The sequence below is a fragment of the Mirounga angustirostris genome, unplaced genomic scaffold, assembly GCF_029215605.1.
Source record: "Mirounga angustirostris isolate CCGP_5_RB_7025 unplaced genomic scaffold, mMirAng1.0.hap1 SCAF_5, whole genome shotgun sequence".
NCBI lineage: Eukaryota > Metazoa > Chordata > Mammalia > Carnivora > Phocidae > Mirounga > Mirounga angustirostris.
The window spans coordinates 59044474-59116562 of NW_026991713.1; the positions used below are offsets into that span (position 1 = coordinate 59044474).

Here is a 72089-nt window from a genome sequence, read left to right on the forward strand (position 1 = left end):
ATCTGTCATCTGACCAGCTTCCACAATAAATGTGGGCGAAGAGTTCTCAGAGACTGTTTTTCTGACATGATGGGAATTTCATTGACATTGTGTTGCTTCAGATAGTATTTTTTAGCTTTATCATTTTAAGAGGCATCTAAACTGGAGTGATAATATATGTAAATACTGAAAAATATGCTCACAAATACCAACAAATTTTTCACTAAAAAAAAATGGCATTATATAAATATTGGGAATGCTGTATCAAAATTAGACTGAGATCATTTCCACACCTTTAGTTTCATACATTTATGTGGCATCTATCTAATTTTTTTTACTTTATTTGATAACAGACTTACAAGTACATGTATATATATGTATATACATATATATATGTACATATATATATATATATATCAGCCGAGGTAGTCAATTTACTTGTGCCTCAGGATATTCATTCTTACTAAGAAAATAAGAAGATATATATGTGTCCAAAGAAAGTCAAATCCTTAATGCATCCCCAAAACTTTTAACTACTGCCCTTTCCCAAAACAATATTTTTGTAATTTTCATGGTAAAAATTAAAATAGAAGTATGTGTAAGAAGTGAAAGTAAAAGGTCATCAGATCTTCCAACACAATGTGATAACTGCCATTGTTACTTTGTTAATGACCCATCTCCTAAAGCTTTATATGCATACGTGAACACATGCTTCTCCTTGCCTAGCATTCCATACTATCACTGTTCCCACCACCAAAAAGCACATGTTAAATGAGTTTGTCCACGTGCTCATTTCATATGCAAATGTGTGTCTTTACAAACGTACGTCTATATGTACTTGTGTCTTACAAAATGGTTTGCAAAAATGGCATTATATTCCAGACCATTCTCTCTTTGTTGTACAACCAACTCTACTCCTTAGAAATCAAGTCAGCCACTGCACATCTACAGCATTCTTCTCACTGGCTTTGCTATGTCATCACTTACTCTCCCTGCTGATGGGAATCCAGGTCATTTCTAGTGTTTTGCTACTACCCATCATGAAGCCATTCATATCCTTTGGACTGTACCTTTACATACAAAAGTTGCTATAGGTCTCCAGAGGGTTTTTGATAAAATCATATGTGTCATTTAAATTGAATAGATATATTGAAATTCTTTTCCCAGGGCGCCTGGGTGGCTCAGTTGGTTAAGCGACTGCCTTCGGCTCAGGTCATGATCCTGGAGTCCCGGGATAGAGTCCCGCATCGGGCTCCCTGCTCAGCAGGGGGTCTGCTTCTCCCTCTGACCCTCTTCCCTCTTGTGCTGTCTCTCATTCTCTCTCTCAAATAAATAAATAAAATCTTTTTAAAAAAAAAAGGAAATTCTTTTCCCAGGGGACCTTAAAAATTAATATTGATAGAATGTAGGGGCATGTTTTTCCTACCCTCTCTGGCAGCACAAACTGCTATCCTGATTTAACTCTGTGTATCTGATATGTCAGAAGCAGTATTTGTCATGCTTATTTGCATTTCCTGATTATAGCACACTTGAGCATGCTGATCTATTTGTTCTCCATCTGAATTTTCGTTCTCAGGTTTTGCCCAATAACATCTGTTATCTCTCTGTCTTCCATTCTTATCATTTAAGGACTTATACCAGATGAGTAATATTATCATTTTCATCTTTCCTAAAATCACAAGGTTTCCAATCTAACATATATATTTATTTTATTCACAATATTCTTTTTTAGATGTTTTATTCAAAGATTGCTTTCATATTTATTATACTTTTTATATTAAACAACTTGAGAAACATGTAATGGAATCTTCTTAAATCACCAACACATGAATACTCCTGCACACAGAGATCACAGCTCTCTAATCCCTAATTTTTCCGATGATCAGGGGGTTGGTCCTGATCCCCACTGCATACTCTACTTGGAGCATGTTTGAAAGGAAGACAGGCTCTGAGACGAAACCAGAAAAGCAGCTTCACCTGAAGACAGACCCTAGGGGGAAGCATCAAGGACTCAGTCCACAATCAGACCCCTCTCCCCCACCGTACACCACTCAGAAGGTGGAAGCCTCTGCAGCCATCCTGGGCTGCCATGGGCAAGGACACACAACTGAGTCTCAATAAAACAAGAGTTAACAAGGCACAGACATTGACGAAGGCTAAAAAGAAGTCCTATGGCAATAGGAGACCCAGTAGGATTGGGAGTTAGCACCAAAGAGAACATCTTGTCCCACTCTGCCTTCAAGGAACTGAGGCACACACAGTGCACAGTGACTCTCCAGCATTAGAAATCTGAAAGTGCACCAAGTGCCAGGTACAGACGCAGCCTGTTTCTACTCTGTTCAGTACCTGTGACTGCTGTCATACGTTATTGCCATTCAATCTCAACCTCAACATCGCCTCTCCAGGAGAGTCTCTGATGGCTTCCAAACTGAAGTACCCCTCAGCCACCATCACGTAACTTGATTCTATTCCCATTATAATATTTATCGTTATTTGATGTTTTCTTGGCTCTTTGTGTCTTGCACTTTGTTTGGTTTTCTGCCTCTCCTCAATAAATAAGATCTAAGGGAACAAAAGTTCAGTTTGTTCAACTCTACTCCATAGGACTTAGAAGAGTACCAAGCACTTAGTAAGCTCCTGAGAAATGAGTTATGAACGCATAAATGAATACAATAGAAATTCATATAAAAGCATCAAACAAAGAGAGAGAACTTTTCTTAAAGGATCAGGGAGGGAGTATACTATGAGAAGTAAGGACAAGTGGATGTGTATGACATCTTGGAAAGCAGAGTCTCAGGCTATGCCTGTGAGTTATGATATAAAATAGAGGAAGAAGATTTAGGCAGGCAGGAATCCCATAAACAAAATTAAGAGAGAGTGAGTTCCAATGCTATTTAGCTACAAAGGTACTTAATTGTCTCAAATCTATAATGAAAGAAATCTGGATATACAGAGAGTTGCACAAAAAGCAACATACACCCACAGAGGAAGATACGACTTCCACACACACAGTGAAGCATATCCATTACTCAGTGTACCTTAACTCCTCACAGTACTTCCTGTAATGAAAACCCAGGGAAGGTCTTTCCAGAACTTCCATGTATCCTTGTTAATTATTTTGCTGTCAGAAAGATGTCTCCTAAGCGCAAATTCTCCCCACCATTGGCTTTTCATAATCAACAAAAGGAACTTCTAAATATCCCCCCAGTTCCTCTTCATTTCCCAATCCAAGCTCATCCCATTCACAGTTTATATCAGTTTCTACCATTGCCCATCGTCTTCCCACTAAGTGTGAATGGCTGCTCCCTGCTAGAAAACCCAGAGCAAACCATAAAATGCTCTCCTGTGAAGCTAAACATTCAGAAGAGTGATAGTTTCTAAATTTATTGCTTTATTTTTGTCTCTGTCTTTCGAGAAATACTGCATTGTTACTTCTTCCTTTATTGTATTTTGCATTCTTTTCATTTTCTGAAGATCTTCCTGTTTCTCTCTACACTTGTCTCTAGTCCGAATGTCTTTGTCACACTCATATAATTGATAGCTCCCATCATCCCTTGACCACATCCAATCTTTGCTAACAAATTGCCTTTGTTTTACTTAAATGTTGCAGACTGTGCATCATTCTCAGGCATCCAAAATCTCCTTCCTGGAAATCTGAAAACAATGACACTTTTAGAATGTCCTCACTGACATCCTGGCAAAACACCTTTCTGAATACAGTGTCAAGTGCATCCTGGAACACTTAAAGGAACCTACCTTTTCCTCCTCCTTACTTCCCTCAACCCTCACACTTATTCCATCGATCTTTGATCATCCATTACCCTCCTAGACATCTGACAACACTCATAGTTCCACAGTTTTCTTCCTTAGAGCGGTATCATCTGAATATGGTGCCAAGCGGAACTTGAAATTCAATCAAGCCTCCTTCTTCCTGCTCACCACCCTCTACCCTGACATTTACCTTCTTGGATCATCACACTTGCTTGATTTTGCACACTGGCACATATTTGTGGAAAAACCTGCTCAAGTTTCTTGGACATTGTGTGATTTTTATCTGCCATTACTATTCATCCATTTTGCACCATTGTCCAAAAAAAGACTTACAGCCCTTTCATGAGAATAGATTCTGGGGTGATAGTAATTCATACCAAAACCTCAAGAACACATCTTTTAACAGGAAGTTTGTACTGCATCAAGCCTTGAGTCTACAATAATTTCGTTGTAAGTGTACACAATAGGCTTTGGAAATCCACATGAATTGGCCTCTTAAGAATTAATCATTTATCCTGCATAGGACACAATATCCCCTATGTAGTACTCAAGTGGGGAAAGTGTAACCTGAATCTAATTATGAGGAAAAATTTTTAAAAACCCAAATGAGGAAATTCTTACTATTTTCAAAAATGGGAAGGGAAAGGTATTCTTAAACTTATCAATGTCATAAAAGATGTTTTTAAGTCAGAAACAATGTTCCAAAATAAAGAAGACTAAGACCCCAAGTAATTAAATGAAATATATGATCATGTACTAGACTAATAAAATTTTAAAAGGGATCTTTCTTGGGTCAAACACTGACTGATACTGGGTACATTTTTTAGAGGACATAAAAGTATTGTCAATGTTGAAGTTACTAAAATGAAAAACTATATTCTGGTTTTGTAAGAAAATTTTTAGTAGAAATATACACTAAAGTAATTAGTGGTAAATAAATATACCTAATGAATTTTTGGATCTGGCTAAGGAGATAAACCATCTGCACTGTGTTAACTACCTTGAGGCCATCATACTGAGGAGTCCTAGCTGCAAAAAATGTTCATGTATAAGCATTCTGGTCCACAGTCTTAACTAAACTGAATCTTAATGTCATCCCAGACCAAGTAAAAGAAATATTTCTGAAAGAGCCTCCAAATGATTTCAGCCCCAGACAGAGTGAGAAAGAGAGAGGACATCTCTTTTGTGCCTTAGCCAAATACCTCACTTGCAGATTCTCTAAGCATACAAAAGTGGTTATTGTATAAAATCTTAGTATTTTGTTATGCAGAAGTAAATGATCAAATATGGATTTTGGTACCAGAAATGGGATGCTGTGATAACAAAAACCTAAAACATATGTCATTGTCTTTTAGAAAAGGTACAGGGAATAAGAAGTAAGAGATAAAGGCAATAATTAGCCAACACCCGACAAGACTGAAGCTTGTTGGTGAGGGCTTAAAGGAAACTGAGGAAAATGTTATTAAAAGCTAGAGCACACTTTGTTCTCTGTCTGTCTTCTTACCTCCCCACCTTTCAAACTGAAATCCATACTCCATTCCTCTCATGAAGCCTCTCCTTATTTTTCTGACCTCACCAATGTCCCCTTACTTAGAACTCTTTCCATGAAGAAACAGTACCTTAGAGTTTAGTGTCTAATACTTTTTAATTATTACTACTAGCTTTTAAAAGTTTGTAGCCATGCTTTTTGCTGCTTCTGAATCTGTGACAATATTTAACACAATACAAAAACACAAAATAAGTACTAAATATTTTTTACCTGCTTAAACTCATCAATAGACTTTCATCTGACAATCAGTTTCTTCCAGAGAAATGTGGTAATTTGTAACATACATCTTTCCTATCCATCACAATATCTCAGACTCTAGAAATTCCACCTGAAAAGCTGACTGAGAAATCAGTGACTTGTTCATAAAAAAAGGAATTGGACCTTCAATGGCATTTTTTCAAAACCTCATATTCTTAGCAGATGATTAGTGACCTATGGTATTTCTTAGTATTTGCTTTCATAAATGAATTCAATTCTTTAATAATTACATATCACCAGACAAACTTTAAAAGTATTGTCAGATTAGTTCCATAAATTAAACTGGCTTGCTCAGTTACAGTACAGATGTGTTATGATGACAATGTAGGTAATGTGGGTAGCTTTATTTGCACTATTTTGCTTTTTCCTAAAGTTATGTGGAATATAATTGTATTTTTTTTTTTTTGGTGCTCAAACAAGATTCTCTTCTGAATTGTGTCTTCCAATGATGCTTAGTAATTATTATACCTTTATTTGTATTAAATACTTTTCAATAAAGGTTTCTCAGTAATTAAAAAAAAAAAAACCTGGAGCTCAGGGAAATTTTGCTATATAGTGGCATAAAAATTGGGAAATCCCTTGCCTGAAGTAACGCAGAATATAGAAATGTACCTAAGGAAGTGTTCAATCTAGCTAAGGAGATTTTCAGGCAAAATGTCAAAAGTGTCATCAGTATTTCTTCTAGCTGCACATCATAAAATATAAATAGAGATGAGATTAAAAAGGACGCTTTGCTAAGATCTCAGAAATCCAGTATCTCATGGTACCTTTCAGCTAGATCCATAGGCTCTCTAAAGATTTCATGATGTGTGTCACAAATCCTTCCTGTTAAAGTAGAAGTTCTCTGGGAATCATAAAGGCATTGTTGCTGAAAGACCACTCCGGGAGCCAGAGAAAGGTCTGTCTAGAAGAAACAATGAATTTAAATTGTCATATATCTATTCAATAAACTGAATTCATAATCTTCCCAATAAGTAAACTGCAGCCCCAGGTGGCTTCACCAGGACTTTCTACCTAAAATTTAGAGAAGAAAATACCAATCTTATCCAAATTCTTCCCAAATGTTGAAAAACCTATGAAATATCTTTAATCTAATTTTATGATGCCAGTATATCCTTGATGCCAAAGCCTGAAAAAGATATTACGAGAAAGAAAAATTACAGAATCATCATTATCATGATGATAAAGGCAAAAGTTATAAACAATAAATTACCAAAGTAAATCCAATAATAAATACAAAGCATTAGACATCACCAAATTCAGTTTATTCTGGGAATACAAGATGATTAATATTTGAAAATCAATCAATGTCAGTATATTAGTTTCCAATTTCTTCATAACGAATTACTTTAAACAGTGACTTATAACAACACAAATTTATTATCTTATAGTTCGGGATATCAGAAGTCCAAAATGGGTCTCTGGAAACTATTATCAAGATATGGACAGGGTTGCATATGGCCCTTCTTTTCACTACATCTGTGTCTTTGGGGTAAATACCCAGTAGTGCAATTGCTGGGTCATAGGGTAGCTCTATTTTTAAATTTTTGAGGAAACTTCACACTGTTTTCCAAAGTGGCTGTACCAGCTTGCTTGTGGAACATAAGGAATAACATGGAGGACATTAGGAGAAGGAAGGGAAAAATGGGGGGGGGGGGGATTGGAGGGAGAGATGAACCATGAGAGACTATGGACTCTGAGAAACAAACAGGGTTTTAGAGGGGAGGGGGGAGGAGGGATTGGTTAGCCCGGTGATGGGTATTAAGGAAGGCACGTACTGCATGGAGCACTGGGTGTTATACGAAAACACTGGGTGTTATACAAAAACAATCGTGGATCACCACATCAAAAACCAATGATGTATTGTATGGTGACTAACATAACATAATAAAATTTAAAAAAAAGATATGGACAGGGTTGCATTCTTTCTGAAAGAGGAAAATCAATTTCTAGAGTCTGCTCACATTTTTTGGTGTGGCCTTTTTCCATTCTCAAAGCTAGTGATGGCTGTTTGAGTCTTTCTCATTCTACATCACTCACATTGACTTTTCTGCCTTCTTTCACATTTAAAGGACCTTGTTGATTATATCAGGCCTAGCCAAATAATTCAGGATAATCTCCCTACTTTATATTCATCTGATTAGTAATTTTAATTCCATCTGCCACCCTAATCTCACTTTCCATATAATCTAACATATATGCAGGTTGAAGCAATTAGGATACGGATCTCTTTCTGTCTACCAAAGTTAGAATAGAACAAAGGAAGAAAATCATGATTATCTCAATTAATGCATAAAAAACATTTGATAAAATTCAATATGCATTTATTATTTTTTAATTTCTAGAAAAATATAAATAGAATTGCCTTAATCAATAGCAAGCATCATACTAAGGTTGAAATATTAAAGGCATTCTCCAGAGATGAAGATGGATGTCATCTATCATTGTGTTAAAGATTCAACCAGGACAATCAGGCAAGAAATGAAATGAAGGGAAAAGGAATAGAAAGAAAATATGAAACTGTAGTTAATTATTTATAAGTGGAATAATTCTGTTCATAGACCATCTAAAAGAATCTACAGAAAAACATTCAGAATTAAAAATAAACTGTAACCATTTCCAAGATATAAGGTAACTATACAAAAATCACTTATATTTATATATACCAGCAAAAAACAATTAGAATTTTTAATGATACAATTTATAACAGTGATATAACCAAGTAATTAGTAATACATCTTTTAAAAGATGTTCAAAACATCTATGCAGTAACTATGAAAAATAAACTATGAAGGGTTAACCATATCAATGAATAGGAAAATATGAAGACACTGCTTTCTTCAAATTAATTTATACATACAAAGCACTAATTTTGAGTGGCCATTCCAAGCCTGGAAACACAAAACAAATTAACAGTAATTCCTCCACAAAGCTAAATAATTAAAGGAGTGGTATTTCTGAGTGTTATCCCTTTTTATCTTTGCTCTTTCTTTCTGGGAATATGGCACTATATCTTTCTCCTTTATCATTTCTCCCTTTCCCTTTTTCTAAATTTGAAAGCCTTTCTATTTTTACTGTCCATGTCTCTTTGAATATTTTTTCATATTCAATTTATCCATATATCTCATTATCCCTTACTCACTTCAAACTCTGCTAACACTGTTTTATTTATACAATTTTTGCAGTTAGCATAGTATTTTTAGAATTCTAAAACTTCTTTCTTGGAAGCTTGAAGACAATTATACTCAGACTCTCTCTGACTCCTTGCCAATATCCATCTGCTCACTCTGGAAAGCTTCAGAAGTATTCTTCCCAGAACTCCTTCCACCCTCACACACACCCTATTAGTGTTTATCTTCTTATTTGCTGAAGGATCCAGAGTGTTTACTCTGTACCCTGCCAACCTTTTTCCAAAAACTGTCTTAGGTGCCATACGATATTCTGGTATTTTTTTCTCTGTCATCACTGTTGATCCTGAGCAAAAGAGTATAGAAAGGATTAAAGACTTCACTAAAAGAAACAACTTTTGAGGCAAGAGTAATTCCTAACTATCTAGGAAGCTCCAAACAGGTCTGTGCAAGAGAAAGTCTGTACTGCATCAAGTCCTAAGTATATAATAATTTCAAATGAAGTTTAGGGAACAGATGTATATATTAGAAAACCACATAAATCAGCCTCATCAGAGTTAATCTACCCTGAGTAGGACTGGGAAATTCAGTTATGGCTGGGAATATATGAAAACAGTATATCCTTGATAACCAAAAGCCAAAGCCTGAAAGGATACTAGCATAAATTGCAAGACAATCATTATCATGGTCATAAGTGCAAAAATCCTAAATAATGTATTGCCAACTTAAATCCAATTATAAATAAATGAAAATAACACAATGCAATCAAATCAAATTTATTTTAGGAATACAAGATAGGATTAATACTAGAAAATCACCAGTGTTGGGCATCTAATTAACAGAGCAAAGGAGGAAAACCATATGATTATCTCAAATGACGCAGAAAATTTGGTAAAATTATTACTCACAGATGACATCATAGAATTTATAAAACATAGCCAAAAATCTGCTATTAAGTCATCAGAATCAAAAAACAAATATATCATTGTACTGGACACAAGAACAACATACAAAAATCAATTGTATTTATATATGCTAACAACAAAAAACTAGAATTGCTTACATGATACTCTTTATAATACCATTAATAAAATCAAATACTCAAAAAGTCATGTAAGGGAAGATGTTCAAGACTTCCAAATAGAAATTACTACAAATAAATGGAAGAGATAAACCATATAAACAGCCTAAAAGATACAATATTGTAAAATGCTAATTCTTTCCAAGTTGATTTATAGATTTGAGGAAATTCCAGTCAAAATGTGGGCAGTTTGTTTTTGGAAACTGGCTAGTAGCTTCTACGATTTCAAGGTTGTGGTAGGGTGAATTTCTAAAATGGCCTCCAAAGATGTACTACCCTAATCGTCAGAAGCTATGAATTTGATGAGCTATCAAACCTGCACTTATTTTAAATTATATAATACAGTCCATGTTAAGACGGGGAGATTATCCAGGTGGATCTGATCTAATTGTATGAGCCTTTAAAAGAGAGCTTTCTCTAGGTGATGTCAGAGCAGGAAGTTAAGAGAGAGAAAGTGTTAGAAGTATTCTACAAGCCTTTGCTGGTTTGAAGGTGGAAGGAACCATGCGAGAAAGAATGTGAATAGCCTCTCAGAGGACCCAGCGGCCTGCAGCTGACAACCAGCAAGGAAACAAGAACCTTCAACCACAGACACAAGGAACAGGATTCTTCTAACAATGTGACTGAGCTTGGGAGAGGATTCTTCCCAACAGCTTCCAGGAGAGAGCCCAACCCAACTGACACCTTGATTTTGGCTTTGTGAGACCCTGAACAGAGAATTCAATTGCAATATGCCAGACTTCTGACCTAAAAAACTATGATATGATAAAAGGTATCATATAAGCCACTAAATCTGTGGTAATTTCTTATGCAGCAAGAGAAAATAAACACAGAGTTTGGTACCTAGAAGGAAGATGCTGCCATAGCAAATGCCTAAAACTGTTACTTTGGGAATTGGGCAGGGGTTGGAGGCTGGGAACATTTTGAGGAACAGGATAGAAAAATCTAAATTGCCTTAAAGAGACTGTTGTAGGGGCACCTGGTTGGCTCAGTCGGTTAAGCGTCTGCCTTCGGCTCAGGTCATGATCCCAGGGTCCTGGGATCGAGCCCCACATCAGCAGGGAGCCTGCTTCTCCCTCTCCCTCTGTCTACCACTTTGCCTGCTTGTGCTCTCTCTCTCTCTCTGTCAAATAAATAAATAAAATCTTTTAAAAAAATAGACTGTTGTAGAAATGGTCATGCAAAAGAGGCAGCTGGTGAGGACTTAGAAAAAAGTGAGGAACATGTTATTGGAAACTGGAAGAAGAAAATCCTTCTCATGTACTGGCAGAAAGTTTGTGGAGTTGTCTCCTTCAGTTATGCAGAAAGCAGAATTTGTAGATGATGAAGGTGGATACTTAGCCAAGGAGATTTTCAAGAAAAGTATTAAAGGCACAGCCTGGTTTCTCCTTGTTGCTTATAGTAAAATGCGAGAGGAGAGGGAAAATGAGGGAAGAATTGTTAAAGAAAAAGGAACCAGGAGTAGAGGATTTGGAAAACTCTTGCCTATCCAGACAGCAAAGATCCTCAAGTTAACAGATTGCTCACAAAGTGGGCGTAGAGAAAAAGCTGTGTGCCTACACGACTCCTCTTGCTGGAACCTCAAAGATCAAAAGGCCAGAGTATTCAGTCACACAAAAATCCTCCTAAAATAGTAAAGGTGTCCGCATAGATCTCAGCTGCTCATCAAAGGAAGTTTAAGAGCCTTGACCTTTAGACATCCCAGCCTAGCCAAAGATAGAGAAGGGATTGGAAAGATTTGTGGATGTATCTTTCTACTAGTGAAGTGGGTCATCATGACATCCACACAAGGCCTACACAGTTTGTAAGAGATTTATGTTAGCAGAAACATTTCCAGCTTAGACAGAAAGAGAAAGAGAGAGTAAAAATGAAAGGCAACCCAATTTCTATAGACCAGGAAGCAGGCTGATGAAACTGAACAGCTAGGCACATCACATGCGGTCTGCCTTTCATAAAAAAGAAAGTTTGACTCAGCAGAACCACAGTGAGTACCAGGGAGGATTGTCCACATGCCTAGAAACCTAATGGATTTCAAATTTTTTTCTGACTAACGACTCCTTTTTATCTTCTATTTTCTCCCTTTTTAAACAGGAATGTTTTAGCTATCATCGTATGTCTGTCCAACTGCTGTATGTTGGGAGGAAATAAATTACCCCTTTAATTGCACAGACTCACAGATGTAGAGGAATTGTGCTCAGGGTTTTCAGCCACCTCATTCAGATGATTTAGATGATGAGATCTGGAATCTTTGAGCTGACAACATTTAGATGTGATTTTGAACTTTCAGTTGATACTGAAAATAGAATGACAGAAACATAGGAGGAGGTGAATGTATTTTGCATTGGGGACAGACCGAATCTTTGGAAGCCAGAGGGTAGACTGCAGTAGGCAGAATTTCTAAAGTAATTCCCCAAAGATGACTTGCACTAGTCTCTGAACCCTGTAAATATGATGTCATTACACTCATGATTAAGTTTATATGGCATAGTTAACCTTAACATAAGGAGATTATCTGGGTGGGCATGGTTTAATCACATGAGCTCTTAAAAAGGAAAGCTTTCTCCCACTGGTGACAGAAAAGGAAGTCAGAAAGTTTTGAAACTCAGAAAACTCAGTACACTGTTACTAGCTCTAAAGATGAAGTGCCACCTTATATAAATCCTGACCTGTGCTACTTATCCTGGACATAAATGTATTGTACATAAATGTACAATACATTTATGTCCACCGATGCTGGCCCACTCCTGTACAGCTGCTTCCTTTCTTTGCAACCAATTGTATGGCTTTATAAATGATAAAGTGAAAGGAAAAAAAAAGATGAAGAGGGAAATGCATAAGCAACAGAAAGTGACCACAAGGAGCTAAGAACAACTCCTTGCCAATAGCCAACAGGCAAATGGGGCCCTTAGTCCTATAACTAAGGACTGAATGGCCTTAATTCAGCCAACAACACAAATGAGCTTCAAAGAGGACCTCAGGCTCCAGATGACAGGAATTCACCTTGATTTCAGCCTTGAGAGACTCTGAACAAAGAGCCCAAAAATGCCATCCTTGACTTCAGACCCACAGACCTGGAGGATAATAAATTTTGTTGTTGTTGTTGTCGTTATTGTTTTAATAGATCAGTTATTTAATGAGGTTCTTTGTAAGAAATGTAGAACACCAGTTTGTGAGGGTAAACTCCATTTGTGGGAGAAAACGCAGAGCAGAGGTAGCCCTGAAGCTGAGGAACAGCTTTGAGTTTTGGCAGAATTTGCGAGTCCACAGCTTTCTGATCAACCTTGCTCTGCTCTATAATCTCACATTTCTCTTTCTCCCTGTCAAAGACCTTCCCAGTGTCTGGGTTTACACAGCTTCTTCTTGAAGTAAGCATCAGTGAGATGCTTGGGAATTTTCACATTGCTGATAGCAATTTTGGTGCAGGTGGCAATGACAGATTTCTGGTGTGTTCTACGTAGAGGAACTCGACTGAGGGCTGGAGGTCCAGTCACAAGTAGCAAGCCACTGCTCAAATGCTTCAGGAAAACCACCCTCTGGCCTCTGTGGAGCCCAGTGAGGATGATCACAATGGGGCCAAGGGTGACACTAGCTTGCAGTTTTCTCACATGCTGCCTGAAAGGTTTTTGTTGTTGTTGTTTTTTGCCGTGGCTCAACAGCTTTCAAGCCACATCTTCAGTAGGATAATACCTAGACATTTTGTGACGTTTAACCACTCAGGTTCCACCATTCTTGTCACCACCAACTGGTTTTGTGACGGTAGCAAGAACCTTCTTTTTCTTTTCAACTCTGGATTTAGCTGCTGAATACTTCCTATTGTACACGGCCTTTCTGGAATACATAGCTGATGGGAAATATATTCCAATTCCTCCAGCTAGGACAGGGTTTTGGCTGCAGTGGGGCTTCCCTTTCTTTGGTGTTTTAGCCTTAAAGTTACCCTTCTTCATCCTGCCACCAGCATCAGCCTTCTTGACTTCAGGTTTCTTCTCTTTAGTATCTAGCTTCTCAGCCTTTTCACATGCCATCTTGCAAAATGGAAAAGAACAATAAATTTCGTCATTTTAAGACACAAAGTTTGTGTCTTATTTTGTTACTTAGCAATAGGGAACTTCATAGGGTAAATATAGCCAAGATAATCGTGGAGAACAAAGTTGCAGGAATTAACTAGCTTATATAAAGATTTACTTTTAAGCTCTATTATTAAATAAACATTCTGGGTTGGAAAGAGAATAGAGAAATAGAAAAATGGAACAGGCCAGAGGGCTCAAAAAATTCACAAACATAAAGCGATCTGATTTGTAACAAAGCTGGGGAAAAGATGAACTCTTAAATAAATGTTGCAAAGAAATATGGATATATAGATAAAAATGAATACTGACCTCCATACAAAAGAAAAATATTTATTCTTCATGGATAGTCTCTCTAAATGTGAAATGTAAAAATAAAATGAAACAAGGAATAAGACAACAGAAGAAAATAGCTTCACATATTGACATAAGCAAATAATTGTTAAATAGAAAACAATAAATACGAATGAAGAAGTAAAAGAAGACTGCATTAGGGTATAATAAATAAACCTGTTTGTCCAAAGTAGCGTTCAACAAACTTCAGCTCCCAAGCCAGTCTCTTATTTTATGTAAACAAAATTTTTTTAGAACTCATACACATCTGTTCATTCGCAGGTTGTGGGGGCCTGCTTCAGGGCTGCAAGGTAACGAGGGCACAGGGGTGCAGGAGCACCTGGCTCTAGGGATCCCAAACAGACCAGGTTCAGCCACTCGCCACTGACAATACCCAAAGGCAGAGAGGCAAGTGATGGTGAGACAAGAAAGGAGTTTATTTCAGTGAGGTCAACACCAGAAGACAGCGGAATAACATCTCAAAGACTGTCTCCAAAGTGCTAAAAACACTTCTTGGTTTATAGAAGGGAAATGTGGGACAAAGGTCAGTGGGTATGTGCAGATGGGCAATAAGGTCAGGTTGATGGTTGTTTTGGGGTCCATCACATGGGATCTTGCTGGCTCGTATTAGTCATTATTGCTCGAGGAAGTAGTTTCGGTTCATATCACAGAATGCTTTGCCCCAAGAGTCTTTGCCTGAGTTCAGAGATAAGCTGAAAAGAAAAACTTAATCAATTAGAAAGTACAGACTGGGGTGCCTGGGTGGCTTAGTCGGTTAAACATCTGACTTGATTTGGGCTCAGGGTTGTGATATCAAGCCCTGCATTGGGCTCGTGCTGGGCGTGGAGCCTGCTTCAGATTCTCTCTCTCCCTCTCTTTCTGCCCCTTCCCCTGCCCTCTCTCTCTCTCCCTCCCCCCAAAAAAAGGCAAAGAACAGAAAAAAGCCAGGATGTTTCTAAAGAAAGTCAGAGGTGGAAGACCTGCTCTATCTGATATCAAGACAATGTAAAGCTACCATAATTAAGACAGTGTGGTACTGTTTAAGAATAGACAAACAGGAAAATAGGACATAATATAGACAAGAGAAATAAAGGAACTGTATATATATATTTTTTTATAATCAGAATATTTTTATTATGTTATGTTAATAACCATACATTACATCATTAGTTTTTGATGTAGTGTTCCATGATTCATTGTTTGCTCCATGCAGAACGTGCCCTCCTTAATACCCATCACCAGGCTAACCCATCCCCCCACCCCAATATGAGGAATTCTTAATCTCAGGAACTGTATATATTTTTTTACCACAAATGTGGCAATGCAGAACAGTCAGAAAATGTTTGTAAGTTTGTTTGTTTGTTTGTTTTAAATAAGTGGTGCTGGGTCAATTGGATAGCCATATGGAATAAAATACAATTTGACTTCTACATTACTATCACAAAAAATGACTTTAGGAAGATTTTAGATTTAAATGTAATGACAAAACAGAAACATTTCTAGAAGATAGAACAGAAGAATATAGTCATTACTTGAGATAAGAGAAGGGGGCAGAAACAGAAAAAGGTGGGAGATGGGAAGTAAGGAAAAGCAACTGCCAGAAGGCAACTGAACCACATTTCATTTGAATTGAAAGGTAACTCAATAGAAAAAAGACATTAGGATGTTAAAATTACTTCAGTCTTAAACTGCATTTGTCATTAAAACAAAATGAATTCTCTCTGGAAATGAGCAACACAGCCTCCCAGATACTACATGGCATAATGGATGTAAGAAAAGGATGTCAAATAGAATAAATTATCTACTTCTGTAACACTATCTCATAATTTACTTTCACTTTTTTTATAATCCCAATAAATAAAAAAGGAATTTGTGCTACAATTCATGTGTAAATTACAGAATACATACTGTCGCTGCTACATTTAAAATAATGTAAGCCAATGTGAGTCTCTCCGAAAGTAGGAAATTAAAGCTCCTGTCTTTCTAGGGAAAAAAAAAAAAAAAAGAGCCTAATTAACTGGCCAAAGAAATACAGTGAAAGCATAAAATATCATTAAGAAAGTGGGGGAAAAAATGAGACACACAGAAAAGCTTCTCGGAAGCTAAAAGAGAAACTAAGGCGTATCCTGAAAGAAGACCATGTTGTTTTCTTTCCTAAACTGACCGTAGGCCTCAACTGCCATTTGTCCTCACTCTCACACTTTGATCCCTATGCTGTGCAAACTGTCAAGAGTTTGCTCTGCTAATATTTCCTTTGACACCAGCGTTGCCCAGTCTTGGCAGTGATGAAGGGTAAAGGACAAAAACTGTATGGAACTGTATGGAAGTTGGTGTGAATTGGGTGGACAGAATGTTCCTTAAGGTCACCTGAAGGCCCAGAGTAGGCTTCTCACTATTGTAAGCCCTGAGTCTATATTAATTTTCTTAAACTTGAGAAATAGAAGGGAGAACTACAAAACAACTTGAATGAACTTCATTTGTGAATTTGTTAAATTAACATGTAATTAATATTTATTAAGTACAACACCAGGGTATGCCATGGCAGGCTGTAGTTCAACAAAAGGACCACAAGGGAAACCGAAATAGAGAAGTTTAGTACTCACAGGGCCTGGAGAAAGTACACAGCATGTAGAGAGGGGCCACAGGGGAGGTCAAGACAGGGTGAAGGCAAAGAGTAAGCAGCAGGACCTGGGGCACATGCTTTCCGTGGAAGGAGGGCTTTGGGGTTCTTGGACTAAGGTCAGATTGGTCAATTCAAGCTGAAAAGAGGCAGGTTTGGGTAAGCTCCACAAGGCTCTTATCTTAAGGGACACCAAAGGAAAGGCTCTGGAAAGCAAGGGAGACTGTTGCTCACAAGGCTTTGGGGGTTCAGGGGAGAGGATCCCACCAAGAATTTACATTTGCTTATAGCTGTTCTCTAGGGCATGAATTTGTTGGAGGGGACTGGTGTCAGTCCAAGGCTCTTGTGGGCCATTTGGCCACACAAAATGAATGCCAAGACAGCATCATCATAGAATAGTTTGGGTAAACTCACAATCCATCCTGTGATGTCTCGACAATAGGAACAGCAATCACTTGCCTCTCTCTAAGTCCAGCCCCTTGAGAACCATAGGCTAGGTGGAAATTCCACTAGACTCCGTGTTTCTGGAGCCCCTGTCTAATCAGCTTAGGAGGTGAAATGGGTACCTTGACCTAAATGTACAATGTCTCATGGGCCAAAGGGGACACACACATACCTGGTTAAGGAGGAGATTCTATGATGGGAAGCAGCGTTTTTGGAAAGAGCAGCCAGCAGAAGTCCAGTGAAGGTTCTATGATGGTGGCAGCATACCTGGGAGCTCCAGCAGAAAGCAGCAGTGGTCTGGTAAAATCAGTTTTCCACCAAATAAGTTCTGTCACCAAGGGGCACATGTCCCCAGCTGGGAACTTTTCGGAGTTTTCTTTGGGAGCAAAAGGGGCACTTACCTGCCACCACTTTGGCTAAAGCAGTGGGGGGGGGGGGGGTGCTGCACCTGTATGCCCAGTGAGTGCTGTCACTCTCTTATGGCCTGATATAATATGGGCCCACTCTGCTATGGATATGGCATCTCTAGAGGATTAGCTGTGTCCAGGGCTGTGTTTGGTACTCCAAAAGGTGGCTCATTTGGAACCCGTATGTAATTTGGATGAGTCTGCAATGTTATTATAATATGTTTCTTGTGTTTGTTAGCATGTGTATGCCGAGACATTATTGACCATAATCCTTATGTACAAATTGGCTATTTCCTCCTAAATGGAGGCACTCCAGAGGGGCTTTCCTTAAATCATGAAATTATCTTTTTGCCATTGTGCAGACCACACTGCAAGCCCATTGGCTACTGCCCAGGAATCATCAAAAATGTATGTGCTTGGGCGTCTCTACAACATGGCCATTGTAGAGGCAAGTGCACGGCCACCAATTCTGCCAGTTGGGCCGAGACAGGAGAGCCCTCCCTGACTTAGGGATATGCCACTAGCAGGATGATATGCTGTGGCCTTCCAGCAGGCTGCATTGCATACAGTGGAGGTGCTGCCATCAGTGAAGAACACCAACTCTCTTTCCATGTCAGAAGGTGGGTCCCAAGGGGCTTCCAAAACTGCTAAAGGAACCAACTGTGGGAGTGCCACTAGTTGCCCTTGAGTTGGGAGGGAAGTCACATCCTCCTGTAATTTAAAAAGGCCCTTGACATCAGGTTTAGCCCTTTCCTAAAAGGTACCATTCCCAATTTAACAGTGAGTCCTCAGTGGCCATGCCAAGCCTCTGCTGGGTTGAATTTCTGATTCACAGCAGGATGGGGACTTGTATACAAAGCAGTATTGGCTGTCAGCCCATTAATACCTCTGTCTCTAAAAGGGCCCAGGGGACTGCCAAAAATTAGCCCTCAAGTAACTTATACTGAGCTGCTGTCTGGGGCAGATGTCTGGTCCAGAACCCCATAGAGCCATGCTTAGTCCGGAGATTCCATGAGGCATAATCAGGCATTGCCAATGATTCAACCCACAAATCTGATGCTGCAGAGACGAAGGACCAGACCTGCTGTATGGCTTGCTGAGTCATTTGTAAGGCAGTCTGTTGAGGTTCTCACCAAGGGGAAGAAGTCAATTTACATGTAACAGCATAAATAGGCCTAAGTAGAATGGATAAGTGTGAAATGTGTTGCTTCCAAAAGGTGAAGAGACCTAACATTTGTTGTGCCTGCTGCCATGTAGTAGGTCATTGTATGGAGTTGATGTTTTACTGGGAGAGGAATTTTGCACCCCTCAGCTCACTATGCTAAGAAACTGAACAAAAATGGCAGGTCCTTGGATCTTATGTGAGGCAACGGCCCACCCTCCCTGCTGTAAATGTTGTATTACTATTAGATGTAAGTATCCCAGATGGCAACGTCAGGAGGTCTCCTTAGTAGAGTCTCATGTCAAAGGCAGTAATGGGTGAATCTGGGTAAATTTAGATTTTGTCTGAATAGATTATAGATGATAGTGGGGTTATTTAGATAACCTTGGGCAGCCGAGTAAAGGTAGACTGGGTGCCCTCAAAATGAAAATCAAATTAAGGTTGTGAGTATTCAGTTATAAGGACCAAGTAACGCATGTTGGCTAGATCTGGAACAGCAAAGTAGGCGTCCTAAGGTTTTCAGATGGCATCTATCATCTCTATAATATCAGGAACCTTAATGGCAAGAACCTGTGCATTCAAGTTTTGATAATCAGTTGTAAATCTCTATTCATCGGAAGCCAGTCTTAACACTGGCCAGATTAAAGGGTGAGATGGTGGGCCTAATGACCCCAGTATCCAGCATATCACCAGTGAAGGCCCTCTGTACATTGAGTTAGCTGATACTGTGCTGTACTTACTGTTTTCACTGAAAAAGGCAGGTGGACAGGTTCCCTTTTGGTGGTTCCCATGAGAAAGGCTAGGAATTTGGGATTATTCCAACAGGCATGTGGCTGGGTGAGGACATCTATAGCTATAATAGCAAAAAAGAGAAACAGAAGGGCCACCACCACTGGCAATTGTTTTAGAAATATATTATCAATAGACACATCTAGTTTAATTTGTTTTACCTGTTATGCCCATACATTATAACAGTCTCCCTTGGGGAATTTAGAAAAGTTACCTAGAATTACTGTGACTTGGGCTTCTGAGTCTAATAGAGCCAAGAATGCCTGGATACTCAAATAGTGGCCATAGTTAGATTGTCCTTGATGAGTGGAAATCCATGTTGCTGAACACATACATAACCTCTATCTCTGCCGCCATGGCCACTTGGCTCATGAGCCCAGTGGGTGATGACAGGAGTGGCTGGGGGAAGAGGCTGACTGGTATACACAGAACAGGTCATCCTATCTACACAATTTTTTGTTGTTGTTTAAAGATTTTATTTATTTATTTGAGAGAGAGAATGAGAGAGAGAGAGCACATGAGAGGGGGGAGGGTCAGAGGGAGAAGCAGACTCCCCGCTGAGCAGGGAGCCCGATGCGGGACTCGATCCTGGGACTCCAGGATCATGACCTGAGCTGAAGGCAGTCGCTTAACCAACTGAGCCACCCAGGCGCCCTTCTTTTTTTTTTTTTTTTTTTAAAGATTTTATTTATTTATTTGAGAGAGAGAATGAGAGAGAGAGCCTATCTACACAATTATTAAAACCCTCTCCTGCCTGGGCACCTGGGGCACTCGGTCAGTTAAGCGTCCACCTCTTGATTTCTGCTCATGTCATGATCTCAGGATCGTGGGATCAAGCCCTGCGTTGGGCTCTGCACTCACCAGGGAGTCTGCTTGAGGATTCTCTCCCTCTCCCTTTGCCCCTTCCCCCGCTCACACTCTCTCTCTTTCTCTCAAATAAATAAATAAATCTTTAAAAAAAAAAACCTCCTGATGAGGTCACCCTTCAGTGAACATTCACATGGGACACAAATATCCTCACATTTTTTGCCCATTCATTGAGGTCTTTACACACAGTTCTCCAAATGACTTTGTCACTAATTATCCAATCATTTCCTTCTGAGTCCCTGACCATTCAACCACACTATTGGCCACAACTGACAAATTGGTATATAATTGCACATCTGGACATTTCTCATTCCAAGAAAAGTGAACAAACAGGCACACTGTTCAAAGTTCTGCCCACTGGGAGAATTTCCCTTCACCACTGTCCTTCAGGGATGTCCCAGAGAGGGACTGCTGTGTTGCAGCTGTTTACTTTTGGATGGTGCCTGGATATCATGCAGAATATTCCATCTATAAACCAGACCCAAGTCTTCTTCTTCTGACACTTGAATGTAAGGAATCCTTAATGTATAGGTGCAGGCTGGAAGAGAGAAGGCAATGTAGCAGGAATTGGGACACCAGGCATTTGGGCCACTTCATGTAAATTACTTATGCATTCAGAGCCTGTTTGGGCCTAATCATGTACATTAGGTCATAAAGTAACTTGATGGCCCACAGTTGCATTCAGTCTCTATTCAGGCCCTTAGCAGGCTAAGAGTTGTTTCTCAAAAGGAAAGTAGTTACCTACAGATGCTGGCAGGGTCTTGCTCCAAAATCTTAAGGCCTGCACTGTGATTCACATATGGGGGCCTGAGAAAGTCCCCAGAAAGGATTACTATCTGCCACTGATACTTCAAGCACCATTGGATGTTCTGGAACATATGGCCCACACAGAAGGACAGCTTGAAGAGCATCCTCGACCTGTTGTAGAACCTTCTCTAGTTCTATTCCCCACTCAAAACTAACTGCTTTTCGGAGGGGAAGAATGAAGGGGGGAAAATCGGAGGGGGAGACGAACCATGAGAGACGATGGACTCTGAAAAACAAACTGAGGGTTCTAGAGGGGAGGGGCGTGGGAGGATGGGTTAGCCTGGTGATGGGTATTAAAGAGGGCACATTCTGCATGGAACACTGGGTGTTATAAACAAACAATGAATCATGGAACACTACATCAAAAACTAATGATGTAATGTATTGTGATTAACATAACAATAAAAAATTTTTTAAAAACTAACTGCTTTTCGAGTTGCTGGGTAAATAGGCTAGAATAACACAACTGAATGAGGAATATGTTGCCTCCAAAATCTAAAGGGCCCCACTAGGCATTGTTCCATTTCCTCGGTTGCAGTAGGAGCCAGATGCAACAACTTATCTTTCAACTTAGAAGGGATATCTCCACATGCCCTATATCACTGGACCACTAGAAATTTCACTGAGGTAGAAGGCCTCCAACTTTTAGTTAGAATTATATCCTATCCTGTAACATGCAAATGTCCTACCAACAAGTCCAGAGTAGTTGCTAACTCAGAGTAGTTACTCCATAGGTCCAATCAGCATAATGTCATCAGTGTAATGGATCAGTCTGATCTCTTGTGGAAGAGAAAGGTAAGATCCTTGAGAACGACTTTATGATATAAGGCTAGAGAATTGATGTACCCCCGAGGTATAGAATAAAGGTGTATTGCTGGTCTTACCAGCAGAAAGCAAATTGCTTCTGTTTGGCCTTATGGAAAGCTATGGAAATGAAACCACATCTGGTTGTGCTAACAATAACCCACTGTCTTTCTCCAAGATTCATCTGTTTTCTGCCCAGGTTAAATAGAAGAGTTGGTTGGGGAATGTGGTAAAACCACCACTCCTGCATTTTTCAAGTCTTTGGTGTCACTAATGTCTGCAATCTCTCCAGGATTATAATATTGCTTTTCCTAGGTAGAGGAAGTTCTAATGGCTTCTGTTTTGCCTATCCCATCATAAGCCCTCACTCCACAGGTCAGGGAACCATTGTGGGGATCCTACCAGCTGCTCAGTATGGCTATTCTGAAATTGGAGAAGTAACCAAAAAATGGTTTCAGGGATCCACTGATCTGAGTTAAAGCTCCACAATACCCTGACCTCCATAAGCCTCTACTCTGACTGGTTGGTCACAGTGACATTTTGGGTCTCTTAGAACCCATGTCGGTTCAGAGCCAGTGTCCAGTAGCACCTGGACTATTTCTCCCCACTGCACAATTCCCCTAGTAAAAGGCTGTATTCTTTTAGTGAAAGGCTGGAAAAAAGATTAACAGTTTAAATTTTCAGTAGCATACCAGGTTCCTTCCTCTTGGGGACCTGGCCTCCCCTTCATTTAAGGGGTTTGGGTTTGTAAACTGATTCAAGTCTGGAAATTGATTGAGGGACTGTAACTCTATTTTTTCAGACTCAGCTTAAACTTTTATTCAAGGGCATCTGGGTGGCTCAGTAGGTTGGGCGGCTGCCTTCAGCTCGGGTCATGATCCTGGGGTCCCGGGATCGAGCCCCGCATCAGGCTCCCTGCTCGGTGGGGAGTTTGCTTCTCCCTCTCCCTCTGCCTGTTGCTCCCCCTGCTTGTGCTCTCTCTCTCTCTCTCTGTCGAATAAATAAATAAAATCTTTAAAAAAAAAACTTTTATTCAGTTGACGTATAATTTTTCTACTTAAATCAAGCCCAGATTTAGTAGGCTTTCTATTTATTACATTTCTAGAACACCCCAATCATTTAGCCAATACCATTAGTCTGAGCAAGTTAGACTATTCTGACGGATTTTTTGATTCTGCTGTCCATTACAGTACCATATGCACCTTGCCTTTGGTGGTTGAGTGCTGCCACTTGGCCTTGGCCATACAGAGATCCAATTACTCCCATTGCATTTAGGTTTCCCAATTCAGTGACTGCAGTGCCCACTGTAAGGTCTGTTCTACAGAGAAGAACAATCACAGAGCTCTTCAAGGATTCTAGAGCTCCCCTCACAAATTTCTCACAGTATTGGTGAAAAATAAGTCTTCTGAACCCTCCCAGTGTGGGTGAGTAGGTCTTAAATGACAAATACACTCTAATATTCCAATCTCCCTAAGCTTTTGAATCTCTTCTACATGAAACCAAGGCATGAATGGCATTTCCAGTTCACTCACTGTGGGACACCTTATGGTCCATATGTCAACCAATCAAACACATTGTTAGACCCTTTTCTAACTCCACAAGCTGCAACGTTAAATGCAGAATCCCTGCTTAATAAACCCATACCAATAAATTTGGCCTGATTCAACTTTATGTCCCTTCCACCATTACCTCACACCCTTAGCATCCATCCCCACACATGTTCCCCAGATTCCTGTCTGTATAAATTAGAAAAGTAAACTCATTTTTTTTGGAGTATAACACATCTCTTCATGGGTCATCCCTTATACTTCCCTTTTAGGGACTGCCGGGACTTGAGTCTAGTTTAAGGTCTAGAAGCAAAGCAGGAGTGGTCCGGGTGAGCCCTAAGGAGAATCAGCATTGTCTTTTTTGGCAACTCTCTCAGGGGAGTCTATTGCAGTTGACTCCAGCACCCTCAACAGCTCCGTTTAATCTGAGCACCCCATGGCACAGTCAATTTATTTTTTTTAAGATTTTATTTATTCATTTGACAGAGAGAGAGAGCACAAGCAAGGGGGAGAAGCAGAGGGAGAAGCAGGCTCCCCACTGAGCAGGGAGCCAATGCAGAGCTCAATCCCAGGACTCAGAGGTCACGACCTGAGCCGAAGGCAGAAGCTTAACCATCTGAGCCACCCAGTCGCCCTGGCACAGTCAATTTAATATATAAAATTAATTGGATATCCCATCGGGTGGAAATGGAAATGTCAATACCACTCCGGGTAATACACTGGCAGGGGGATGCTGCTGCCACTGGGAGTGGGGAGATCACTTCCACAGAGCTTAGGGAAGATACTTCTGATACAGGCAGGGAGGCCAATTCTGCTGGGAGTGGAAAGTGTCTTCTACTAGCAAAGAAGACTCATTTTAATTTAGGGGCTCAATATCCCCCAGCTTCATCAGAGTCTATCCACATATCCCCAGTCCAATTTTCAGGATCCTATTCTTTCCCCACCAGTGCCCTCATTTTTACAGTAGTTTCCCTTCAAGCTGGGAGATCATCTTGTGTTGTAATTCAGCCAGTCACAGGATGAAGTTTTGTGTTAGATTTTCAGCAATTTTGGTGCCGTGGCTAACGGACGTAAGGGTCTCCTTGAAGGCACACATAAACGTTCTTAGGTTATTTATGCAGCGTTTGAGCTGGGATTTCAAATCTCTGAGCTCATTCTTTCCCACACCATTTTGTCTAGCAATATTAGGAGAAACAAACCAATGCCATTATATTCATTTGTTTTCCAAGCATGTTCAAAGCATCATATACAAAGTCATCTAGCTGCTCACTTCTTATAAGTGATTGATTAAGAACATCTAACAGATATTTTGTATATTTCCATTGTCAGATCATACTATGGATTATCAGTGTTCTCTTTACTACTGGACATAAAGTCATTAGTATCTTTATTTAGTGTCCTTTATCAGATTAAAGAGACATTCCAGAAACCTCAGAACAAGTTCATAAAACCCATTCTTAATCTTCTGTTCCTTTAGAAACACTCTCACTACCAAAATAAATATTAGGGTTATAAAGCGATAGAGAGGAGCCAAGAAATATGCAGGTTTTTTGGCTATCATTTTATTTAACTTCTTCTTAAAATATTAGCATACAATCTGGCAAATTTGGTGTTTTATGGAAATGACATTGGAAAGACTGAAATAAAGCATCTATACCTGGTGGCCCATCATCAGTATCTGTTAGTTCTAATGATCACATTTGTGCTACCTTTGGAGAATTTTCCAAAATTTAAAATAGTTTTATAATGTGGCTTCCTTGGGGGCAGGGCTATAGACCAAATAATTTTGAGCATTTCAAGGGAATTTCTAGGGATTTTGAAATTCACTGAGTCTCCTCTTTCTGGTTTATGTATTTATCCCCTTTTACCCTTATATAAGTTTATCAACAAATATTTGCAAATGGGTAAATATATATAAGATGCAATTAAAAATCTCACACAAATTCTGTTAAGTAGTATATTTTGAGGGGAGGGAATTAGATATACGTAGTAGTGAGGACCTTGATCTTGGACACATGTGAAGCAAAAACAAAAAAACTTCAAATTTAACAGTGGCAACCTAGATTCTAAGGAGTTCTTTCCAAATATTGCTTTATGTTAGATCAGATCAGGTAACTTACGGGTGAAAAAATGGCCTCATCTTTCTTCTTAGAAGAAGTCTGTAATCTTGTGTGACATATTTTAGTGAAACCAAATACATATCTTGGCTCCTGCCTCCTGTCTTTCAGCCTGCTTAGAATATATCTAGTTCTTGTGGGCACTGATGTTTTTAAATCTTTCCACAAGTTCTGGTGTCCAGGGATCTTGTTCCCAGATCTCTTTTGACTCCACTGAATTTAATGCCATCAGACACTTGTTAATGCCCTTGCAGATACTAAATACAGGAGTCACAGTCTGTAGCCTTCTGTGGAACTCTTGTTGACAAGACCTTGTTTCTTTTCCAGATTTAATCGATTGGATGATCAGAATACTATTTGGTCTTTATTGAGGTGGAATCAGTCACTTACACAGACTGACCCTACTGCATTTGTCCTCGCTGGGCTGGAATGTGCCCATGTTTCACCCCACCCATTTTCTTTACCCCCAACTCCACCCCATCTCCCATTCCCAACCATTTCTCTTCTTTTAAATAAAAAAGAATCTCTAACAATACCAAAAATGGAGATTATTGCTTCTTTTAGAACTATCCAGGTAAAAAGTGTAGAGAATAACCAAGGTTAAAGGCTACACTTTGGTAATTTGCCATAATAAGCATGGAGCCCATGGAATAAATAATATAACATGGAAAATAAAATGGGTGTTACAGGTTCAAAGACCCATGGTCCTCGGGTTAAAGGTGATTCCATCTCAGAAACTATGTTTTCCTTTTTGGCCGTTATTTAATCCCTTCAACAGCCACATGGACCATCATTTTGGCCAGTTACTATTTTAGACATCAAGTTAATTCAGTCACAAGATAACCAGTAACTCTGCATTTGGGAAGCAGGAATTGTCCCTTGACCAGGAAGAGTGGTAGTGGTGATGTGCAGCAAAATGAGCTTATAGTATCCTCCCCATGTTGAGTGCTGACTTCTAGCAAGTGTAGTATAAAAATGTTTTCAATTTAGATGCTGCTCAGTGGAAATGGCTTTAGTTATGTGGGCAAGAATGGAAGCAGGAAAAATAATATTCTAGGGGAGAGTAATTGAGTAAAGGGAGACATGATGGGAGAGATGGATTATAGATGAAGGGTGATAGTGAATTTGAAATGGGCAGTGGGGAAAAACAGTTGAAGAAGCTGTCTATGGTCTATTTGCTCATTTTATTGGTGAAGTAACCCTGGGAGAAAGAAAATAAGACAGGTGACCCAGTCTGATTTCTTTGTTAATTTAACTTCCAGGTAAATAAACTAATGGTGTTTGCAAGAAGGAAGAGTGTGGTATGGACACACTCCACTGCATGGCCAGTGCAGGTGCCTGTATACTGGCAGGGCCTAGCTGCAAACACATGTGTAGATCTCCGCACTCACCCACCAGATTCTTAAAAGTTTAAGGAGGGCACGTGTTGTGATGAGCACTGGGTGTTATACGCAACTAATGAATCGTTGAACACTACATCAAAAACTAATGATGTACGATATGCTGGCTAACTGAACATCATAAAAATTAATTAATTAATTAGTTAATTAGTTAATTAATTTCTTAAAAGTTTATATGAAGGCCTTAACTGGGTTCAGTCGTGTACACTATCCAGAAGATCTCAACAACGCCTTATTCTCTCAAAGCTACATCTTTGAAAACCTCCTCCACTGTGGGAATGGTGGGTGGAACTTATATTCCAAGGACAGGGAGGAGTGAGAAGCATCTAATTGTGCTGGTCAAGGTCTCGGGTCTACTGGTGGTCACATCCTCTCAATGACCTCCTCCAACATGTACTGCAGCAGGTTAGGGGTCAAAAGTAAGCAGTCTGTTGGAAACCAGTCATTAACCCAATAATCTCTTCCACTCAGTGGTATCTAAAATTAGTTTTCTATGGCTGAGTAACAAACTTAGTGGTATACAGCAATATAAATTTAGTATCTCACAGTTTCTGTAGGTGGGAAGTCTGGGCTCAGCATGAATAGTCTCTGCCCAAGGCTAATTATGCTGGAATCAAGATGTTAGAGCTACGGTTTCCACCTGGAGCTCAGTATCCATTTTGAAGCTTACTGGCTATTGACAGAATTTGGGGCTTTCTATCCCTCTGCCAAAAATTCATATCAATTCACTTAGCCAGTTCTCTGAGAACTAAAACTATTTCCTCAAATACCACTGGTAAACTTTAACATCATTAATTTTCTTCAAAGCTTTTGCCGCTTTGTACTAAAGGTGGATAAGCAATAGTTCTGGAATCATATATTAATCATATACTTTCCAATCCCCAATTTATACTTGCTAAAAATCTGCTAACCAGTAAGATACAATTCATGGGTCTGAAAATAAATCCTGCCAATTATACCAAACTGAAATAGCACATGCATGCAGTTAATCAGACTCTCCTAATTCAGAGATATTGCTCAGATTTAAATTTTTTTAATATTTCAGTAGGTATGAGCAATCAAGAGGCCCAGACAGGTAGAGAGATATCTTGGACATCCCACCAAGGAGACAACAGTCTTGAATCCCAAATAATAGAGGAGTCTCAAAGAAGGGTTTAGCAGAGTAACATCACAGACTGAGTGGTATTGACATTTTGAAACATCTCCATTTTATATTCCACAGACAGGTATAGTTTGCTTGGCATTCTCCAGGGATCCATTCCTCCCAAATCTATGGCTTCTGGGTTTATTTATATGTGCAATCCTCAACCTAGGATAGCCAACTAAAGACATTCAATAGATAGACTGTTCCTCTTAGGAAATATTGTTCATTGATTTGTCCATTAGACAGTAAGCTATACCGGGTATGTTGCCGCCTTCTCCTTTCCAATGGATGTCTCCATGGGGCAGGGGTCGGGGGGGTGTTAGTAAATTAACTGCAAGCAGCTGCTTTAACTCCTTCCTACCCATTTCCAACCCACCTTCACATCTAACATGTAATCATACTCTCCCATCATTTGCTCCTAGAAGTAATGTCTGTTCTCTTTCCTTAAAAACATTCTCCCAGATTATTAATCTTTTTGCTTTCCATTCATGCCTATTCAACCACAGTCCATTTTGATGGCAAACTCCAAGGTGATAATTTTCTAAAACACACCTGAGTATAAAGTAACCAAGGATGAGTTCAGCATTCCACACAAAGAGGACTTGTAATCCTCTTTAGTTTAGAAACCATGGGGGTTCAATCCTACCTCCAGAACACAGTATCACAGAATTAGTTATCATGAAAATGAACTAACCCAGCATCTAGTATAGTAGCAGACACATTATAGTTGGCCAATTTAGTATTATTGAATGGATAAATAAAAGAGCAGCCAGAAAAAAAAAACTGCTGGAGGATGAAATCATCTGTAGACTGTGTACCAAGTCTTCTACATCCTTAGCATTCATTTTATATCCCAGATTCTATCATTTGTTTCATAGGCTCTATGTTTATTACTATAAGTTTCCAAAATGCAGCCCTGTTGTTTTTCTCTCTCCTTTCCACATATGGAAAAATAGATTTTTTTTAATTTTTATTTTATTTAAATTCAATTAATTAATATATAGTGTATTATTAGTTTCAGAGGTAGAGGTCAGTGACTCATCAGTCTTATATAATACCCAGTGCTCATTACATCATGTGCCCTCCTTAATGCCCATCACCCAGTTACCCCATCTCCCCACCAACCTCCCCTCCAGCAACCCTATTTGTTTCCTATAGTTAAGAGTCTCTTATGTTTGTCTCCCTCTCTGATTTCATCTTATTTTACTTTTCCCTCCCTTCCCCTATGATAAAAGAGATTTTTATAAGAAAAAAACTCCAATTTTCATGTTGCTAGTGATTATTCTTTATGTGAAAAAAGATAAACAATTGTCAATAGGAGATGTGAAGGGATAGGGAGACAATCCATGGTTTGAAACATGGCACATGATAGCTAAGTAGAACCAAAGGCAAATGGGCCAACCCGTGCATGTGAATGAGTCAAGATTCAAGTTATATGCCCAGATATAAACCAGTATTTTGGTCTTTTCATCCCAATTATTGAACACTAAATCTGAAACTAATGATGTACCATATGTTGGTTAGTGGAATTTAAATTTATAAAAAAAGGAAAAGAAAAAATGATAGTGTTTGTAGAGTTCCATAACAAGTTGCAGAATATGACTCCCTATTTGATATCTGTAATGAGAGCAAAAACTGTCTAATGCAAAGGGATCTGGGGTTCAAGTTCCTGGAGTGCAGTACTGGTGTGAAGATCAACTCCTATCTAAAAGAATTTGGTCCATACAACTCTGGATGGAAGCCTAAGATGGATGAAATTTAAAATGGGAAGTATCCCAGGATATACTGTTTTCCTAAAATATACAACAAAGTAAGACAGACTTCATCTGAAAAAGAAAGAGAATCAATTTGTCATCAAATTTTTGATGAAGATGTCAAGATACACCAGACACTGAAATAGTGTAAAGTAATGTTGGCAAATTTTTTCATAGATATAGATTGCTTTATTCAAATACAGTCTTTTACCATTTGTCTTAGTCCATTTTGGACTGCTATAACAAAATACCATTGACTGGATAGCTTATAAATAAAAAACACTTATTTTTCACAGTTCTGGAGCCAGGTCTCCAGGATGCCCACAAGGTCACTTTCTGGTGTAGGCCCTCTTCTGGGTTGCAGATTGTTGATCTCTAGTTGTGTCCTCATATGGTAGACAGGGTGAGAGATCTCTCTGGGTTCCCTTTAATAAGAGCACCAATTCCATTCATGAGGGCTCTGCCCTTTTGGCCTAGAACCTTCCAAAAACCCGACCTCCTAATACCAACCATCACCTTAGGAGTTGTGTTTCAACATATAAATTTGGGGGGAGACACAAACATTTAGACCATAGCACCCTTACTGCTATGTGTCCATTTACTCACTGTCTCTACTTATATTTCCTCACTTCATTTTTTTATAATGCATAGTCTTATTTTCTTATTATGTTCAGTTAGCCACTGTATAGTACATCATTAGTTTTTGATGTAGTGTTCAATGATTCATTAGTTACGTATGACACCCAGTGCTCATTACAACACTTGCCCTCCTCAATACCCATCACCCTGCTACCCCCTGCCCCCACCCCCCTCCCTTCTGAAACCCCGTTTGTTTCCCATGGTCCATAGTCTGTCATGGTTCATCTCCCTCTCTGATTTCTCCCCCTTTGGATTGCCCTCCCTTCCCCTATGGTCCTCCATGCTATTGCTTATGTTCCAAATATGAGTGAAACCATATGATAATTGTCTTTCTCTGCTTGACTTACTTCACTTAGCATAATCCTCTCCAATTCCATCCATGTCGATGCAAATGGTGGGTATTCATCCTTTCTGATGGCTGAATAATATTCCATTGTATATATGGACCACATCTTCTTTATCCATTCATCTGTTGAAGGGCATCTCAGCTCCTTCCACAGTTTGGTTATTGTGGACATTGCTGCTATGAACACTGGGGTGCATGCGCCCCTTCTTTTCACTACATCTGTATCTTTGGGGTAAATACCTAGTAGTACAATTGCTGGGTCATAGGGTAGCTCTATTTTTAACATCTTGAGGAACTTCCATACTGTTTCCCAGAGTGGCTGCACCAGCTTGCATTCCCACCAACAGTAAGAGGGTTCCCTTTTCTCCACATCCTTGCCAACATTTGTTGTTTCCTGTTTTGTTAATTTTTGCCATTCTAACTCGGGTAAGGTGGTATCTCAATGCTATGAATGAGATGCAGTCTAAACTGGATACTCTAACAGCTAGGGTAAATGAGGCAGAAGAACAAATTAGTGATTAGAAAATAAACTGATAGAAAGGAAGGAACAGGAGGAGGCCTGGGACAAACCGCTTAAAATCCATGAGAACAGACTTAGAGAGATTAATGACGCCATGAAACATTCCAATGTCAGAATTTGGGGGATCCCTGAGGGGGTGGAGAGAGAGGACTAGAAGGTATATTTGAGCAAATCATAGCTGAGAACTTCCCTAATCTGGGGAATGAAACAACCATTCATGTCCTAGAGGCAGAGAGGACCCCTCCCAAGGTCAAGGAGAACAGACCAATGCCCCAGCATGTAATAGTAAAACTCGCAAATCTTAGAACCAAGGAAGCCATCCTGAGAGCAGCTAGGGGGAAGAGATTCCTTACCTATGGAGAGAGGAACATCAGAATAATATCAGACCTGTCCACAGAGACTTGGCAGACCAGAAAGGGCTGGCAAGACATATTCAAGGTACTAAATGAGAAGAACATGCAGCCAAGAATACTTTATCCAGCAAGGTTGTCATTCAGAACGGATGGAGAAATAAAGAGCTTCCAGGACCGGCAGAAACTGAAAGAATATGTGACCACCAAGCTAGCCCTGCAAGAAATACTAAGGGGAATTCTATAAAAGAAGAAAGACCCCAAGAGTTATATAGATCAGAAATGTACAGAGACCATCCATAGAAACAGGGACTGTACAGACAATAGGATGGCCATAAATACATATCTTTCAGCAGTAACTCTCAACGTGAATGGCCTAAATGCTCCCATGAAACGGCACAGGGTTGTAGATTGGGTACAAAGACAGGACCCATCCATATCCTGTCTACAAGAGACTCATTTTGAACCTAAAGACACCTCCAGACTGAAAGTGAGGGGATGGAGAACCATTTAACATTTCCTCATTTTAAAAATTTATGACTTCCTAAAGTTGACATAAAATTAAAATTTTATATGTGAAATGATTAAATGAGATGTATAGTTTACATAGTCATTTCCAGAAATCTATGCTCATAAATCTATAGAGATTCTGGGTTTATTTAATATAAGAATCTATAGAGATTCTGGGTTTATTTAATATAAGTAATCATAAATCTGGATATCCAACTAAGGCCATTCTATAGATAAGATCTCTACCTCTTAGTAATAAATTTTAGCCTACTTACCCATCCAGCTGATGTGATTCCACTGGGTCACCTGGATTCTTTTACTTCCTTGATGATTTGTCTTCAAGAAAAGAATTGGCCAAATTGGTTAAATTGATTAAAGAATTAAGCAGCTGGAAAGATTTCTGCTTAATTAAACCACCTATTGCCTGGGACCTTAGTGCCTTTTGCACCTTTAGCACACATTTTGAATCCTAGATTATAGACTCAGTCTTCTGCAACTTCTTTCTGGCATGCTGTTTTCCTTTTGCAGTGATTCAAGGCTGAGGCAAGCTGGCTCCTTTCCTGCTCCCAACCCAATCAAGAAGAAACACTACCCCCCTCCTCCTCTCCTGCTCCTCCTGACTAAGCAGAAGCAGGGACAGCCAAAGAGCTTCGAATGGGGGCAACTGTTTCCTGAAGCATAATGTGTGAAGAGATAGGAAGATATGAGCTTGAGCATCTCAGAAACTTCAATTCAGGAGGGAGGGAAGATGGCAGAAGAGTAGGAGACCAATGCTTCATCTGGTCCCTTGAATTCAGCTAGATAGCTATCAAATCATTCTGACCATCTATGAATTCAACCTGAGATGCAAGAAAAGAATTGCTGGAATTCTACAAATAGAAAAGTGACCACTTTTTGCAAGGTAGGAGGTGCAGAGAAGTGAATTGGAGGGGATATATCAGAAGATAAACAGTGAGGGAGCCTCCAGAAGCTGGCTACGGGAAAGGGATATAGCCCCCGAGCGCAAAATCAGAACTTTTAGAAGTCTGCTCCCGTGAGGGATGGCCCTGCCTGAAATGTGCTCAGGTGGTAAAGCGAGGCAGAATCCTAGGTGGGACAGTGTAGTCTCAGGATCCCTGGGGTCACAGAAAGAACGGCGGTGCCTTAGCCAGCAGAGTTCCCAAGCATTAGAGTGGGGAAACCGGCTACGGTTAGCAAGCCCGGGAGTGGGCTCTCAGTTCGGTTTGCCATAAGACACAAACCGCAACAGGATGGGGCAACTGCTCACTGTTCAGGGCCCTACAAGCGACAGGCCCGCAAACCTCCTCCGTCTACATGGAGGATCGGCTTGGGAGCACACCACAGGAGTCTGCAGAGTTTGGTGCACACAAAAGCAAAGACTGCTTTTCCGGAGGGTTTACTGAAGAGAGGGGGCCACGATCTTTCAGCTCCAGTGCTGTAGATCAGGGCTGGCCATTTTTACTTTCATCCTCTAAAGCGGTGCAAAAAGACTTCATGGAACAAAAGCCACGTAGAACAACCCAAAGCAGCTTACACTGAGCCTGGCGCCCTGGCAAGGCGTGGGGCAACTCGGCACAGGCAAAGACACCCGAAAGTCAGCGCAGCAGGCCCCTCCTCCAGAAGATCAGCTGCAACATCAGGTGAATACCAAGTTTACCGAGCACACAGAACTACATAACTCCAGCACTAGGGGAAAATGGTACATAGAATTCAATGTTTTTTCTCATAATTCTTTTATCTTTCAGTTTAAAATTTTCCTTTTCTTTTTTCCTTTTCAACTAGTTTCTTATTTTATCAACTTTTTGTTTTTAAGTCTTTTTTTAACTTTCTTTTTTTTTTTTTTTAAAGATTTTATTTATTTATTTGAGAGAGAGAGAATGAGAGAGAGCACATGAGAGGGGGGAGGGTCAGAGGGAGAAGCAGACTCCCTGCCGAGCAGGGAGCCCGATGCGGAACTCGATCCCGGGACTCCAGGATCATGACCTGAGCCGAAGGCAGTCGCTTAACCAACTGAGCCACCCAGGCGCCCTTAACTTTCATTTTTACATTTACATTTTATAGATATATTCTTCATTTTGGCTTCCTTTCACTGTATTCAATTTTATTTTTCTATAAGCTTTGCTTTCTTTACAATATTGGGATTTAGTGTCTTCTAACAAACAGACCAAAATACACCCAGGACCATGTGGATCACCCACCTGGGAGATTATAGTCTCTCCTTTTTCCCTTTTTTTCTTTTTCTTTTTCTTTTCTTTTTTGGTTTCTGACCTCCTCAGATTTGTCTACTGTGTATTTTGCTTGGGTCATGGTTGATATTTTTTATTTTTTTCTCTCATTCATCTATTCTTCTCTGGGCAAAATGACTAGAAGGAGGAATTCACAACAAAGGAAAGAACCAGAGGTAATGTTCTCTGCCACAGAACTAATCGAAATGGATATAAGTAAAATGTCAGAGCTGGAATTCAGGATAACAATTGTAACTAGCTGAGCTTGAAAAAAAAGCATAAAAGATACTAGAGAATCTCTTAGGACTAGTGGACATCAAAAGAAAGCTGGGGCAACAATCCTTATATCAGACAAATTAGATCTTAAAGCAAAGACTGTAGTAAGGGATGAAGAGGGACACTATGTCATAACTAAAGTATCTATCCAACAAGAAGATCTAACAATTATAAATATTTATTCTCCTAACTTGGGAGCAGCCAATTATATAAACCAATTAATAACAAAATTAAAGAAACACATTGATAATAATATAACAATATAGGGGACTTCAATATCCCACTCACAGCAATGGACAGATCATCTAAGCAGAAGATCAACAAGGAAACAAGGGCTTTGAATGACACACTGGACCAGATGGACTTCACAGATACATTCAGAGCATTCCATCCTAAAGCAACAGAATACACGTTCTTCTCGAGCGCACATGGAACTTTCTCCAGAATAGATCACATACTGGGTCACAATCAAGTCTCAGTGGGTACCAAAAGATTGGGATTATACCCTGCATGTTTTCAGACCAATGCTTTGAAACTTGAACTCAATCACAAGAGGAAATTTGGAAGGAACTCAAACACTTGGAGGTTAAACATCCTACTAAAGAATGAATGGGTCAACCGGGAAATTAAAGAAGAATTTTAAAAATTCATGGAGGGGCATCTGGGTAGCTTAATCGATTAAAAGTCTTTTTTCAGCTCAGGTCATGATCCCAGGTCCTGGGATTGAGTTCCACATCGGGCTCCTTGCTCAGAGGGAAGTCTGCTTCTCCCTCTCCTTCTGCCTGCTTCTCCCTCTCCCTCTGCCTGTCATTCCCCCTGCTCGTGCTTATTGTCTCGCTCTCTCTGTCAAATAAATAAATAAAATCTTTTTTAAAAATTCATGGAGGGGCACCTGGATGGCTCAGCCGTTAAGCATCTGCCTTTGGCTCAGGTCATGATCCCAGGGTCCTGGGATTGAGCCCCACATCAGGCTCCCTGCTCAGTGGGAAGCCTGCTTCTCCCTCTCACAGTCCCCCTGCTTGTGTTCCCTCTCTCACTGTCTCTCTCTCTCTGTCAAATAAATAAATAAAATCTTTAAAAAAAAATTCATGGAAACAAATTAAAATGAAAAAACAACTGTTCAAAACTTTTGGGATACAGCAAAAGTAGCCCTAAGAGGGAAGTACATAGCAATATAAGCCTTTCTCAAAAAATTAGAAAAGTTTCAGAAACATAACCTAACCTTACACCTAAAGGAGGTGGAGAAAGAACAACAAATAAAGCCTACACCAAGCAGGAGAAGAGAATTAACAAAGATTAGAGCAGAAATCAATGAAACAGAAACCAAAAGAACAGTACAACAGATCAACGAAACTAGAAGCTGGTTCTTTGAAAGAATTAATAAGATCAATAAACCCCTAGCCAGACTTACCAAAAAGAAAAGAGAAAGGACCCAAATTAATAAAATCATGAATGAAAGGGGAGAGATCACAACTAACACCGAGGAAATAGAAATAATTATTAGAAATTCTTACCAGCAACTACATGCCAACAACTCCTTAAGCAACCTGGAAGAAATGGATGCTTTCCTGGAAACTTATAAACTACCAAGACTGAAACAGGAAGAAACAGACAATCTGAATAGACCAATAACCAGTAACGAGATTGAAGCAGTAACCAAAAACCTCCCAAAAAACAAGAGTCTGGGCCAGATGGCTCCCCAGGGAAATTCTACCAAACATAAAGAAGAAATTATACCTCTTCTAATGAAACTGTTTCCAAAAAAAAAAAAGTAGAAATGGAAGGAAAACTTCCAAATTCATTCTATGAGGCAAGCATTACCCTGATCCCAAAACCAAAGTCCCCATCAAAAAGGAGAATTACAGACCAATATCCCTGATGAACATGGATGCAAAAATCCTCACCAAGATACTAGCCAATAGGATTCAACAGTATATTAAAAGGATTATCCATCAGGACCAGGTGGGATTTATTACCAGGATGCAAGTGTGGTTCAAATTTCACAAATCAATCAACGTGATACATCACATTAATAAAAGAAATGACAAGAACCATATGATCCTTTCAACTGATGCAGAAAAAGCTTTTGAAAAAATACAGCATCCTTTCTTAATTAAAACTCTTCACAGTATAGGGACGGAGGGAACATAATTCATTATCATAAAAGCCATATAGGAAAAGCCCACAGCTAATATTATTCTCAATGGGAAAAAACTGAGAGGTTTTCCCCTAAAGTCAGGAACACGACAAGGATGCCCACTCTCACTACTGTTGTTCAACATAGTACTAGACATCCTAGCCTCAGTAATCAGACAACAAAAAGAAATAAAAGGCATTCAAATTGGCAAAGAAGTCAAACTCTCACTCTTTGCAGATGACATGATATTTTATGTGGAAAACCCAAAAGACTCCACCTCAAAATTGCTAGAACTCCTACAGCAATTCAGCAACATGGCAGGATATAAAATCAATGCACAGAAATCAGTTGCATTTCTATACGTTAACAATGAGACTAAAGAAAGAGAAATTAAGGAATCAATCCCATTTACAACTGCACCAAAAACCATAAGATACCTAGGAATAAACCTAACTAAAAAGGTAAAAGATCTATACCCTAGAAACTACAGAACACTTATGAAAGAAATTGAGAAAGACACAAAGAAATGGAAAAACATTCCATGCTCTTGGATTAGAAGAATAAATATTGTTAAAATGTCTATAATACCCAAAGCAATCTGCACATTCAATGTAATCACTATCAAAATACCATCGACATTTTTCACAGGGTTGGAACAAACAATCCTAAAATTTGTATGGAACCAAAAAAGACCCCGAATAGCCAGAGGAATGTTGAAAAAGAAAACCAAAGCTGGTGGCATCACAATTGCAGACTTCGAGCTCTATTACAAAGCCGTCATCATCAAGACAGTATGGTAGTGGCACAAAAACAGACACATAGATCAATGGAACAGAACAGAGAACCCAGAAATGGACCCTCAACTCTATGGTCAACTAATCATCAACACAGCAGGAAAGACTATCTAATGGAAAAAAGACAGTCTCTTCAATAAATGGTGCTGGAAAAATTGGACAGTCACATGCAGAAGAATGAAACTGGATTATTCTCTTATACCATACACAAAGATAAACTCAAAATGGGACGCCTGGGTGGCTCAGTCGGTTAAGCATCTGCCTTCGGCTCGGGTCATGATCCCAGAGTCCTGGGATTGAGTGCCACATCGGGCTCCTTGCTCAGTGGGGAGCCTGCCTCCCTCTCTGCCTACTGCTCCCCCTGCTTGTGCTTTCTCTCTCTCTCTCTCTCTCTCTCTCTCTAATAAATAAATAAAATCTTTAAAAATAATAATAATAATAAAATAAAATAATAAAAAAAAAACTCAAAATGGATGGAAGACCTCAGTGTGAGACAGGAATCCATCAAAATCCTAGAGGAGAACACAGGCAGCAACCTTTGTGACCTCAGCCACAGCAACTTCTTGCTAGACATGTCTCCAAAGCCTAGGGAAACAAAAGCAAATGAACTATGGTGACTTCATCAAGATAAAAAACTTCTGCACAGTAAAGGAAACAGTCAACAAAATTAAAAGACAAGCTACAGAATGGAAGAAGATATTTGCAAATGATAAAGAGCTAGTATCCAAAATCTATAAAGAACTTACCAAACTCAGTACCCAAAAAACAAAAAAATCCAGTCAAGAAATGGCCAAAAGACATGAACTTACATTACTCCAGAGGAGACATACAAATGGCCAACAGACACATGAAAAAATGCTCAACATCATTTGGCATCAGGGAAATATAAATAAAAACCACAATGAGATACCACCTCCCACCAGTTAGAATGGCTAAAATTAACAAAGACAGGAAACAACAAATATTGGCAAGGATGCAGAGAAAAGGGAACCCTCTTACACTGTTGGTGGGAATGCAAGCTGGTGCAGCCACTCTGGAAAACAGTACGGAGATTCCTCAAGATGTTAAAAACCGAGCTACCCTATGACCCAGCAGTTTCACTACCAAGTATTCACCCCAAAGGTACAAATGTAGTGATCCGAAGGGGCATATGCACCCCGACTGTTCATAGCAGCAATGTCCACAATAGCCGTACTGTGGAAAGAGCCGAGATGTCCACTGACAGATGAATGGATAAAGAAGATGTGGTATATACATATATATACATACATACATATATATATACACATATATATATATATATATATATAATGGAATATTACTCAGCCATCAGAAAGGATGAATGCTTACCATTTACATCGACATGGATGGAATTGGAGGGTATTATGCTAAGCGAAATAAGCCAATCAGAGAAAGACAGTTAACATATGGTTTCACTCATATGTGGAATATAAGAAACAGCACAGAGGATCATAAGGAAAGGGAGGGAAAATTGAATGGGAAGTCATCAGAGAGGAAGAAAAACCATGAGAGACTCTTAACTATAAGAAACAAATTGAGGGGTACTAAAGGGGAGGTGGGTGGGGGGATGGGGTAATTGGGTGATGGGCATTAAGGAGGGTACATGATGTGATGAGCCCGGGTGTTATATGCAACTGGTGAATTATTGAACACTACATCTGAAACTAATGATGTACTATATGTTGACTAATTGAATCTAAATTTAAAAAATAATAAAATAAAATAATACATTTGGAAAACATATCAGTGGTTGCCAGGACTTAGGGATGGTGGTACAATGAGAGGGGACATGACTACAAAGCGATAGACAGAAATCTTTGTGGTGAGGGAAGTGTACTGCATCTTGATCATGGTGATTGTTAATGAATCCACATGTGTGATAAAATGTCATAAAACTCTACACACACTCGTGCCAGTGTCAATTTCCTAGTTTTGATATTGTGCTATTACTCTGTAAGATGCAACCATTGGAAGAAAGTAGGTAAAAGGTACATGGGATCTCTCTGTATTAACTTTGCAACTCCCTTCAATCTATAATCATTTTCAAAATAAAAAGTTTTAAAATATAAATAAACAAAATGAAGGTGGAAATTATATACTTAATGTAAGTGCAGCTGGATTTCAGGGATGGTAAGTTGGTGTGAACCTCCAGAAAGAAAGGGAGTCAGAGATCCTACTGTGCCACAAACCTATACCCATGAGGGCCAAAGAAATACAGTGAAATCTAAACAGAGCATTGAGGACACACAGAGTAACAGGGACAATCATTACTCTGCTCCTTCCTCCCCTCCTCCCCTGACCTTGTGCCTCAATTACCATTTGCTCTCACTTCACTTAGCCCTGGATATGCACCTTGCAAGCTTTCAAGGGTTTGCCCAACCTCCTGTGCCAAGACCCACCTGGCAGCTTCTCTGACATCACCGACACTTAGATTTGGTAATGTAACTAAGCATGTGGAGGTAACGTCTTCCTAAGATCATGTGAGGCCTTGGTGGCAAGCGTCTCTCTCACTGTTCTAAGCTCTGAGCCTTGATTGTCATTTTTGAAGTGACAACCTTCCCTGATCCTTGAGATTCTCATCTCCCAATACTGGTTACAGAGTGGAGCTCTATATTCTTAACTCCCTTTTGTTGGCTAGCCCTTTAAAAACAATATGTGTGTAGGAAAATTTATATAAGTGTAAGGAGGGGTTTCTCAGCCTCAACATTCTTGGGCAACACAATTCTTTGCTGTTGGGGCTGTGCTGTGCATTGTAGCAGCATCCCAGACCTCTACCCTCTAGATGCCAGTGGCACTCCCTCCCCCAGGTGTGAAAACAAAAATGTCTTCAGACATTGCCAAATGTTCCAGGGAGGTCAAGATTCACCCCAGTTGAGAAACACTGACTTAGAGATTTTACTAGGGAAATACAACCTGATAAACCAGTTTTTTTTTAAAAAAGGAAAGTTTCTAGAACTACACTCTCCATAAATATTTATCTTCTTGAAGTTTATTTCTGTATTTCTATCAGGAGCTCCCAATAAATAATTTTTTATAACCCCGTGAGCCTTGTCCACTCTTCAAACTATAAATCTTCCATCCATATGCCAATAAGATTATATTCCTCTGTGCTCTGAGAAGGCTCCTCTTCATTTTGGAACTTAGAGAATTGTTCCAACCATTCTAATCCACACCAGAATGCACCCTGCTACTGTAGGCTGTTCTACATGCTAATCCTTCCAAGAACTCCTACCCTGAAACTTTTCCAACTCCTCACGTGCATGCAGTCTCATTGTTCTAGATTCACTCATGCAGCCCCTCTTCTTGGAAGCCCTTCCTGATCCCCACCGCACTGGTTCAGTGAGGGGCCCCTGTTACCCCACATCACCTTCTGCTTTCTCTGTGGCATTCACCTTTATTATAACCATTGGTTTCCTTCTCTCTCGCCACATCTAGACTCTGCACTCTTAAAACACTCACGTTGCACTAACTCTGTGATCTTAAAATATAGCACAAAGTACCAGCTAAATACATCAATAAAAACGGGTGGAAGGAGGAATCAAAATGGAAAGCAGAAGAGAGGGTAGGAGAGAAGGAGGAAGGAATCAGACAAACAGGATTCACTCAAGTGCTGCAGTTTCAGGCAAGCAACTGTTACCTAAAGGGAGTTCCTAATGGTTAGGACTTCTTCAAACTTCTTTGTTTCTTTTCTCTCTTCCCCTTTGAAAGGCAAATCCCCAAATCCCGTGATAATTAGAATTGTGTTGACCCTCCTTTGTTCACAGCTGTCCCAACGCAGCTTGGAACAGTGTCCAGAACCTGTTAGGTACTTAATGGAAATTAAAGGCAACAGAAATAAAGTATTGGCATCACTGAGTTCTGGCGTCAGCTCTGCTACTACAGGGGAAAACTGGCATGTCATGGAAAAATCTGGGGCTTAGTTTCATCAACTGGAAGAATTCCATAAATCCTGCCCTGTCAAACCAAAGGATTTTTTTTCTGATAAACAAATAAAGCAGGGCGCCTGGGTGGCTCAGTTGGTTAAGCGACTGCCTTCGGCTCAGGTCATGATCCTGGAGTCCCGGGATCGAGTCCCGCATCGGGCTCTCTGCTCGGCAGGGAGTCTGCTTCTCCCTCTGACCCTCCCCCTCTCATGCTCTCTCTCTCTCTCTCTCATTCTCTCTCTCAAATAAATAAATAAAATCTTTAAAAAACAAACAAACAAAAAACAAATAAAGCAATGGGTATAAAACTTCTCTGAAGGTAGTCTACATTCTAGGGTTTCAGAAGTTATGTTGAGAAAGGTGGGACAATATTTTGGAAAGTAACACAGTGGTAAATACAAAAGCCACTCATAAAACTGTTAGCTAGGATGTAATGGGAAGTTACTCAAATAAGAGAGCTGAAAGCTATCAGCAGAAGGGAGGAGGGGAAGGGATAAAAGTAGGGAAGAAATGTTTTGTTTTGCAGAACCAACAGTTCCAGCCAAGGAGACACCCAACAAGGTGTTTCACCTGATAGCCCCTTCCTAGGTGTGCCTTGCCTGACAGCCCCTTGAGCGTGAGCCAGTCTGAGCCACGTTGGATCGGAGAACCTGCACAGAAGCCCCTCTGAGCTGACCTGAAGTTACCTTTAGCTCACTGTAATACTAAGACTTCCTCCTACTGGCAGAGTTTTCTGACATTTTTGAACATACAATGTATGCACTAGCATGTTGGCATACTAAACATGTGCAACTGAACCAAAAGGGCCTGTGCAAGCTCCCTGCCCCACCCCCTAATACATGGGATAGAAGCTTCCTGTACTAGCCCACAGGAAAACAGTGCTTTGAGAGCTAGCTGTCTCCTTACTTGAACCAGTAATAAAATGTTCTTTGCTTTTAACATTTCCTTGGGTTGTATTCAATTCGATGTATCCCAAGCAGTGAACCCTCCTCAAGTTCAGTTACAAATCGATCCTCAGAAGGGACTCAAAGGAAGAAAAAAGTTAAATGCCTAAACGAGATTATTGCTACATTGATTGCAATAACCAAAACCTGGAAATAACTTGTCTCACAATAAAATAAATTTAACAAAATTTTGGACTATTTTATAATCATTAAAGCAAATTTTAAATAACAATGAAAAGAATATAGTAAAAGGAATTGGTGAGAAATACAAGTACCTGGGTGGCTCAGTTGTTTGAGCATCCGACTCTTGATTTCAGCTCAGGTCATAATCTCAGGGTTGTGAGATCAATCCCTGCTTGCACACACTCTCCCTCTCTCTCTCTCTTTCTCTGAAAAGGAAGGAAAGAAGGAAGGAAGGGAGGGAGGGAGGAAGAGAAAGAAAGAAAGAAAAAAGAAAGATTAATTCAATGTTGTCTAAACAATAAACACAACTATATAAAATGAGCATGTATGATAAAGAAGTAAAAATAATTGTGTAATAGGAAAGTACTTACTGCAAACTAGCCTCAGCTAAGGCTAATTTCAGCAGAAAAGTAACTTAATATGAACTGTCAGCTGGTTCCTAAAATCACTAGAAGGGCTAGAGAAACAGATGAAGTTTAAGTTCCAAGGGCACCAACAATAACCCTGGCACCGGACTGGTCTGGTGAAAAAACGGCCACCAAAGCCACCAGGCGCCACGGCTGCCAAGCACAAATGCTAAGGACGTGACTAGCAACAACAGTGATTGCTACCTGTAAAATGTGGTTGTGTGTCAGAATTCAATCCTGCAGCCATTGTTCTCCGTATAATCTAGATGCTTCGGCAGGTAGTACACACCAGCAAAACAAAGGCTGGTTGCACACAATGCTCATCTTCAGACCAAGGTGTTATGAATGTTCCTGGGATTAGCAGAACTTATTCACTAACCTGCCTCCTGGAAGCTGAGAAATTTCCCAACTTCACTGTAGGGAAACCATACACAGCATCCTATTTAATTCTCATAAAAACAGCCAACATTATAATCTAGATTTTCCAAATAGAGAAATTGGGCTATATCTATTTTATAAATCATAGGTTGTTTGGGTTTTTTAGGAAAGAATATGTGGAAATGGGGAATCTGGAAATGGATTCCCTTTAAGCTATCTGTAACTATGTACGTCTAGGGTAGGGTACCCCAGTTTGAAGATTGCCAGTCTAACTCAATTCATTAGATACCTCTAGCTCAGAAGACAAATACAAGATAATCTAATTTGATGACTGATTAATAACTGACTGTTAAGTAGCAGATTGTAAAAAATGTGCAACAAAAAATATGAAGGATAGAGTTTGGGCCCTTCCAGAGTGAGGTAATTAAAAAGCTATAAAAAGACACATAGAGGTAGGAACATTGACTGAGAGTGTCAGGGCTTAAAACAGAGAGGGAGACTCAGAGCAAGCACTGAAGTCATCCATCATCCACAATGACATTTTTCATTCTTCCTTTCCAACCATTTAAACTCTTTTTTCCTTTTCTCATGTTAATGCTCAGGTTAGGGACCTCATACAATACTGAACAAAAGTAGTGATGGCAGCATTCTCTGAATTATTCCTGATCTTAAGATAGATGTCTTTAGGAATCCATAATTCATAATTGACTATAATGTTTGCTGTAGGTTATTTGTAAATGACTTTAACTTTTTCATGTTAAGAAGGTTCCCTTTTACTCCTCATTTGCTAAGACTTTTAATAAGTACATATGTATTTTCTCTGTTAATCTTTTAATAGGTGGAATTACATTAAAAGACTCCTTATCTTAAAACAGCTTTTCTTTCCAGAACGAAATCCAGTTGTCCAGAGGTAGTGTCTTGTCTTTAAAGATAGTTAGATTCAGATTGCTGTTAATTTGATTATGTGTTTTGCATCTCTTCACAAACAATACCCACCTGTAATACACGATTCTTATATCATCCTTAAAATGTTTTAGTATAAAAGTTATGCTATTTTCATAAAATAAGTAGAATAACATTTCCTCTTTTATATCTTCAAAAGGAGTTGTCTATGATTAGAATTATTTATTCTTTACATTGCTAGTATGACTCACGCATGTGATGAGGGCTGGAAACTTCTAGTCCACCATCTTGCTGACATCACTCCCCTAATTTATATTTCTAAAAGTTTGCACATTTCATCTGATTTCAAATTCACTCTCAGGAAGTTACTCATGACATTCTCCTTACATTTTTAGTCTCAAACATCTATAGTTACATTGCCTTTTTATACTGCTAATATAGTTAATTTGTGCATAAGCAATGTCCATCCTCAGAAGGAATCTCACTTCTGATTCCTTCTAATTGTTCTAAATCCACAGCACAGCAGAGAGCCCAGAGTCATGGGGCATGCCATAAACTTTGATTTTATAGATACCCCACAGACTTTAAATACTCATTTATTACTTATTAGCCAAATGATAACAACTATGTGTCTCTTGGGCATTTATCCACTTTTAAACATTCAATCAAAAATATCAGAAAATGCAATATATTAAACACCAAACATCAAGGTAAATGCACCCAATGTAACACTAAACAGGACAAATTCTGGGAAATCTCCCACATTCTTAAGGGAGAACACAAAAATCTTGTAGCAGTTGCTGAATATTATTATAGCTTACTGGCAAATGTTTAAATAGTGAACATGGGTTAAACACTCACATGTGCCACAACTCAATCCTATAAGCAGATCCCGATTTGTCATACCCAGTTTAATTTACTTTATTCCTTAGTTTCACAGTATCATTTGGGAACTGTACCAAACCCCTCTCTGTCTCCTCCAACAACTGAGAGATCACTTTTTGTAGGGGAGAAGGAGCACTGCTCTAACTGGTCAGATTTCAGAACATGTGTGAAGGGTGTGTGTGTGTGTGTGTGTGTGTGTGTGTGTGTAAAGGCAATGGGGAAATATTCCCTTTGGCTATTTCTCCTCTAAGATTTGTAGGAGTAAATTCTTCATCCCATTTGAATAGTAACTTCCAAGAATCAATATTGGGCAAAGGAAGGAGGGTACCATTCACACCAAAGTCAAAGAAGATGCCCATGAGGTCCATGTCCTTAGGGCCCAGTGACCTGGAACACTTTACTCATGGGCATCCTAAAAGGATTTGGAAAAACTACATACCCTCTCACACATTTTTAAATTGACATTTAAGATTGTGAAAGAAATTATTTAAATAGTTGCAAGTGATATAACTTCCAGCACATTATAATACTGACATTTAAAATAAAACTGTTACTTTACTCATTCAAATGTATCCCACAGAATCTAAATGCCATAGCAATTTGACACCCACTATCAAACATTTTTAAAAGACAAGATGTTTTTAAAGTTAAAAATTTTACAAAATTCTTTTCTCTCCTTAACCTGTATTTTTACTGCACTGTTCCCTAGAACTTTATCCTCATATGTTTATGCTTGAAAGCATTTTATAGATTCCTTTATCACATTTTTCTGCAACAAAAATATGTATACTATTTAAATCTTTTTGTAGCCATACAATTCCAAGTGCTAAAAATTTACTTCTGAATTTAGATATTAATACAATTTTTATTTACCACTGATCAAAATAGTAGATGTGAATTATAAATCTTGATAAATATCAAACATAAAAATATATCATTGGAAATGTATTTCATGGATAGACTTTTGTTCCAATTAGTTCATTCATCCAAGGATATAAGATTACTTAAAGCTGCCAGATTCAGCATCAATACTATCTCTATTTTTATTTTTATTTGTGAGGGCTGACAAAATATTTTCAAGCAAATTAATTGGTAAAAAAAGAAAAGGATGAAATTTTGTTTTAACAATGTTAACCAATTCTTCAAATTCCTTTTAAGTTATGTGTTTTAAAAAACAATAACCACTTATTATCAAAAAATTAATAATCAGATGACAAAAATTTAGAAACCACTTGATTTGCAAAGTGATTGGCTTTTTGGTTAGAGCCATTCACTCTGGTAACACTGGCACCATGTTTCAAGTATCCTTCTGTTTGATGACCCAGAGGTTTTTAGACATCTGGCTAATTCCTTAATCACAGGCTCATTCTCAGGCAAACAAATTTTAGGAAAGAATGTGTGGAAATTGAGAATCTGGACATTTGTTTCCTTTAAGCTATCAGTCACTGTATATCTCTAAGGTAGAATACCCCAGCTTGAGGATTACTAGTTTAACACAAATTGCTAGATATCTCTACTTTAGAAGACAAACACAAGAACAATCAGTTCAATCAATCTAATACACTAACTGTTTAATAACTGACTACCAAGAGGCAGGTTGTAAAAATGTGCAAAAAAGAATACAAAGGATAGAGTTTGGGCCCTTCCAGAGTGAAGTAGTTAAAAAGTTATGAAAGGACACATAGAGGTGGGCACAATGAGTGACCGGGTCAGGGAGGAAGACTCTGACAAAGTACTGAAGTCTTCAAGTCTTCAATGTGTGGCGGTCAAGTCTGAAAATGAGGAAGAGAAAGCTGGTTCAGGTAAAAGAAGATCCTTGGCTTGAACATCAAACGTGGGATCATGAACAGCCTCCGCTTGGGAGGGCCACAGAATAGAAGCATCCACAAGAGAGAGCCAGCTCTTAGTTAAGACAAGCGGGGCGGGGGGGAAGGGTCACAGGTGTTAAAGGTGAAGGAATTTCTTAACCACATCCCAAAACTCTTGTTGCTTTCCCTTCCCTCCACTCCTTTGTACATTTATCTCTTTAAAGAGGTCTGCTGAGAAGAAAAGTGACTTGGCCAAGGTAGAACCTTCTTTATTTTTTTTTTAAAGATTTTATTTATTTATTATTTGAGAGAGAGAGAATGAGAGACAGAGAGCACGAGAGGGAAGAGGGCAGAGGAAGAAGCAGACCCCCTGCCGAGCAGGGAGCCCGATGCGGGACTCGATCTCGGGACTCCAGGATCATGACCTGAGCTGAAGGCAGTAGCTTAACCAACTGAGCCACCCAGGCGCCCAACCAAGGTAGAACCTTCTTAGGTTTTGCAGCCCCAAAAAACATTGTCCTTGGAGGCTTCGGCAACTGTCAGAAATGAAAGGACAAGCTTCAATATGGTCAAGGTCCTTCAGGAAATGAAGAAACAGAATGAACACGCCAGGCTGTCGGTAATGTGAGATCATGGCAGTATCCAGAGCTAGCACCCACACTAATTTCAGCATCCAAATGCCAGGACTCCTGGACCCAGAGGAAAGGGGAAAAAAGCCAGGATTTTCAAGTTTTATCCGTGTTCCCTAAGAGGGAAGAAGGAGGCCTCGGAAAATCCCTGGGGATGTAAGATAACATTATTAGTGCTTGAGGTGCAATTCTTTGAAAACAGAAACGTTTTATTCTCCCAATAGTTGGATGTGTTTCTCCAATAACCTTCTGATGTAGATGCCAAAAGTGAAAACCAGTAGAAGGGCAGGCCCTGCGGCAACTGCTGGGGAGCCACCCAGGTGCGGGGGCCGGGGGTGGGGGGTGGGGGGCGCAGAAAGATTCCAGGGGCTGTAATTGAGACAAAGAGAAGGAAATGTTCTTGACAGTTAACTTCTCTGCAGGATCAAAAGAAAGAATATTCGATAGAAGGCTTTTTTTTAAATTATTGGCACTTAGGGCGCCTGGGTGGCTCAGTGGGTTAATTATCCAGCTCTTGATTTCAGCACAGGTCATGATCTCAGGGTCCTGAGCTTGAGCCTCCCAAGGGACTCCACACTGGGCGTAGAGCCTGCTTAAGATTTTCTCTCTCTGCTCCTCCCCCAGCCCCAGCTCGCTCTCGGTCTCTCTCTCTCTCTTCCTCTTTCTCTCTAAAATTTAAAAAAAAAAAAAAAAAATTTTAATTTAAATTACTGGCACGGTATTAAGTTGGGTTATACTGCCATCTGGTGGTCACTGTAATACTGCCATGACCAAACACCATCCAAACTTAAGAACAGGAAGGAACGAGCAGAGGCCGATTCTTACCACGTTGTATTGGAACTGAGTTAAATTCCACTTTGACATAATTTGTAAGCTAATCTGGCAACATCAAAGAAGCTGTGTGGTCAACACTTTGGTCTCAGGTGGGCATATACCTGATATATCACTGATTTTCCACAGCACTTTACCATCAGTGGAATGGTGAAGAGAGCAGGCTGCCTGCATTTGAATCCCACCTTGGCCCCTGGAAGACCTTGAGCAAGGCATTTAATTTCTCTTAATCCCAGTTTCAGCATCTGAAGAATGAGGTTAATAATAGCATCTAATTTAGAGGGTACGTTTGAGAATCAGGCTAACTCATAAATGTAAACTGTTTAAAACAGTGCCTGAAACATAGTAAGTGATCAATAAATGTTAACTATTACTCCTTCAGGAACTGACCATAGGTTTGTTAAACTCAGGGAAAAAAAATAAAGGTGATCACTCTCCATCCTCCTCTTCACTCTTGCCCAGAAAAGAGGAATTTGGTTATGATGGGTCAGATTTCAGGATGCTAACTGGATCCGGTGCCTAGTACACAGAAAATTAGGATACACACAGGCCTCTACTGGTAAATGCCACTTGTTCAGTTTCTCCTGGTTATCTCGGGTACGGTTCTGCATCATCGGAGTCCTTAATGCATGGCTTTGGGCTTATGGAGAACCCACTTTAAAAACTTCCAATGGCTTCTCCTTTCTCACAAGCCCCACGTGATCGGGCCTCCAGCCACTCCTCTGATTCTATGCATTCCCACACTCCTCCTTTCTCACCTCTTCCCAGCCATGGTGGCCTCCTTGCTGTTACTCGCACAGAGAAGCATGCTCCTCCCCAGGGTTTTATACTCACAGCCTCTTCTGCCTGCATCACTCATCCCCAGATATCCACAAGACTCCCTCCCTCACTTCCTTCAGATCACGCCTTAAATGTCATCTCCTCAGAATTCTTCCTTAATCACATCATCATAAAGAAAAATGTCACATTCTGGTTGATTCTGCCTTTATTCACTTAGGACGCATGGGTGGCTCAGTTGGTGAAGCATCTGCCTTTAGCTCGGGTCGTGATCCCAGAGTCCTGGGATCAAGTCCCACATCGGGCTCCCTGCTCAGCGGAGAGCCTACTTCTCCCTCTCTCTCTGCTACTTCCCCTGCTTGTGCTCGCTCGCTCTCTCTCTCTCTGTCAAATAAATAATAATTTTTAAAAAGCACTTAATTATTTGGCATACAATTTATGTATTTACCTGTTTGATTGTCTACCTTCCTCCCCTCAAATATCTCTATGAGGTCAAGAGCTTTGTTTTGTCTTGTTCACTCTAACAAGGTCAAACACAGAACTTTCCCATTTTTCCTGAACCTGCTGACCAAGCCAGACTCAGAACCTCCAACTTCCCATTCCTGTCTCTTAATTGATTAGCTAAGATTAGAACTGTATGTGCCCTCACACTATCTAACCACAGAGGAAAACATTTCCTATTCAGATAATTGACTGGCCTTACCCCACTTGCCCCATCTGCAGCTTGGTTCCCCCTCCCTATAATATCTAGGGCAAAACCCCCCTGCTGAGTCACTGTGACTTTCAGATCTGGGGTGCTCTCATTGCAATGGCCTGAATAAATTCAATCTTCTTACTTTTCTGGCTGTTGTTTGTGATACCACTTGTATCTCCTTCATATAAGATGATTTTTAATACATAGTCAGCACTCAATAAAATTGTGTTGAATTAATGAACTATGGAGAAAGAATTCTCCACGTAATCCTGCCCAGCTTACTGGAGTCCTGAACTGAACTTTGCCACCAAAGCCCTGGTTAATTATAAAGACTTGCTTTGATTTTGATTTTAATTTGCTTTTGCTTTTCTTCTCTTGTGTACACACAGCGCCTTTGGATCTCCAAGGACTGGAGAAATGACAGGGTTGACATAGGATGCTGGTTTTTTCCAGCTCTCCCAGCATAATAGCATCTTAGTAATACCTCGTTGCTTTGCCTTTCCAGGAAGTCCAGCCCATCTAAGGGACAGAGGAGTGGACTTTAAATATTCTAGTAGAAGTATGTAGATGTACAAGAGAGTTGCTCAGAAAAGTCTCATTTATGTGCAAGTGTATGTGTGTGTCTATTAAGTAGTTGACTTGGGCCTTTAGGACTTACGTGAACTGAGGGGGCGGCACTGGGCCTGAGGAACAGGAGGAAGATGCAAGCTGTGGCATCTATAAAAACTAAGGCTTCCTCCTCTGTCTTTGAATCTACTCTTCAACTTTGACTTCAGCCTTAGCCTTTGGTTAAATGCTCACTCCCATTTGACATTACTGAAAGTCACATGAACAATGATCATATGACCTCATGGGTACCTTCATAGTTAATAACCTAAAAACAGGGAAGCCTGGGAGGCTCGGATGGTTAAGCGTCTGCCTTCGGCTCTGGTCATGATCTCAGGGTCCTGGGATCGAGCCCCGCATCGGGCTCTCCGCTCAGCAAGGAGTCTGTTTAATTTAATGAATATACTAGTCTCTCCTATCTTGCTGGTTCCCTCTTTAATAAGTTAAGTAAATCTTTTATGTATTCTCATACCACATTGTAGGAGAGTCAAGGGGTTTTTTTCCCAAGGTTTTCAAAAGTAGAGTTTGATGGAAGTAAGGAAGGAAAGAAGGAAAAAAGAGATTTTCTTCTCAGAATACTCTCAATAAAGAGTAACCCTGGTACTTCCCTTCCCCACCTCTCCTCTCCATTTCTGCCCCTCCTCCCTCTGCGGGTTCTCTCTAGTAAATCTACCAGACAACCTGAAGACTAATACAAAAAGCACTTTCTAAAAAGAAATTTTAAAAAAAGCACTTTCTGCCATCACACCACGGAGCCCTGGGACCTGCCAACCCCAGTCTGGGGTCCCACTGCCCAAGGAGGAAGAAGCCATGGGATAATCCCCTCTGGGCTGCAGTCATCTCCCAAGTTAAGTAAGGCCTTGGAAAGAGAGAGGTTTTTACCTCACTGCCCCCACAGACACCCCCGCCCCCTCCAGGGCATTCCCCTGGGCTCCTGGGGGTGGCACAGCTGGGCCTGGGGCCAGGGCCATGTGACCAGGGCTCTGGGTCACTCACCCACCAGGGTTGGCATCAGAAGAGCTCAACTTTCAACTTCTATAAATATACCACACTTCCAAGTAAGATTTAATCAGAAGCAAATGGTATCATGGGGTTTTATTTGCATATGCATTTGAAATGTTTACGACATTTAAATGCTTCAAATATTAGCTTTTAGCATTAGACTTTTCAGTGTGGTATAATGATTCTGTTTGAATAATATATCATCTATAGAGTATTTTCAATATAAATAGAATATAGATGCATCTATTCTTTTTTTTTTTTTAAGATTTTATTTATTTATTTGACAGAGAGATAGCGAGAGCAGGAACACAAGCAGGGGGAGTGGGAGAGGGAGAAGCAGACTCCCCGTCGAGCAGGGAGCCCGATGTGGGGCCCGACCCAGGACCCCAGGATCATGACCTGAGCCGAAGGCAGACGCTTAACGACTGAGCCACCCAGGCGCCCTAGATGCATCTATTCTTTTTTTTTTTTTTAAGATTTTATTTATTTATTTGAGAGAGAGACTGAGAGACAGCACAAGAGGGAAGAGGGTCAGAGGGAGAAGCAGACCCCCTGCTGAGCAGGTAGCCCGATGCGGGGCTCGATCCCAGGACGCCGGGATCATGACCTGAGCCGAAGGCAGACGCTTAACCGACTGAGCCACCCAGGCGCCCCCAGATGCATCTATTCTTAAAATGGCCACCGTCATACTGTTGTTATCATATCCATCGTTATATAGTATCATAACTGGGCTAATAACTGCAACTTGCTTAAAATATTTTACCTTTATGTGGCATTTATGTAGCATTTAAATTATTAATGTACCACCATATAACACTGAATCAACCTATTTGCCCGTTTATGAATGCAATTTATGCCCCATGTGGAAGAAAATAGAAGCTTGCTTCTGGCAAATATCATACACTAGAGAAAATGTCCATCCCCGGGGGGTGGGTCAAGCCAGGATCAGGGACACCTGCTTGCTGTGTAATTGCCAGTCAAGTTGCAAAGCAGCCCCATCCCCAAATTTCAAGGAGAATATCAAGTGCTTTCACTCAAATAAGATGGTCTCTGAGAGAAAAGAAAACACAGCTTTGTTTGTTTTTGTCTCTTGATAATCAAACCGAACACAAAACATTGCTCAACTCCTTACTTCCACCTCTCTGTATTGCCTTTTCTTCAAGTCCCTTCCTTTGGATGTTGGTGGTGAGGGGTGGGTGGGTCATTTTCTTTTTAATGCTGCAATGTGATTTTTTTTTTATGATTATATATATCTGAGGGGAAATATGAGGATTAGAACCAAAAATACTTGGTACACCTATGTGGCTCAGTAGGTTGAGCATCTGCCTTCGGCTCCAGTCACGATCTCGGGGTCCTGAGATCGAGTCCCACGCTGGGCTCCTTGCTCAGCTGGGAGCCTGCTTCTCCCTCTACCTGCCTATCCCCCCAGCTTGTGCTCTCTATCTCTCTGACAAATAAATATTTTTTTAAAAAAAGACCAAAAATACTCTTTTTTCCTCTCACCATATAGGCAAACCATAACTTGTACTGAGGTCACAATTACCAGTGACTCCGTTGCCTTCTGTCTTATTGTACTACCATCCTCATCACATGGGTTCTATGTTACCACCCAGTTGAAGAGGTCTCTTCCACGTCCAGTTCACCTGTCCCCATTCTGGCCAGTAGAAAGGAAAAAGGGAAAGAGAAGAGCACACCCATTCTCCCCTCTAGGGATATCGCTCAGCAAACACACCAACCAGTTCCATGTACATACTCTTCGCCTGAACTTAGTCTGGTGGCCGTAACAGTAACAATAGCAGCTGGGAAATCATCTTTAGATCCAGCAGCCAAGTGTCCAGCTAACATTTGAAGGTTCGATGTCTGAGGAAGAAGAGAAGAATGGATATTAGGGACTAACTTGCAATCTCTACCACCATCTGTCCCTCTGGCCACCCAACTATCAGTGTATACCTTTCCTCTCTCTACAGGACATACACCCCCTCCTCAAAAAAGACAATAGCAACGTTCCAACCAGGCACCACCTCCAGATCAAAGTCCAGGATCTCTGGGTGATGAACTAACTCTTTCTCAGTCAGGTCTAGATCTGTCTCTGTGATCTGATGACCTATAAGCTGCAAGCCCTCATCTGCCCCAACACACCCCTGACTGGCAGGTGCTTAGCTTTCCAATATCTGGCAGTTCCCTTTTTTCAAATGTACTGCCACTAAATAACAGCAGTCATTAGACTGTCACCCTGCAAAGTCTGGGGTTTTGCTGCCCAGTGGTCAATCACCAAGCCAATGTCCTATTTTTAATTTGTGTCTGATGCATCTTCCCATTTCCAGGAGTTTAAACATGCTAAATGTGTCCCTTCTCCCCAAATCTCTCTCTCTGTCTCTCTCTCTCATAGGAAGTCTAGCGTTTGCATGACCAATCCACCACCAGGAGAAACCCAGGCTTCTTTGATCCTCTCGTCCTACCACCCTTACCATGTATTTTTCACTTCATGGCTATTCTAGCCTCAGTTATCATGCCCACATTACAAGCAGCAGGAAGGAAAGAAAAGAAAGGAATAGGGCATGTCCCCTTTTTTAAGGAAACTTTTTAGAAGCTGAATGATACTCTTCCCACTGACCTCAGACTGACCATATTTAAGCTACATGGCCACACCTTATCTGCAAGGGACGTTCAGAAATGTAACTTTCACTCTGAGGGGCCATGGGCTCAGCTAAATTTAGGAGCTCTAATACTGATAAAGAAGGAAAGAATGGATATTGGGAATGCCTAGCACAAGGAGGAATGCTTCTTTTCTGTTTCTGTGGTTTCCTCCTGTATGAATAAGGTTCTGCTTGTACAATACTTCTGGCCTCTCACTCTTGCTCCTGGGAGGTTGGGGAAAGTGATCTCATCAGATCTGTGACTTTGAAAAGTATAACTGGGGATGCTCAACCTATCTCCTTCCTCTCATCTCTTGAAAATAAGTTGCTTGCAGAAAGGACAATAAACTTTGCCCCTTCATGTCCCATATTTTGTGGAGATATTCCCTGACATGAAGGATCACGGGAGCTCAGTGCTGCCTGTGAATGGGCATCAATCTGTCTAATCCTGGACACCAAAATTTGGAAGCCCACTTGCCTATATGTCACATACTCCAATACCAACTTTATCAACAATGGAGCTAATAATTTTATCTCCATATGTCTCACCTTGTCAATGTCAAGGGAATTACCACCTGTGTTTTCTTCTAGAACTTTTATGGACTCAGTTCTCACATTTAGGTATTTAATTAATTTTGAGTTTAATTTTTACACAATAGAATATTATTCAACCATGAGAAAGAAGAAAATCCTGCCATCTGGGACAATATGAATGAATCTGAAAGACAACGTGCTAAGTGAAATAAGCCAAACACAGAAAGACAATACCGTATGGTATCAATTACATATGGAATTTTAAAAAGTTGACTTGATAAAAACAGACTAGAATGACGGTTGCCATGGGCCAAGGTGGGTGGAGAAAATGGAGAGTTGTTGGTCAAAGGGTACAAATGTTCAATCAGAAGATGAATAAGTTCTGGGGCACCTGGGTGGCTCAGTCAGTTGTGTCCAACTCTTGATTTCGGCTCAGGTCAAAATCTCAAGGTCCTGGAATCGAGCCCCACTTCGGATTCCACACTCAGTGGGAACTCTACTTGAGTATTTTTCTCCCTCTCCTTCTGCCCCTCCCCCCCACTCATTTTCTCTCTCTCTCTCTCTCAAATAAAATAAATCTTTTAAAAAGAAAAGATGAATAAGTTCTGGGAATCGAAAGTATAGAATGGTGACTATGAGCAATATTGTATTGCATACTTGAAATTTGCTGAGAATAGATCTTAAGTGTTCTCATCATGAAAAAAATGGTAACTATGTGAGGTGTGAATGTGTTCATTAACTTGATTGTGGTGATCATTTCACAATGTATATGCATACCAAAACATCAATTGTACATCTTTTTTTGTTTTGTTTTGTTTTGCTTTGTCTTAGAGAAAGAGAGAGTGCATGGGGGAGGGAGAGAAAGAATCTTAAGCAGGTTCTACACCCAGCATGGATCCTGGTGTGGGGCTTATCTCATGACTTTGAGGTCATGACCTGAGCCGAAGTCAAGAGTCAGACCCTTAACCAACTGAGCCACCCAGGCACCCTTCAAATTGTACATCTTAAATATATACAATGTTTATTTGACAATTATTCCTCAATAAAGCTGGGAGGAAATAATTTTTTAATTTTATAAATAAAATAAAACTTAGAAATTTAAAAAAAAAAAAGGAAAGATAGTAGGGCATCAGAATAGAGGTTAATAGGAATGGGGAGTGGGTAACTTTAGCTACAGGAGTCTATGAAGACCTGTCTGGGAAAAATGATTTTTGAACAAAGGCCTGGAAAGTGTGACTATAAAGAATAGGTAGGGGCGCCTGGGTGGCTCAGATGGTTAAGCGTCTGCCTTCGGCTCAGGTCATGATCCCAGGGTTCTGGGATCGAGTCTCGCGTCGGGCTTCTCGCTTAGCAGGGAACGTGCTTCTCCCTCTGTCTGCCACTCCTCTTGATTGTGCTCTCTCTCTCTCTGACAAATAAATAAATAAAATCTTTAATTAAAAAAAGATATCATATTAAGTGTTCTTACCATAATTAAAAAATTTTAATTTAATTTAAAAAAAGAAATTCACAGAAGAAATGCAAACAGCCAATAGACATATGAAAAAAAACCTCAAATTCATAATAAAAAGAGAAGTGCAAATTAATATAATAAGAAACCACTTTCATATACAGTATATTTGCAAAATTTTTAAGTCTGATAATATCAAGCATTGAAGCAATGGGAATAATCATATACCTTGTGGGTATCACCTCTGCAGAGCATTTGGTTTGAAGATTTTGGAAAACAACTTGGCAATGTGTATTAAAATTGAAGATGCTCAGGGGCGCCTGGGTGGCTCAGTTGGTTAAGCGTCTGCCTTCGGCTCAGGTCATGAGTCCCAGGGTCCTGGGATCGAGCCCCTCATTGGGCTCCCTGCTCCTGCTCTTTCTTTCTCTCTGTTCTCTCAAATAAATAAATAATCTTTTTGAAAAATTGAAGAAGCTCGTATCATACAACTACAACTCTAACCCACATACCCAAGGAGACATGAACAAAAATATTTTTGTAGTATGTTTAGTAAGAGAAAGAAATGGAAAAACAAACATCCATCAACAGGAGAATAGAAATATATTGGCTATGTTCACACAATAGAATCCTGGAAAGCAGTTTAAATAATGAACTACAAGTATATTTTTCACCAGAGATAAGTCTCAAAATAAAATCTGGAGTAAAAAAAAAAAAGCAAGTTTCAGAAGGAAACAAAAATGTGAGAGCTTTTATTTAATATTTAAAATCTGTAAGGCAATACTTTGTAATACTAATGGACACATGATTATGTAATAAAAGAGCCAAAAATATGCAAGAGAGGAATAATACTCGGTTAAAAAATCGTGCCTAGTTCTGATTTGAAAGGAAGAGGATTCAAGGTTCAATTGATTGTTTATTTTTTAATTAAATACGCATACTATTAAAATTTGATCTAGCTAGACAGTGGGTATGTAATATGGGCGCTCATTATATTATTCTATTCTTGTGTGTTTTTGAAGTATTTCACAAACTAGAATAGTTGCAATCAGTTTGAAATACCTATAACAGAATTATCAAAAATGAAATTCACACAGCTGGTCACTGCACACCTAAAAATTTAGCTGTCTAACAGTGCCCTCTGCTGTTCCAAACAGGCTATGGCAAACAATTCACTGCAAAAATCAACAGTGAGAAGCCTGAGAAAGATCCCACACTTCCTATCCTTCCACTCTAGCAGGAAGCATTCTCGTGTTTTGGGGTCCAGAGAACATAGCAAATATTCTGACCACATACAATTTGTGGAAATTATTGTATAGAAGGGGTTTCTTCCAGGCAAGACAGGGAACTTGAGTAAAGCTGTGTGTGCAGGGCACATATCTGGAGAAAAGCCTGTCTCAGGCCCTCTGGGGGTCTGTGTGTTTCCACAAGAGAATACAAGGGTAGGGGTGGCAGAGGGGGACACTGAGTGAACATCAAGGCCAATTATCTGAGCTGCCAGTGGCCTGAGAGAAATCTGATCCAACTTCTTTATTTATAAATGAAGAGTTTGAGCCTCAAAGAAGAGTATCTCTCCCTGGGTCACCCAGTGACTTCAAGCCACATGACGAAATACACCCAGAGAAAGTGGGAAGAAGGCACATGGTAGTACTCTGTCCCTAATGAGCCCTCACCAACATCCCTGATTATGTCCATAATATTCCATGCTGCACTAGGCCCCCTTTGATATGCTCCTCCTCTTCACCATCTTCACCATCGCCCACCTCATGTGCCTGAGGGAGCTATAACAGAATTGTCCTCCCACATTAGCTAGAAACTCAGAACTGCTTTGGATTTTGCCCTAAAAGGAGAATCAGCCCACAGGAGAAGCAGCCAGACACAGTAGCCCACCAAGAGACTTGTCTCAGTGCATCGTTCTATTGCCGCCATAACAAATCCTGCAAATTTCAAGGCTTCAAACAACACAAATCTTACAGTTCTGGAGATAAATGTCTGAAGTGGGCCTCACAGGGCTAACATCAGGGCATCAGCAGCGTTGTATTCCTTCTGGAGACTCTAGGGGAGGATACGTTTCCTTGCCTTTTCTGGCTTCCAGAAGCTGCCCGGATTCCTTGGTTTATGGCCCCCTTCCTTCTTCAAAGCCAACAATCACATCACTCTAACCTCTGCTTCACATCTCCTTCTCTGATTCTGACTCCCCTGCCTCCCTCTTTTCCTTATAAGTATCTTTATTACACTAGACCTACCCAGATAATCCAGGATAATCTCCCCATCTCAATGTCAGCTGGTTAGCAAACGTAAATCTACCTGCAACCTTAATTCCCCTGTGCCTCGTAACATAACATATTCATAGGCTGTGAGGATGAGGATGTGGACATCTTGGGAGGAGGGGGGCATTATTCTGCCTAGCACACTCCGGAGAGAAACTGCAAGCTTCAACGCATGGTCTTTCCCTTAATCTTCCCTGACCCTCAATTCTCTCTCTCTCTCTCTCTCTCTCTCTCTCTCTCTCTCTCTCTCTCTCTCACACACACACACACACACACACACACAGAGTCTAATTTCAGAGCTCAGTGCTGCACCAGAGATGTGCATGAGTGCCATGAGGGGATAATTACCTCTGAGCCCAGGAGGCTTGAAGAAACAAGAGAGGAGATGGATTTTATGCAGGACCTTGAGAATGGATAGCATTTTGACAAGAGGAAAAAGAAGAAAGAGCATTCCAGTCAGAGATGGGAACATCCTTGGAATGTTCAGGAACAATTGGATGAGTCCTGAATATGCCATGGATGAAACGCTGGGAAATGAGGCTAAAAGAAGTTTGAATTGGGTTCTAAAAAGCCTTGAAGGCAATCCAAGTGGGTATCCTGACCTCGCCACCAGAAACCTGGCACAGGGAGTTCTTAAGCCACGGAGAAGACTGACCTACCAGCTGACTGACAGGAGTTTCGGGAAGGGCTTCCTCTTTTGTCCTTTGTAAACAAGCTCCCTGCCTCAGGACCCCTTAAGAACCCAAAACTAGGAGTGACAATTTTGGTCTCTTCCTACCTGAGCAGGACATGGCTAGGATAACTTCCCTGAGTTCCTTTCCCTCTGTGCCTGTATCTGTTATGGAGCTTGTCCCTTTCTTTGTTAATTACTTCTTCAGAACAGGAGATGCAATGCTGCCCAGAGAGGACAGAAGACAGGAGGGATCCAGAGTATGTGGCCTGGTTGGAGGATTTCTGGTCTCAGTTGCTACCTGGAATTCCATAAAGGGGATCAGAAGTTGCTTCATCCTTACTTTATCCCCAGGCCTTATTTCTCCCACCATTCTAACAGGACCATCATGAAATTTTGGCCCTTTCACAAATTTGCACCACTCTTTCAATCTTCAGGGCTCCCAGCAGCATTCCCACCTCACTTTGCCTCTCCTTCCCCTGCTAACAAGCTCCACACCATCCATTCCACAGGCCTCTTCCTTCATAAAGCTTCCCCAGATTATCCCCACTCTCCGAAATCTGAGGACTCCTCAGGGCTCCGGATGATTCCTTAGAACCTAAAAATATGGTTTGCAATAAATCAGCTAATGAGTTTGTTGAGGTCATGTACAACAGAAAGATGATAAGGTGAGCAAAGTCGGTTAGTCACTTTTCACAAATGAACCAGAACTACATTTCATGAGTTGAGTGCATTCAATCATGGAAATCTAATGCAGGAAGGGAAGATTGTAAAGACAGGAGTGGAGAAACCAAAGCAGCCAAGGCACTAGAGGAGGTATAAATGAAATATCTATGTCAGAGTGTTAGGAATTCAAAGTCAAGGTCAGGGTCAAGGGAAGGAGCATACTTGAACTAAGAATTTCATAAATGAAGCTAATTTAGGTAATAAATTAGGTCCATGGGTGTCCAAAGCAGTCGAGATGAAATTTAGCAGAATTGGTCAAAGAATTGGGAAGCTCCAGGAAATGAAAATTATCTAGGGGTGCCTGGGTGGTTCAGTCAGTTAAGCATCTGCCTTCAGCTTGGGTCAGGATCCCAGGGTCTTGGGATCAGCTCCGCATTGGGCTCCCTGCTTAGTGGGAAGCCTGCTTCTCCCTCTTCCACTCCCCCTGCTTGTGTTCCCTTGCTCTCTTTTTTGTATCTTTACACCCTTGCTGGCCTTTCCAAGATCAATTGAGCTTTAGGCTGCCGTTTCTATTTTTCTCCTGGTGTTTTCAAGAATCTAGGTATCAGTTAGTATTTGATTCCACTGACTAAAACAGAAACACTAAAATAAGAGAAGCTTAAGAATATGTATTCTCTGGCTAAAAGTAACAAGTCAGGAAACGACAGATGTTGGCGGGGATGCGGAGAAGGGGAACCCTCCTACACTGTTGGTGGGAATGCAAGCTGGTAGAAAACAGTATGGAGGCTCCTTAAAAAGTTGAAAATAGAGCTACCCTACAACCCAGCAATTGCACTACTGGGTATTTACCCCAAAGATACAAATGTAGTGATCCGAAGGGGCATCTGCACCCCAATGTTTATAGCAGCAATGTCCACAGTAGCCAAACTGTGGAAAGAGCCCAGATGTCCATCAACAGATGAATGGATAAAGATGTGGGAAATATATATATACAATGGAATACTACTCAGCCATCAAAAAAAATGAAATCTTGCCATTTGCAACAACGTGGATGGAGCTAGAGGGTGTTCTGCCAAGTGAAATAAGTCAATCAGAGAGACAATTATCATATGATCTCACTGATATGTGGAATTTAAGAAACAAAACAGAGGATCATAGGGGAAGAGAGGAAAAAATGAAACAAGATGAAATCAGAGAGGGAAACAAACCATAAGAGACTCTTAAGCATAGGAAACAAACTGAGGGTTGCTGGAGCAGAGGGGGGTGGGAGGAATGGGGTAACTGGGTGATGAACATTAAGGAGGGCATGTGATGTAATGAGCACTGGGTGTTATATATAAGACTGATGAATCACAGGCCTATACCTCTGAAACCAAATACATTATATGCTAATTAATTGAATTTAAATGTTAAAAATTTTTTTAAAAATTAAATTCATGCAAACCAAAAAAAAAAAAAAGGCAGTGGGAAAGATTAAATGGTTAATGTCTGCAAACAAAGATTATTTTGCTCAAAAAAAAAAAAGAATATGTATTCTCTCATGTAAAAGAAGTCTGAGGGAAGGCAATACAGAGCTGAGGTGGAGGCTCCACGGTCTCAGGAACCCAGGCTCCTGCTCTCCTTCTGCTACACCATTCCCAGAGTAATTTCCGTTCTCAGAGTTATAAAGTGGTTGCTAGGGTTCCACCATCATGTCCAAGCTCCATGCAGGAAGAAGAAAAGAAGAAAGGTTATTGGACAACTGAGATCTCTGCCAAAAATCGACATTCTATTAGCTATGACATTTAATTTTTTAACAAAGCTATTTAAACAGGCATTTCTCTGCAAATATCAACAACTAAACACTATGATCTCTCCTCAAAATAAGATATGTATCATTTCTTTAATTTTCTGTCTTTCCCAACCATCCCTCCATAACAGTGAAGTATTAGTTCCATATTATGATCAATTATTGTACTGTATACTCTTTTATTAGAGATCAATTTTTAAATTGTATGAAATATAATATTAACAATAATTGTTATTAAATTTAACTGTAAATTATAATTAGTGCTTACCAACTATTATAGTAATCTACACCATCTTCTTTTTTAATTTTTAATCTGTTGAGAGTAATTTTTTCAATGGTATATGAGCGGCCCTGTTATTTTGTACCTAATTCTTCTCTGACATTTTCTTCCTACAGAAGTTCCATTTCCCAATTCTTTCTCCTCAAAACCAAGTAGCCTCTGCTTCCTTGTCCACTGGCATCTAATCTTAACCATGAGTCTTGGGCCATTACAGTTGGCTTTCCTTTGCTTGTGATTTTTTTCTGGAAACTTGTAAATTATTATCCTTACCCCTAAAATTCAGATTCCAGCAATTTCACCTACCCATTCCCTTTTGCCCTCGGTAGGAGGTTTTGATCAGAATTATTAATTCTTCACTTCTGGAATTTTTCTCCTCCTTCTTCTTATTCTGATTTATTCTTCTAACCTCCTCTTAAGCTTATCCGATCTCCTGGATCTGTCCTTCTTGACTCTCATCTGTATCATCCTAATTCCCAGCTCCTTGTCTTTTTGGTCTATGCTATGGGACTCTACCGAACCATGATTTCCAATTCAGTGATTCATTTTAGTCATGTCTTCCAATTATTTGGAACTTTCTTTTGATAAGTGATTTTTTGATTTATAAAAACTTTTTGGGGAATCCTGGGTGGCTCAGTCGGTTAAGTGTCTGCCTTTGTCTCAGGTCCTGGGATTGAGCTTCCCCCAAGTAGGGCTCTCTGCTCAGCAGGGAGTCCGCTCCTCCCTCTCCCACGCCCCCGCTTGTGCTCTCTCTCTCAGTCAAATAAATAGAAAAAATCTTTTTTTAAAAAAAGAACTTTTTGTCTCTGTTTGGCCGTTGATTTATAAATATAATATTCATAATATTTATGAATTATAACATAAAATTTTCTGAAGATAATAATTATAATTGTTTAAAGTTTGTTTGTTTCATCCCTAACTGGTTATCTCATTTATTCTTCTTGACCCTTCTTCTTTATGATGTTAATTTCCCTCAAATGTTTGCTAGCTTTACTTCAAGTGAGGTGCTAAGTTGACTTTATAGATACTCGGCATTGGATCCTCAGCTTTTGTAAGGAGGACTGTCTCTCCCTGGAGCTAACCAAGTGTAGTCCTTGCATCAGTGGGATGATGGAATTACCGAGCGTGTGCCGATGGAGAGCTAGCAGGCCACCTGGCAATAATTTGGCTCTCAGGGACTGGCTTTGGTATATCTTGTTGCCTACAGCACAGTTCTTCTTTTTCTTTTTCTGTGACCCTTTTGGAAACCCAATCGTGCTCCACCTCTCTGACCTCACACAACAGCCGATCCTTTCCCACTGGCTCCCAGAGCAAACCCTTGAACCAGCCACTTGATAAACCAACAAGGGGAAGGAGAAGTGACCTGGCTGTGCCAGGGAGAGTTATTTGCTTAATTACACCTGGAATCACCCTGTGGCCCATCCCTCCTCCCTGACTTTCTGATTCTGAATTAAAAATCCCCCCAGATCCCTCTGGGAAGACGGCTTTCCTTCCTGCAGCTGCTCCCTCCACATCTCTTATAGGGTTGTTCTTATATCTACTCAACTCTGCTTTTTCCATCACTTGATCCCATATGCCTTCCCTTTTTTAATTAAAGAAATAATAAATGTTTATTTATGCAATAAATTTTATTGAATAGATCCAATATACCTGTCATGTTTTTAGGTACTACAGAGGCAGCAATAAACAAGATCAAAATTGCTGTCCTTGTGGAGCTCACTTCATTGCAATAAGTCAACACTGCAGAGATAGGAAAAGGTCATAAACCCTCATTCCGCCCCCCAACATTCTCTAGTCCCAGTCCCACATGTAAGTAGTTTTATAAGTATTCTTCCACATCTTTCTCTGAGATCATATAAAAAAATATACGGCTGTTTTGTTTCAAATGTAAAATCTCACTCGGTGTACCATCTATGACTTGTTTTTTTTTTCCACTTAATAATTCGGTATAAACATCCTTCCAGATCCACTTCATTCTTTTAACATCTGAATAATATTCTGTATTGAAATTGCACCACACTCTATACAAATATCCCCCTACTGATAGACACATTGGTATACTGTTGGTGAGGTTTCAGCTTACTTTTCCTTTTCTTTAATTGAATGCATGTATGTATTTTGCTACAAGCCTATGATACATATCCTTGTCCATACATTTTGTGTACAAATGCTTTTGTTTCTGTAGAATTATTCCCATAATTCAGAATGCTGGGACAAATGATAGATGTATTTTTAATTTTAATAGGTATTTTCAGATTCATCTCCAAAGGGGTATGGCAAGCCATGTTCTCACTGAGAGGACATGAGGGTCTGTCTCCTCATATACTTGACAGTGCACAATGGTATCTATTTTTTAATTTTTGCCAATAAGATGGTGGAAAATAGTTCCTCGCTGATGCTTTAATTTTCATTTATCTAAGGAGGTAGAGAAGATTTATATATTCTTACTGGTATTTCCCTTCAACAGATTTCCTCTTCATAATCTTGGCCCATTTTAGGATTGGTGTTATTTTTCACTTTTTGTCATCTTACAGAAATTCTCTTTATAAGATGGATAGCAGCCCTCTGAATATCACATGTATAACAAAAACATACTTTCTGATCTGTCTCCTATCTTTTCACATGTGTAGTATCTTTTGACATACACAGCTTCTAAATTTATGCATAATCACGAATGCTCGTTTCTTTTCTAGTTTCTCTTGTTTCTCTCCCTTTCGTGAGAAGGTATTTTCCATCCCCCTAAGGTATTTTCATATTCTCTTAAATATTCATCTATTGCTTTCTTTTATTTTTTAGGTTTTTAGACCATGTGGAATATACTTTATACATCAGATGAGGTAGGAAACGATGTTCTCTTAGTTGAAAAGTCAATTATAGTTGAATCATTTGTTATGTGATTATTTCACTCACTGAATTCCAGCTAGAGTTTGTCCATTTATTACTCTCTTTAGGTTTTGTGCATCAGGCCTTGCCCGGTCACTCAAGGAGGGTGGTTTTCTCAACAGAAGACATGACAGCCTTCCGTACTGCGGGGAATTGAGGCACTAGTAATCCGTGTTTTTAGCTCACTGCATCATTTTACTCAAATTATCACAAGTAGTAATATGGGGGAAAGTGCAGCTGGAGAGCAGGGAAGCCATCAAGAGATCAGGTGGTTTGGGCACTTAGTTGCTATGATAACAGTGGTATCTTATAAAAATCACAGTCACCTGATTTCTTCATATAGTGCTAGGATGTGTACTTAGAAGAGTAAGGGGAGGAGAAAGAGGTGTTGAATCTGCAATTGGAAACACACATGGAGAACCAGAGGCCTTCATGGCAACTTTGAAGGATTCTCCCATTTCCTGTACTCACAGGGAAAATGTGGCTGAGGACCACAGTGAGAGTTTCATTGGAAAGCTTTCAAAGTTACAACACCAATTAAAATTTCAACCCCTCTAGGTTTCTTATGCTAAAGCTAGGGCACCGGCAAGGAAGAAGGGGGATCTTGAAATAGGGATATTTGGGTAGACATTGTTAAAGCCAAGAAGTGAATTTTCAGACTCCCCTGAATCTCCTTGCCAAGAAGGAGCCGCTTACCACTCTGGTCTTAGTTCATGGTTTACAGGACTTTTCGCCCCTTGGAGAATTCTTTGACTTCTTACAAGCTTAAGAATGCAATTTTAAAAATATGTTCTATGCAGGTTCCACTTGTTTTGTAGTGAAAAGAATGTTCAGAACACGTACTCCATGATATGCTCCTCTGTTCTTCCTTGAGCATAATCTAGTCCCCCATGAGTACCCTGAAAACACTCTTATCAAGATGATCAATCACCTTGTGATTGATTAATCCTCACTTTGTCTTTCTTGACCCATCAGCAGCGCATGACATAGTTCATCACAACCTCCTTGAAACACTAGGTGCTCGAGGCTTTTAGGACCCTACTCTTGGTTCTCCTGCTCCCTTACTGGTCACTGTTGCCCTGTCTCCTTTATTGATTCCCTCCATCTTCCTGACCTCATTCTCTTCTCTCTCTGCCTCTGTGTTCAAGGTAATCTCATCCAGTCTCTTGGCTTTAAATATTATCCTGCCCAGAAATATGGAAATGTTCCTTGAACTCCAACCTTATACATCAAACTGCCTGTTTGAAATCTCCACCAAGATGTCTAATGGGCCTCTCAAAATAGCGAAGATAGCTCTCATGGTTTCCAACACTAGCCTCACTAACTGGGTTCCCTCAAAAGTCTTTCGCAACTCAGTCCATAGCAACTGCCATTCTTGGAGCTGCTCAGGCCAAAAACTTGGCATCATCTTCCACTCCCCCCACCACCACCCTCTCAATCTCTCTCTCTCACCAACAAGCAATTTTCCAGCAAATCCCTTCAGATTTACCTTCAAAATAGTGTAGAATCCAACCATCCTCCATTACCACCTAGTATAAGCCAACATTCTCTCTCCCCTGGATGACGGCAATAGCCTCCTAACTGTGCAGTAGAGGATGCTAATTGCCACCCAATATCCATCCTCCCCTTCTTCCTCAGGGACAAAAACCTGGACAATACGTGCAACAGATAAACTACATTTCCCAGCCTCCCTTACAGTTGGGTGGTCATGTGGCTCAGTTCTGGCTGGTGTAATAAAATCAGACATGCTGCATGAAACTCCTTGCTGTGTGCTGCATGAAGCCTTATGAGAAGAGATCTAGAGCTAGTCCTTCCTCTCCCTTGCTCCCATGCTGCCTCCCGAGTGCCCAGGGGCTGCCACTTCAGCATTCATGGTAGAACAAGAAGCTCCCTGGAGGCTGGAAGCCAGGAGGAAGAGTGAAGCAAAAATAGGGAAGTGTGAGTGAGTGCTGGATGACCACGTGGAGCTACCTTGCCAGCTCTAAGCTGTGTACCTCTGTATTTCTTTACTAGGAAGACATAAACCTATCTTGGGTTTTCTATAACATGCAGTAGCCTAACTGATAAACTAGTCTCTGCTTCCCCAGTCTATTCTCCACGCAGCCAAAAGGATCCTTTTTAAAATGTAAGTTAGATAATATCACTCTTCCGCTCAATTTTTTCCTTTCCTTGTGGCTTTCCTAGTCACTCCGAGTAAACACTGAAGTCTTTGCGAGGGTCTGCAAGACCCCAGATGATCTGCACCCCCACACTTGGAATCCATTTCCCACTAATACCCTTCTTGCTCCCTCCACTTCTGCCACATGGTTTTCTTGCCAGTCCCTGAGATGCCAGGATGGTCCAGCCTCAGGGTCTCTGCCTGTCATGCTCTTCTCTCGGATATCTGCCACCCTCACTTCCTGCAGCTCAAATGTCCCTTGTCAAGGAGATCTTCTCTGACCACCCCACCCCCAGCGTAGAGTTCTCTATTACCTATCTCCATCTCAAGAACGGTCACCTCCTGGAATCTTATGTGTATTCGTTTTTATTCTGTGCCCTCCTCCCCCTCAAGGAAGATATAAGCTCATGACTACAAGGACCTTTTTTCTGTTTTGATCACTAGTCTTTCTCAGTCAGGGCCCAACTTGGAAAACAATTAAATCCGATCATTTAACACAGAGGGAATTTAAAGTCTGGAATAGTTACACAGGTGTGAAGGAGGTTGAGAAGCCATGCCCAGAACCACGAAAGGGGAAGAAGAAGACCGGCACCCAAGGGAGGACAGTGAGGAGCTTGCAGCTAAGGCCACAGCCCTGGGGCACCGAGAGGCAGGCCGGGTGGGGAGCTGCACAGAAAGCCCTTGGAAGAGCCACCCACCCTCACGTTTCCACGTGGAACGTCAGCAGAGCTGTTTAGCTTCCTCCACAGGGAGGGTCTCTCCCCAGTCTGCAGGGGTCCTGCTAAAAGGGCTACACTCACAGCCTTAGCTCCAGGCCACACAGACACGACGCACCTCACAGGTACATGTGCTCACTTCTCAGCGCTCAACCGGCCCTTCCCAACTGGAAGAGAAGTGGACTCCATTTCAACCCCACCCAGCCAGGGCAAATGACTTATGGCCTTCCTCACTCACCCAGTCTATACTTCCTTATCATCGAGCAGGGGAGCATCTCCCGGAAACCTCGGACCATTCCCTCCTGGGGGCAGAGAAACAGGGCTGCACCCCATGCCAACCCCAACTTCTCACCTCCAGCCAGATAAAGCCCCCTGCCTTTGGTAGGTTATCTGCCGATACCTGATTTCATCCTCATTCCCCCAGATCTTGGGAAACCTTTCTGAGCCGCGGCCAGTGCAAACCAGGCTTCTCTCCATGAACTCAACCATGAAGAGAAGGGAGTTTTTCAGGACAGTCTTTGTATTGTCTCTTTATCCCTCTCTTTCAGAGTCTCTCGCTCTAGACAGCTCTCTCTTACTTTCTGTCTCCAAAACCTCTCCCTCTCCTTCCTGGTCCCTTCCGCTCTTTCTTTGCATGTGTCTCCATCTCTTCGTGTGTCTCGGCCCACCCACCCATGCCAGGCCCCGCTCTTCCCCCTCTCTTGACTCATTCAAACATGCCCTGCTCTGAGCATGTACCCTCAGTTCCCAGGGACCCAGACAGGGCTCAGACTCCTTTGCCAAAAGGGCCCTCCTTCAGTTGCCTTTCTCCCTCTCCCTCTCACTTGGCCCCAAATCCACCGAGCCACCTCTTGCTGCCTGAGGGCATTTACTTTGCTCCTTGGCAGGTGTTTGCCAGGGTTCCATGCCAACTTCAGTTTGCTGTTTACTTTGGCATTGCTCTTGCCCTGCAGTACACTCTCCAAAGGTCATAGTGAAAGCACACTGGGGAGGGGGAGTGGGCAGTGGTGGAGACATGGACCCTGTAAGAGAAGATTTTTTCCAAGTTACCTGGGGCTCCTATCTCCCCTCAGTAAGCTACCCACACAGGTCCAAGCTCTAAGCTTGGAATGTCACTTGTGACACTTGGGAAGGCAGAGGCATGCTGGGAAACCACATGAATCGGCCTCCTTCTGATTCAGCCCTGACCCCCTCTGAAGGCTCCCCCTGGGCTGTGGAGCTGTTACATTTCTCCATCCAGCTCCCAGCACCTGCCCTGCTCCTCGAGGCACTTCTTCCCCTAAGACTGGCCCAGAAAAGTTAAAATTAAAGTAAATTAAACATACAACTTGTGCACAAGTTCACAGACAAAACAGATACTCCTGGGGACAGAGAAACATAGACAGAGATCCCATACCACACACACACCTGTGCCCCACTGCCTCATAAACAGGGTCCTGGCCTTCCCATGGTGAGCTCACAGCACAGCTCCACTGTCCCACGCTGGCCCCCACCTCCCCGGCCACTGCTCCCAAACTTCCCTGAAAGGACAGGCAGAAATCTCCCCGATCCTGCTCCACTCCTTGCCCAGGAACTCCCTTACACCCCTCTACCCCGCAGTTTGTCAATGACACGGCCCACCCCCCTCCGACTGTCAAGAGCCCCTTGCCTTCACACAGAAGATCAGCTAAGAAGCACGTGTCCCAGTGAAGCAGTTGACTAGAGGACACGGAGCTCACAGGGAGCCTAGGAGAGAGGGAGCACCAGACCCTGGGGCTCAGCATCAGAACCTTGCTATGAACTTACACTGTCTACCACTGGCCAGGGAACCACCTCACCCTGCAGTGAGACCTTCCTTGTTCTCCCCAGCCCTGACACACACACACACACGCACGCACACACACACATACTGCCCCTTGTAGCTTCACCCTGATTATAGACCCCAGAGAGTAAGAAAACTCTATGACAAAAATAACTGACTGTAGATCTCCTGTCTTAAAAAAGAGTGCCAACTTTCATCCAGGAGCAGATGGTTGTTTTGTTTGTTTTGTTCTGTTTTGTCTGTTGCTTAAAAATATATCCTGAGGATCTCTGAATGCCTTTTGTTGGAAAGGTGAGGTTTGCGTGGGCGATAAGAAACAAGGACAGCAAAACAAACCAGCATGCAGAAGAGTCCCTGCAAGTGGTACACACCCCATAAACACTTGTTTTGTGAATGAGTGAGGAAAGAAAGTGAAAAAATTAGGAGAGGGGGCCTGAGGAGGGGGCAACAACCGGGGGAAGGTGGAAGTCCAGGAAGAGAAGCATTGTAGCAGGATGAGAGGCCCAAAGAGGGGGCTGGATAGTGAGAAATCTGTGTTAGCCAGAGCTGATGAACATACACTGTTGGTGATCAACAGTGTATGAATATGAAATATTCATATGAAACGGTCATCCTGGGCTGTCAAACCAAACCTTCAGCAAGAGCCTCTCACACAACAGCTTCATTTTGGTGGTGCTTAGATGAATTCAGACAAAGGGCACCAAGTCTTATGTCTGGGGACATTCAAAGCCAATAGAAAGCCGGCGTTGGTGGTATAGTGGTGAGCATAGCTGCCTTCCAAAGCCAATAGAATAGCTCCTGGGAACAAGATAAATTGGTAGTTCTGCCAGAAAAGGAAATCATAGGGAGAAATTATCATGAGAATAGAAGCCCCTGGGGATTACTGATACTTGGTGAATGAACTGGACTCCCCCCATCTGGTATTTTTCATGTATAAAAAGGAGATATTAAAGAAGGTTGGGGAACAAGGAGACTCCCAGCCTTGAGAAAGATGTTTTTGTAAACATACAGCCGTGGCATATATCTATAGAGCAAAACTGCATACTGACAGCAAAAAGTAAAGTCAGAATAAAAAATTATCCCCCCACACAAGCTCCACTATGCACAAGACATGGCGTATTTGCTTCCCTCCTCCCTGCCAGGCTACCAGATATGGATGCAATGACATCTACCTAAGCCCCTTCCCCTGTCTCTGATCCATTAAGGAAGATAAATCGCTCCATGTATCCAGCTGGCTCTTCTCTGTTGCTAACTCAGAACAGGAAGAAAGGGAGAGAATGGAATTCTACCCAAGAGAGAACCAGAGGGAACCAAGGATTGTGGCCATTTGGGACATTTCAGGATACAACGGCCTCCTGAGCTTCCTGGAATCTCAGCAGAGAACAGAAACCCTAGTGTCCTTCATACTCCACTGGGCAGCTTCTTTTTTCCCCAAGGCCAGCTCACACGTGAACTTACAGGAACATAAAAATCCTATTTATCCAAGTCATTTTCATGATTGAATTGGCAATTCATGTATCTCAGCTTGCCTCCCTGGTGCCTCCGGGTATTAAAGGATGGGTCAGGTGGATGGACTTGGCGAGGACCCAATCCGGGTCCCATCAGTACTTTAGAACCAGCTCTAATTGCCAAAAGTAAATAAAGGGAGCCCCTTTCCTCCTATTTAGGATCCCATCTTATCACAGCTTCCCATAAAAGCCATCCCAGTCTTCAAACAATTCCCTTTGCCTCACATTTATGTCACCCTCATTGACGGGGTCACCAAAATCAATTCCACTAAGCTGATTTGTCCTGATTTTGCCTCTCCCCTTCCACATCCAGGACTCCCACTAAGCAGTCTCTAGCTTGGCAGCCCTGACTTCTACCTCCCCTCCTTTCTAATTCCACCTCATAGGCTTCTTCCTTCAGGAAGGCCCCCAAAATATATTACCTCACCTACACTTTCCCGGGATCGAATGATGCCTCAGCCTTCCATTGCTTTGGGGCAGAGGAACTTGTCTCAATATGTTAGTGGCCTTGGTAAAACCAAGTCCAAGTATGTGATGACAAGGTGAGAACAACTTTGTCACAAATAAATCAGAACTTCTACCTCCAAGTGACCATTATCCTCATCAACTAGTCATTCTGAGAGACAAAGCACTTATCCCAAAAGAGGACCAATTATCACTTATATATGGAATCTAAAAAAGTCAAACTCAGAGGAACAGAGAGCAGAGTGGTGGTGACCAGAGGCTGAGGGATGAGGGAAATGGCTCGAGACTGGGCAAAGGGCATGAACTTCCAGTTCTAAGATTAACAGATTTGGGGATCTAATGCATATCATGGTGATGATAGCTAATAATACTGTATCATATACTTGACTAAAGCTTACAAAGTAGATCTTAAATGCTCTCACCACAAAAAAGAAATAGGAACTATGTGTCGGGATG

The 72089-nt window shown here is 40.7% G+C and overlaps 1 pseudogene; it reads right to left on the reverse strand.

Annotated features, from left to right (window-relative positions):
- Window positions 1-12896: 12896 nt before the first annotated feature.
- Window positions 12897-13788, reverse strand: LOC123839435 (large ribosomal subunit protein eL6-like; annotated as a pseudogene).
- Between the last annotated feature and the right edge of the window lie 58301 nt (window positions 13789-72089).